The following is a 72,089-nucleotide window of genomic DNA, read 5'->3' as shown; positions in this document are numbered from 1 at the left end:
GCACAGAGAGTGCAATGTCATTTCAATAAAACAACCCTCTCCAGAGACACACTTTGTTTGCTTTTTTGGAGTCATAAATATTTATATGCAATTAACAATGCTCTACCTAATGAATTGTTTGAAGACTGGAATCAATTATGAATAAAAACAAAATTGGTCATCAAAATAAGTCATGCAAGAATAAACCATCAGGGTATTAATGCTGCAATGCCTGTGCTAATTATAGAAAACCGCTTACCGGCATCATTCTCTATCACACACCAGTTCTGCTGTTCTCAGTTTGGGTGTCTGACGTCATCACAAGCAAACACACAGGTGGCGTGATGTGGATAAATGCTAGATCTTGTTTCTCTGCTGTCCTTTGTTAAGGATGATGTTGGGCTGTTTTGTTCTGCTGGGCCTATGGAGAGTTTGGTCCTCATGGGCCTCAGACAAGAATCAAGAATTCATCAATTGTCTGCATCCTCTATTCACCTTGTATGCAACAAACAATCAGGGCGCACTGTGTTTCGGCCAAGGACAGGGCACTTATGACGTCAATTCTTTTATATAGTTGATCAATTATTCTCTTAAAGGCTGGGTTCTAAACTGTGGATGAACAAAGTGGATGAACTTGGTTTGGTTGATTATTTTGTTAATTTTGTTTATACCAGAATATGTCTGGACTTCAGTTTGTAGATTTTTTTTTTAGAACGTGACTCAGAGTTTATAATGATGTGTTGAAAGTGACTAAATTAGAACTATTATAATAAAATGTACAGTGGGCAAAAAATGATGTCCGGAGGGGATATTTGTTATTAATGACTCTACAAGTTCGATTAAACTTATTTACGACAAATATATGATATTTTGTACATATTTTAAATATGAGGAAAGACTTAAGCTATTTATCTGACAAAATTATTTATAAAAAAAAAGCACAGAAAAACAAAAAATCTCACAGGAAAAAGCATATAGTACATTGACTGTTCTTTGGTTCTGTCTTGTTTTTGCATGTTCATCATTTTTTTGTAAGACAAAAATTATGTCCGCATAATTTGGTATGTTTCATTGTGTTATCGCAGATAAAATGAATTGACTTCAAACGGAACAATTATGCTTTCAAAATCTTTAACCAGTTTTAAAAAAAACAATATTTCAGTAAAGGGTGAAGATGTAAATTTTCCTAGGCCAGACATCACTTTTGGTCACTACTGTAAAACTGTCGTTCTTGTAATACATACTGATTTTTGTCACAATAGCAAGACTTTCGGCTTTCAGTCTTTATTCACTGTAATATCATGAAAAAGTGCAATTGAAAATTTGTAGATTTATAGTGGATTTAAAAGAACATGATGGTAAGATGATGACTAATGATAAAGAAGATGAATTTATTATTATTGTTATATTTGCATGCAACTACTGATTGTAAGACTCGGTTAAAGGGCCCTTATTATGGATTTTTGAAAATGACCTTTCATTGTAGTGTGTAACATAGCTCTAAGTGAATGAAAACATCCTGCAAAGTTTTAAATCTGAAAGTGCAAGGTATATAAAGTTATTGTCTTTTAAAAGTAAGAGTCGACTCTGAGTCAATGAAATGAATCGTTTTTCAAACAAGTCATAAGCTGTTTCGTTGTGACGTCAAGACGAAACGTTAGCATATTGCCCGCCCACTTATTGTGCGCGCAGACTTGAAGGGAAACAGGGAAACTTGAAACCCCCTCAAACACTGCAGCTGATTCCTGTGGACACTGGACAGCATCATGTCCAGAAGACGCTGTGCTCTAAAATCTGAGGTAAAGCCAGGTCTTTACCACGATACCACAGCAGTAAAATCCTAAACTTTTGTTGTTCCCTTTATTTTACTGACGACTGCTTCTCAAATCTCGGAGTTCAATGCAGGATTCGCAAACTTCTTGCTCTTAAAAGATGGTGTTCAAAATACTTAGTTTTGAGTTTTATATTGTGTTGGTCTCCTGCTAACTGGTTAACTCACATTATTACTGTCTTACTGAAATACTTCTGCTAATCCGTTGTGGGCCACTATTACCTAAAACTGAAAGATTAAGCATGAAATAAGATTTGTTTTACCAACGTTTATGTTACATCAGTCATTCACGCTACAGCTCGGCTAATGTATACATTGCATACATGCACTGTTATTGATACAGTTTCCACGTGTTCACCGCAATATACAACCCCAAATCAGAAAAAGTTGGGACATTTTGTAAAATGCATTAAAATCAAGAATCTGTGATTTGTTAATTCTATTTAAACTTTTTTTAACTGACAAAAGTACAAAGAAAAGTTTTCCAATGTTTTCACTGACCAACATAATTCTATTTTGTAAATATGAACAAATTTTGATTTTGATGGCTGCAACACACCCCAAAAAAGTTGGGACAGAGACAAAATTAAAGTGAAAAGATTATCCACATTAGATTATCCAACTCTTTTGAAACAGTCCACAGTGAGCAGGTGAATTGGTAATAGTTGAGGGTATCGTGTTTGGGTGTAAAAGTGCTTCTCAGTCTTTTTAAGCAAAGATGGGTCATGGCTCATCACTTTGTGCCAAATATCATGAGAGAATTGTCAAACAATTTAAAAAATCACATTTCTCAATGCAAGATTGCAAAGCATTTATGCCTTTCATCACCTTCCATACATAATATTCTCACAAGATTCAGGGAATCCAGAGAAATCGTACTCGGTTACTAACGTAACCTCGGTTCTCTCTAGAGAGGGAACGAGTACTGCGTAATATCTTACGCTATGGGGAAAACCTCTTTTCCACGAGATATTGAAGCCAAAAATTATCCTTTAATTTTGATTAATGTAAAACGCTGTGCGGCAGCGTGCAGACGTAGGCAAGACGGCTCGCGCGCCTATTGGCTGCCCTGCGGCAACAGCAGCAAGCCTATCGAGAGAGGCCCTGCGTGACGTGACATCCAATGGGGGTGCTTCGCGCCCATTTCGTCGCGTCCCGCCAGAATAGGCGTGGCCTTGGCCTATAAATACGCTCGACAGGCTGATACAAACTGGTTTTCAACGCTGAAGCGAACCAGCGCTGTTGTATGCACGGCAAGATACGCAGTACTCGTTCCCTCTCTAGAGAGAACCGAGGTTACGTTAGTAACCGAGTACGTTCTCTTACGAGAGTATCTCTCGTACTGCGTAATATCTTACGCTATGGGGAACACAATGTAAGACGCCGTGCGTACTGGGATCCGACACCAAAGTCCCAAGGGCAGTAGCCCGGGGCTCATATAGTGCATAATCACCGTAGACTCACAGAGAGTCGGAGAAGAGAGGCTACCAGCATCATTCCCCACGAAATAGCATCCCATAGGAGCTAGTTATGTCAACAGTATATCCCGCAGACAGGGTGAACGCGTTCAGCCTGAACTGGGGAAAAATACGGGCTATTCAACACCCCTGGAGCTGTTCCATCGATCAGTGAGCGATACTCAATCAAAACTCAGCATTCTGCGCCGGCGCAGCGGGACAGATAGTACTGAATTCTAGACCGACAGCAGCTTGGCCTGTAAGGCGGGAACTTCTAGGTTATAGAACCTTATAAATGTAGACGGCGAGGCCCAGCCCGCCGCCATACAGATATCATGCAAGGAAATCCCACTAGACCACGCCCACGAAGAGGCCACGCCTCTCGTGGAGTGCGCTCTGACACCCAAAGGACACTGCAGGCCCTTTAGAAGTGTAAGCCAGCACTATGGCATCGACTATCCATCTGGATAGGCTCTGTTTTGATGCGGCCAGTCCCTTGGAGCGTCCGCCAAACAAAACAAAGAGCTGCTCGGTCTGCCTGAAGACAGACGAGCGGGACACATAAGCCCTCAGCGGCCTGACGGGGCAAAGGAGATTAGCATCCGCTTCCTCATTGTTCACCGGGAGGGCGCACAGGGAAATAACCTGGGCCCTGAACGGTGTGTTGAGGGATTTTGGCACGTACCCGTGCCTTGGTTTGAGTATGACTTTTGAGTCATTAGGCCCAAACTCAATACAGGACGCGCTTACTGAAAGCGCTTGCAAGTCCCCCACGCGCTTCATTGAAGCAAGAGCCACAAGAAATACCGTTTTGAAAGACAGGTGCTTCATGTCTGACAAATGGATTGGCTCGAATGGGGCACCTTTCAGGGCTTCCAGAACCGTAGAAAGGTCCCACATAGGGACTGAGGGAGGTCTGGAAGGATTCAGCCTCCGAGCTCCCCTGAGGAATCGCACGACGAGGTCGTTCTTCCCCAGTGACTGGCCAGACGTCGGTTTTGCAAACGCCGCTATGGCCGCCACGTATACTTTGAGCGTGGACGGGGTTCTACCCTTATCCAGCAGCTCCTGAAGGAAGGAGAGCACTTCCGTAACCCCGCAGTCTACGGGTGAAAAGCCCTGAGCTTGACACCAGGTAGAGAACACTGACCATTTCGAGGAGTAGAGCCGTCTAGTAGACGGGGCCCTAGCCTGCGTGATCGTGTTTAACACTCCCTCCGGGAGGTTAGCGGGTACCCGTTGATGGCCCACACATGTAGGGACCATAACTCCGGGCGAGGATGCCAAATCGAGCCCTTTGCCTGAGAGAGGAGGTCTCTCCTCACCGGTATCGGCCACGGGGCAGTGCTGGCCAGCTGCATCAGGACTGGGAACCAGGTTTGGTTCGTCCATAGCGGAGCCACGAGCAGCACTGGGCATCCATTTTCCCTGATTCGTTCCAGCACTTGAGGCAGGAGCGAGACGGGGGGTAAAGCATAGAGGGGGCGTCGGGGCCATACGTGGGCCAGCGCGTCCCTGCTCTTGGAGAAAAAGTTCGGACAGTGAGCGTTTTCCTGGGACGCGAACAGGTCCACCTGCGCTCTGCCGAATGTCTCCCACAGCAGTTGGATCGTCTGCGGGTGCAGCGACCATTCCCCTGCTTGGACATTGTTTCTGGACAGTCTGTCTGGTCCAAGATTCAGGTGACCAGGCACATGCGCTGCTTTCAGTGAAAGCAGGTTGTGCTGAGCCCAGCCCAGGGAAGCGTTTCGTCAGCCTGTAAAGGCTTCGGGACCTGACGCCGCCCTGGTGATTTATGTACGCCACCACTGACATGTTGTCCGACCGGACTAAGACGTGGCGGCCTTTTATCTGGGGACAAAAACGCCTTAGCGCGTTGTCTACTGCCAGCATTTCTAGACAGTTTATGTGTAGGAGCTTCTCCCGTTCTGACCACTGGCCAAAGAACGGTCTGCCCTCGAGCAGCGCTCCCCACCCCGAGGTGGAGGCGTCCGTGGACACCACCATCACACTCGAGGGAGTCCCCAGACTCACGCCTGACTGGTACCAGTCGGCTTTTTTCAAGGTTTCAGAGCTGAGACGCATTTCCTGTCGACCCTGAGGCGAAACAGACCAGCGGCCCCAGCCCCGGGCGGAACTCGTGCTTTCAGCCATAACTGCAGTGGGCGCATGCGAAGCAGGCCCAGCTGAAGTACTGAAGATGCTGAGGCCATGAGGCCCAGCATTTTCTGAAACCGTTTGAGCTGGACTATAGGGCCGCGGCGGAAGGATTTCACGGCGCGCTGAATGTTCAGTCCTTGCTCCGGCGACAGACATGCTGTCATAGACAGCGAGTCCATCACTGTTCCCAGAAAGGAGATTTTCTGGCTGGGAGACAGCGAACTCTTCGCCCAATTGACTGTGAGACCCAAATTCTCGAGATGCTCGAGTAATGCGGTCTTGTGTTCTATGAGCTCTGATCGTGATCGAGCTAGAATCAACCAGTCGTCCAAGTAGTTCAAAATTCGCATGCCCTGAAGTCTCAGGGGTGCGAGAGCCGCGTCCATGCACTTCGTGAATATACGGGGTGCTGGAGACAGGCCGAACGGTAGGACTGTGTATTGATATGCCTGGCCCTCGAAGGCGAATCTCAAGAATCGCCTGTGACGTGACGCAATCTGTATTTGGAAATAGGCGTCTTTCAGATCTATTGACATGAACCAGTCTCCCTGGCGCACGTGCGCGAGGATTTTGCTGGTTGTCTGCATTTTGAACTTGCGTTTCAGAAGCGCTTTGTTCAATTGTCGCAGATCTAGAATGGGTCTGAGACCCCCGTCTTTTTTCGGTACCAGAAAATATCTGCTGTATACACCCCCTTCGCTCTGAGCCTGAGATAAAGGTTCTATGGCCCCTTTGCTCAGTAGTTTCGCTATTTCGGTTCGAAGTAGATGAGATACTTCATTGTCCACTGTGGTTTCGACACGCGCCGTGCAACGGCGGGGACGTCGAGCGAACTGTAGCGAATAGCCTCTCTTTATAGTGTTCAACACCGATTCTGATACCCCGGGAAGCATTGCCCATGCATTCGCGTGGATAGCTAGAGGCAGAATGATATCCGGGCTCTGGCCGCGGCACAGCGGCGGCTGCAGAGCTTCGGTGTGCTGAGACATGAACACTGTGTTTAAAGTGCGCGAGGCGGGGGGCGCGCCGATCACGGCGGGCAGCCTGTTCGCACTCGCTTTCTCTATGACAAATTGTGGAGAGAGAACGAGCGGGACAAACCCCGTAGGGTTCAGCGTGTCTGTGAGTGAATGTGGGCGCGGGACAGCGGGCACATTTACTGCACTGAAAACACAGTCGGCTTGCGCTGACTGAATATGTGTTGGTTTCGTTTTTACAGAAACCGTGGGACACGAACTGTGTAGTGTTTGTGGGCACTGTGTCGTGGGCACATTCACTACGTTTGCACAATCGACATGAGTCGATTTTATTTGTGCTAGCCCTGAACTGTGGCGGGCTGTGTCTGTGTGTGGGAATGGGCACTGTGACGTGGGCATTCTTACAACACTCATAACACCATCGGCTATGGCCGGGACACCAGAAAATACACTCTTTATTGGATTTATCTGGGTCGCCGTAAAAATGGCGTTAATGTGCAGGCAAGCGGGCTGTGGTACCGGCTTGTTTACTGCGAAATACACTGGAACAGTCACATTGTTTGGAACTGAACGAGCGAGAGGTTTCGGTGGAGTCTGGCCGCGGCGAGACTTAAACACCGTGGGTCTTAGCTGACTGTATGTGTGTTGGTTTAGTTTTACAGAAAACGTGGCACATGCAGCGTATAGTGTTTGTGGGCACTGGGTTGTGGGCACATTCACTACATTTAATGCACAATTGACATGAGTCGATTTCATATGTGCGAGCCCTGCACTGTGGCGGGCTGTGTTTGTGTGTAGAAATGAACACTGGGCTGTGGGCATTTTCATTACACTCAAAACACCATCGGCTGTGGCCGGAATACCAGACAATACATTGCTTATATGATTTTTCTGGGTCGCCGTGGAAACAGCATTTGTGTGCAGGCAAGCGGGCCATGGTACCGGCTTGTTTACTGCAAAATACACTGGAACAGTCACATTTTCTTGGAACTGAACGAGCGAAAAGTATCAGTGCAAGTCTGGCGAGACTAAATTTTATCTGCTGCGAGAGCTGGGATCGAACACGGGTCTCCCGTGCGATGGCTGTAGGTTACGCCACTGAACCACAGGGGGAAACGACAAAAGCCTAAAATAGCTCGACCACATAATAGAGCGTCATCACAGTTTTGTGTGTGTTGGCGTTTGTTTGCATGCGTGCGTGTTATACAACAGGCTCATAGCTGCAATATTGACATTTTCAGCCGCTCAAACTAAGAGGAACTGAGAAATGTTTGAGGAATGGAGATTGGTCCGGCCTCGGCGGGACTAAAAATACACTCTATCCTCATTTCGCCGATGACGCATGCCCACGGGGGCGGGGTAGCTTTCTTATAACGTAAAGAAAAGCTAGCCGCGGTTTAATGCTGGCCCGTTTCCCTGACGACTCGCGGGCAGAAGGGGGAGATCCACAGAGCTCGCCCAATCCTCACTGTCCGACGCGGGGATATAGCAGCTGGCCTCCTCTACAGATGCAGCTATCTCGTCGTCATTAATGGCGGAAGCGGCGGCGCGCGGCGGCCGTTGTCCGTCAGTGAGCGACTCGATTGAAGCTGGTGAAGCTGGCGGGCGAACCGGCGAGCTTTCACGGCTGGAGAAGGATCAGGGACCCGCTGAGTACGGCGCTTTGCGGCGCGGCACTACAGCGGGCGGGAGTCTCACTCACCATGGCAATAGCTGGCCTCCTCTACCGATGCAGCTATCTTGTCGTCACTAATGGCGGAAGCGGCGGCGCGCGGCGGCCGTTGTCCGTCAGTGAGCGACTCGATTGAAGCTGGTGAAGCTGGCGGGCGAACCGGCGAGCTTTCACGGGCTGGAGAAGGCTCGAGGACCCGCTGAATACGGCGCTTTGCGGCGCGGCACTACAGCGGGCGGGAGTGCAGACTCGGAGAGAAAATGCCAGGCAAGTCCTCAGAGTCACCATGGCAAATAGTTCCACAGGAACGAAGCGTCTTCAAAAAGACGCTTGCTCTTTTAGAACAGATACAAAACAGAGATAGAGTGTGAGTCGCAGCGGCGAACACACACTCAGCAGTGAAAAGGATATGAACGCCGGAAAGCGTAGCAGGTACGGCGGCTGAAGGCGGCGAGGTGTAGGCCAGCGACTTCAGGCTCGAAGGCTCGTCCCGCAGAAGGCTTACAATCAGACGGCGCGGCTTCTCACTCCGGATCCAGCGATGCAGTAGTGCTTCGCTGAAGAGTTGAAAATCAGTTTGTATCAGCCTGTCGAGCGTATTTATAGGCCAAGGCCACGCCTATTCTGGCGGGACGCGACGAAATGGGCGCGAAGCACCCCCATTGGATGTCACGTCACGCAGGGCCTCTCTCGATAGGCTTGCTGCTGTTGCCGCAGGGCAGCCAATAGGCGCGCGAGCCGTCTTGCCTACGTCTGCACGCTGCCGCACAGCGTTTTACATTAATCAAAATTAAAGGATAATTTTTGGCTTCAATATCTCGTGGAAAAGAGGTTTTCCCCATAGCGTAAGATATTACGCAGTACGAGAGATACTCTCGTAAGAGAACTCAGTCTGTGTAGACCTCTACATGTGCAAATGTATATTATGAGAAAATACCGTTTTTTGACCTTTGATGCATGTAAACCTGCTGTAGGAGACTCCAAAACAACATTAGGAAACTTTAAAATAGCATAATAGGGGCACTTTAAATACTGATTATCCAGTGTAACGGGGTTCAGGTGCTATGGGAAGAAGGAGGGGGGAATCGGCGAACGTTCAAACAATTTAATAATAAAATAACACAAATACAAAAACAAAAGTATAAGCCAGCAGCCCCTCACGGACAACTGCTGGCCACACAAAACATAAACAAAACACTTGTTTTTGCCTGTTCCTCTCTCGATCTTCAGCGTCGTCACTCCTCATTTTATGCTTCACTTCTCCGTGAGAGATGCGAGACCGGTGCGTCTCACAGGTGACGTTCATTATCACTCACGCCACCGGCCTCACGCCGTTCTCTCACGTCCTTTGGCCTTGTGCTGCTCGCCACATCCAGTATTGTTTATTGCTGCATAAGTTATTAAACTGGACAGGAAATGAATTGATTAAGAAGCAACTGTTGCTAACTTTAGACTAGATTTCATTACACGAGCTGTCACTGCAAGCGAGGTGTACAGAATCATTAATGGGATCAGCTGGAAACTAGGGCCAGTGAGGGGGTAGAGGCGTGTATTTTGGCTCACACTGTATTCACAGAAGTTTATCGGCTCCCTCATTTAATCTGACAGGTTTAATATAAAACAGGTGAAGTTTGTGGAGCTCAGAATCTTGGCTGGTTTTGGCAGAAACATGTGTGACCGCTACTGCCATTTCATTAACACAAAGCAACTATTTTACCTCACCATGGGTACTGACAACGGCTCATGTGTGAACATGGAAAAAAGAAGCAAAATTAAATCCATTTTACAAACAGAGAAAGGTCAGTGGTGACGTGGATGAGTGGCGCAACCCCTTGTGCTCACCACAGTTGGTAACCTTAACTGCGTCCTCTATGTTGCTGTAACGGATATGAACCATATAAACTGAGCAATGTGTATATATATATATATATATATATATATATATTATATATATATATACATTGCTCAGTTTACATGGTTTATATATATATATATATTTATAGACATGGTCAAGACGATCTGCTGAGGTTCAAACTAAGCATTAGAACGGTGAAGAAAGGTGTTTTAAGTTATTTTCAACATGGCATAGTTGTTGGTGCCAGACGGCTGGACTCAGTATTTTAGAAACTGCTGATCTACTGGGATTTTCACGCACAAACATCTATAGGGGTTTACAGAGACCGGTCCGAAAAATAGAAAATATCCAGTGAGCAGTTCTGTGGGCGGAAAGGCCTTATTGATTGCAGATGTCAGAGGAGAATGGGCAGGCTGGTTCAAGCAAATAGAAAGACAACAGTAACACAAATAACCACTCTTTACAACCGAGATCTGCAGAAGAGCATCTCTGAACTCACAACACGTTGAATCTTGAAGCAGAGATGAGCTACAGCAGCAGAAACACCGGGTGCTGCTTCTGTCAACTAAGATCAGGAAACTGAGCCTACAATTCACACAGGCTCAACAAAAATGGAGAATAGAAGATTTAAAAAACGTTGCCTGGTCTGATGAGTGTTGATTTCTGCTGCAACATTCAGATGGTATGGTTATAATTTGGAATAAACAGCATGAAAGCATGGATCCATCCTGCCTTATATCAACGGTTCAGGTTGGTGCTGGTAGTGTAATGGTGTAGGATATTTTCTTGGCACACTTTGAGCCCTTCAGTACCGAGTGAGCATCGTTTAAACACCACAGCCTACCTGAGTAATGTTGCTGATCATGTCTATCCCTTTATAACCACAGTGTACACATCTTCTGATGGCTACTTCCAGCAGGATAACATGCGATGTCACAAAGCTCAGATAATTTCAAACTGGTTTCTTGAACATGGCTATGAGTTCACTATACTCAAATGGACTCCACAGTCACCAAATCTCAATCCAATACAGCACCTTTGGGATGTGCTGGAATGGGAGATTTTCATCATGGATATTTATCATATATATATGTACATGTATTTGTATATAGTGTGTCTTGCCAGACAAGATCCCATATTTCCTTCATAAATTAATATTTTTGGATTCACTCATTCTCAGCTTAATACTTTCTAAATTTGATTAGAAAAAAATAACAGTATTCTTCATCATCCTATTTGACCTAGATTGCTTCTCACAGGAATGCTAAAATAGGCAGCGCTATAACGTCATAATAATAATCTGTATGAGAAAACTACACCATGCATATTCCAATACTTTCCAAATAAATCTTTCCTTGAATGTGATTATTAATGCACGAATACCAGCACCTTTTCAGTAACTGGTAATCTCTGGAGAATATCGTGCATATTGGATGTTCTTGATACCTGTGAGCTTGTTTTAAAAACCTTCTACATATGGTACACACCTGGGAAAAAAAAACTTTGTTATGGTTTTCCTGACATCTCATAAGAGAATGTTACATTGGTTTTACTATAACTCAAATGAGGAAATGTTTTTCTTGGGCTTTTGTTGATGGAGTTTTGGCATGTAGATAATACAATGAATGTAATGGTAATAGGGTTTTTTTTCTAGCTGCAAATTTCAAGCAAAAATTATTGTGTGTATGAAGATAACAATAGCAATCTTGTTATTTCAACCAGTGACAGTATATTTGAGTAAAATGTCGTCCAAAAACTAACCATGGCACAGAATGCAGGTTTAAAGGAAAAGTTTCACTCAGCACAAAATGACTGCATTAGTGTGGAAACAAGACAGCTTTATTTATTCAATACTGTACTGGAGCACATGTTCCAGATCCATCTGACACCCCATCTGCTGTAATGAATGTTCAGTGATGTTTAATGTTCAGATTGCTCTCTTTTGTGCAATTTGAAGTATTTTCTGTTTTTCTGACTAGTTACAAGTAGAACCATACATATCGAAATGTGACATTTTGTGCAAATTGCATAGGGAACAGACTTGTCGTTTTTTTTCTTGTCGACTGTGCTTAGAGTGAGACCTGTTAATGTGACAGAAGTAATAAATCATATCACTCATTAAGCGCATATCACATTCATATTTACCCAAAACATGCAGAAACAAGCATAAGCTTGTGTTTCTGTAGCCCAGAGAGTAATTAAATGATATTTAAAATAATGTTCTTATATTTATATAGGGGTTTTGTATAAAGAACTGAAATAGCTCATTTTAAGACTCACTTGGCAGGTCAAGAGAAGCCTAAAAAGCTCCTTCCACTCAAAATGTATTCAATTTGTGTGTCATATTTTTAAGGCTTTCCTTCATCTGTAAATTCAATTCTGATGCCAAGGAAAAGGTGGGCGTAGAAAGGCAGACATTACCTCTGGTCACCATAATATTTCAATTCATCATCAACAACCTTGTGGTTGCCAGACTGAATCGTTTTCAAAGGTTTTGGAAAATGCCACATGTAAATAGAAAAACGAATGAGTAAGATTGTTGAAGATGTTCCAAAAGACTGAAAGAGAAAAGGCTAACATTCCCTTGCCAGGCAGTGAATATATGCTGCTTTCAGTTCAATTCATCAAACTGCAGCTTAGAAAGTTATTAATGGTGACTGTTATTTCAAATGACTCTCAGAAAACATAAGTCTTAAAGTTTGTCTTTCATCATACGCACAAACATCTTCAGTCTTCAATCTGCCGCTGCCAACCGCTGCACGTGTCAATGGAAAGTTGCGGCAACTCCCAGCCTCATTTGTCCTGCATGAACCTCTGCTGCCTTGCTGTCCAAAGACAGTCCTTTATGCTCTATTTAGTCAAATGAACTGGACAACCTTCTGTTTGGGCTTATAGGAGAAGTTTGAGTTTGGTGTGAGACAAAAAATAATATCTACCAGCAAAAGAAGACCTTTTCTTTGGTGTAAATAAGTAAAGAACACCTTTTCCCTGTAAAATAAAAATAAAAATTGGGTTTAACTTAAAAAAAGTTACATGGTTGCCTTAAAACTTTTAGTTCATTGAAATAAAAAAATTGAGTTAATACAGTGGAGATTGGTTTAATAAATAGAAATTGAATCACATTAATTATTTAAGTTGATTTGACCAAAGATAAAAAAAAAAGATGAAACGCTGAATGACAAAATCAAATAAATAAAAACGGCAGATAAATAATAAACCATTAATTCAAAGATATTGACTGTGTACAGAATGATCATTTTACGTTTATTGCAAAATATGCATAAATATACAAAATGGTAGTTAAGTAGGAAGTGGACTCTATTGTGGGTGGTTCTTTTGGCGCAATTTGCTTGATTTCTTTGTGGAATCATGGGCAATGTTTCTTACCAGAAATTCTGCTGTTAAACCCAATTATTGAAAAATTATGTTGAAATAATGCAGACTGACGGCTTTAACAAAAGCATGTACCATTAATTAACAACCTCATAGCTCGCAGGTCTGTCTTTAATGGTTTATAAGTTATCATTAAAATATTTCTCTATTGAGAAAATGTATAGAATTTTTATTTCCAGAAAGTGTCTGTTGCCTTAATAGGCTTTAGTTACATCAGAGCTATGAACCTAATTGCTAGTTGATTGCAAATTGTATGTGGGGGCGAGGCATTCTTATTCTAGAGACATTTTGATTCATTTTCATTTTCCTTTAATAAAGTGTGTATGTTTTTTTTTTTTTTTTTTTTACATTTTGTCGATTATGATTTAAGAAAGCAGTGGTAACACTATTCCATGTCCTATGTTATTGCTTTTTTGAGTGATTTCCATCCAAAGGCACCTAACTCCAATAAACAGGCAAAGTTATTTATCAAAGGTGTTGAAATCATGTCATTATATGTTAGTGGTACTTTATATTATAAACATATGTTAGTGTGGCAGTCACCCTGCATTACTCTGTTTTGTTATGATGTCAGTGTGGTGGCTGGTAATTACACTTGAGTTGTGTTTCTGGACTGCAGGCATTCAGGTGGAACATGTCCTGGATGGAGAATGATGTTTTGGACATTAGCCATAAATACTGGCTTTCTACGGCTCAGCAGGCTGCGACTGTGGCACGTCTGAAAATAGTCAGGTAGCACTGACGAAGTGGATGTCTAATAAACAAGTTATTTAAAAGAAAACTTGAGGTGTCTGCAGGTGTTTAATATTCAATAGCAACACCCGGTTTAGTTATTTACCCAAATTTACCATCCTTTTTACTGAGAAGACATTTAATTCTTCTACCAAATTAGATCTACAGCATCCATCAACCTGAATGAATGAAAGTAATGTGGAAGTGTGTTCCTCAATAAAATGATTCTATAATTCATGAGGGATTTGTTTCAGCTGTTACTTTGAGGGTGAGAGAGCAGTAAACACTGAAAATTATTCCATCTGTTTTTCATTACAGACAGACGGCCTCAATCAGTTCTTTATTCAATGCATTGTGCTAGTCCAGGGTTTCCAAAAAACATAAACAAAAATCACATAGTGAGCTGAAAACACTTTGTTTTTTTTGTAAAAGAGACTGATTAAGTTTATTGTAAAATGTTTCTTAAACAATATGAGGTAGAAAACAAATTTGTACAACCATAAGCATACATACAGGGCCATTATAACAGACATTGACAATGTAAAGTGCCAGTAAAGTTTTGGAGATTTCTCTGTTTCCACATTCAAGCAGAAAAGAGCTGTACTTAAAAAAGCTGCAAGAGGATGTTACCAAGATGACCATTGAGTGATCTGACTTGACTTAAAATGGACTTCGCATTAAAGGTGCGGTCACATCTACTGTTACTCTGCAAATTTTCGCAGATGAAATCCAGTCATTTTAATAGGAATCCACACATGCAGGATTTTCGCATGAGGACGAAGATTGCCCCAAACAGATTTCACAACGGGTTCAAGTTGGCCAAATGGAAAGTGACTTCTGTGTGAGCGGTGCTTTGTAAATTGCTACACAAAAGACATTTTGGCCATTAAAGGGCAACTCAACCCCACTGACTCCTCCCACTGGCAATATTTGAAAAAGCGGAGGGGACAGGGTGGAGATGGTCCTCACTGCAGAACATGGAATCCAAGGGGAGGAGTTGGATCCAGATCCAACTCCTCCCACCTTACATATACCTAAACCTACCAATCTCCACCCCCTGATCCCTAAACCCACCCCTAATCCTACCCATCTCCACCCCCTGATCCCTAAACCCACCCCTAATCCTACCCATCTCCACCCCTTAGATCTGGATCCAACTCCACCCCCTAGATCTCGTGTACTGCAATGAGGTGCTACTGACGGGGTGGGGGGCGTATGGCATGCAGGCAAGGGTGTGGTGAGCTGGTGCCTGCTTACATCACGCAGTACCACAACATCCAATAGGAAAATTCAACTGCAGTAGCCACAGTTCAACCTGAAGAGGGCAGCACTCAGCTGTTTTTACATTGTATAATTAAAGGGTCACTCCACCTCTGGAAAGATGAATGTGTATTTAAAATGGGTAATATATGTAGAAGAAATGTGAAATTATTTTTGAATTTGGAGCTTTCTAGACTGAGAAAAGACAGAAAATGTATTTTTGGCTTATGTGGATGAAAGACAACAACTCCCAGAATGCACTTGCTTCGCTGCCCTAGGAGGCCACGCCTACCGGTAACAGAGCGCAGTAGTTAAACAACAAGTCTAGGCTACTAGTGAGTCTCCGTGAGTCTGCCCGAAAATGTGTTTCGAGATCGTCCAAAATGTCCGTGATTCGGCTTTTGCGTTCTACAGTCGCCATTCATCATGTTTACTGTGGCGAGCAGGACGAGTGAAGGCCGTGTGGAGAACGACGCGAGGCCGGTGGCGTGATTACTGATGAGCGACACCTGTGAGACGCACCGGTCTCCTATCTCTCACGGAGGATCGGGAATTTTCTTAGCAATGTTAAAACGCACATCAACCGATCACTTGTTTAGCGTTCATGTAAACACTACATTCAGATTCACCAATCAGAATTAATTCAGTTAGATTGAAACAAAAGCTGTGCATGTAAACAATGAATGGCGACCACAGAAAGCAAAAGCTGAATCCCGGACATTGACGGCCGGACATGTCTGGGAAAAAGAGGACGGTAACCCCTAAAGTTACTACTCAGCTTTCTCCACAGAACAAGAGCCTGCTAGCTTACCTTCCAAAAAAGATGGCTGACACTATGTGTAATCCCAATCCTCCATAATGCCTCCGTCTGCGTATTCAGTACCTTCATCCATATTTTCGTCCATATCAAACGCACTGGCACTGATCTGTGATTGGTCTGTTAGCGCATTAGGTCCAGCCCCCTATGGGCGGGTTTGAAAGGGTGAGATCTAGTGCTTGTAGTCTTTACAGAAATCCCCCTGTCTTACACTTCCTCCTACAATGACGTAAAATGATGATTTTTGCGTCATTGTAGGAGGAAGTGAAAAAGGTAAATAGAGGATTTCTCTCGTCTCAGGGGAAAATGAGAGAGTGTTGCACCACCATTCAATAGTATAACTGTGTTTCTAACAATGGAAAGCTTAATAAAAATGGGTGGAGTGACCCTTTAAAACATTTTATACCTATGTCAAAAAATTTACTCGAATCAATGAACAGCATCAATAAAGCCCCAGTCTTACCGATCATTCACTAAAAAAGTTGTTTTAGGGTTTAGTTACCCTTTAAATATTAAATTTGGCGAATGTATCCCCACCTTAAGGCAGTGGTTAACCGTTTTTTCTTCAGGACCATAACCAGTGACCCAACTGGTCACACAAAAAACTACTAAAAATGTTTATAAAAAATGTCTTTAATAATAAATTTCAGTATTTAATTTTTGTAAAACTTTTTGTAACAACAATTGCAACAATATGCAAAATTATGATAATAGACTGAACCTACATTTCAGGTTCATACAGGTTTGGAACAATTTGAGGGTGAGTAAATTATGACAGATTTTTCATTTTTGGGTGAACTATCCCTTTAAATTTGATTTTGAAAAATAAAAAAGCTTACATCTTAATAAATTCCGGTGCCAATGACTCAAGAAAGGTGGGGATTTTCTTGCTGGCAGTTGCGAGGACAGTAAAACCTTGTAGAAAGACAGGTTGGCTTAAGGTTCATTACCGATTTTTACCCAGGACAGTGGCACAGCACATAAACTGTAGTCTCACATGTGATAACTTTTAAAAATTATGATAACAACAGGCTGAACGTACATTTGTGCCAAACAATTTTTGAATTTGATTGGATGTACAGTTTTTGATGTTAACAACAATATACATGTTTTCCCTCAGTTTTAAAAGTTGATACTCTTATTTATTTTAGCACAACTACCCCAAATATGCATGTGATTTCGCCAAGATAGATATGTTCCTGGATCTTTTTTTTTTTCTGGAACAACTTTCCTGTCCGAAAACATAGTACTAAACCATCCCTACCCCCAAACCTAACCCTACTTATAAGTTGTCCCTAATATCAGAGGGAAATGATAGATGGATAACACTGATGTAGAAGCACCTAACCCTGGTTGTAAGCCTAAACTTGACATAAACTGTAAACTTGTCCCTCAAATCTGATTGGCTGTTTGTAATGTTGTTCCTGGATCAACAAAGATGTCGATCCAGGAACATGCTGTACTTGGTTAAATCACGTTCACCCAATTATATAGTTATATTTTGTCCTATTGGAACAGACCTGCGACTCATTTTTGGGTTGTGACCCACCAGTTGAGAACGACTGCATTAAAATCACCATGAAAATCCAATTTACTGGTGTGACGATGGCACAACCTGTCACTCACCTTACAGCAAATACAAATCACAAAGATCCAATTAATTCCCGTTGGACAAACTCAAGTCCTGCCCTACATTTTTTTCTTTTTCGAGAAGTAGTTTAACTCAGATATACAGTACATCACAAAATAGGGAAGAAAGGGACAAGGAAATGTAAAAACACAAACAAACAAAAAAAACCTCAAATTAATTTGGACATCATATAAAAGCTAGTTTTTAGTAACCTATAAAAAACATTAGATGATAATTAATTTGTTTTATGATACAGTACACAGCACTTATGAATACAGTACCTCATTACAATGAATACTATTAAGACAAGCTATTAAAAACAAGCTATTTACAGTGTTTAATAATGTGGACGTTTCATATAACGTTTTGTTGGATTTTTGTAGATGTAAATTCCTGCCCTGCAGGATTATATCCACATTCTTTATTATCATCAAAATAATCATAAAAAACCCTAAAACCTTATCAGCAGTCCTTTCTTGCCATTATATATATATATATATATATATATATATATATATATATATATATATATACACTCACCTAAAGGATTATTAGGAACACCATACTAATACTATATTTGACCCCCTTTCGCATTCAGAACTGCCTTAATTCTACGTGGCATTGATTCAACAAGGTGCTGAAAGCATTCTTTAGAAATGTTGGCCCATATTGATAGGATAGCATCTTGCAGTTGATGGGAGATTTGTGGGATGCACATCCAGGGCACGAAGCTCCCGTTCCACCACATCCCAAAGATGCTCTATTGGGTTGAGATCTGGTGACTGTGGGGGCCATTTTAGTACAGTGTACTCATTGTCATGTTCAAGAAACCACTTTGAAATGATTCGAGCTTTGTGACATGGTGCATTATCCTGCTGGAAGTACCCTGCTGGGTACATGGTGGCCATAAAGGGATGGACATGGTCAGAAACAATGCTCAGGTAGGCCGTGGCATTTAAACGATGCCCAATTGGCACTAAGGGGCCTAAAGTGTGCCAAGAAAACATCCCCCACACCATTACACCATCACAACCAGCCTGCACAGTGGTAAGAAGGCATGATGGATCCATGTTCTCATTCGGTTTACGCCAAATTCTGACTCTACCATCTGAATGTCTCAACAGAAATCGAGACTCATCAGACCAGGCAACATTTTTCCAGTCTTCAACTGTCCAATTTTGGTGAGCTCTTGCAAATTGTAGCCTCTTTTTCCTATTTGTAGTGGAGATGATTGGTACCCGGTGGGGTCTTCTGCTGTTGTAGCCCATCCGCCTCATGGTTGTGCGTGTTGTGGCTTCACAAATGCTTTGCTGCATACCTCGGTTGTAACGAGTGGTTATTTCAGTCAAAGTTGCTCTTCTATCAGCTTGAATCAGTCGGCCCATTCTCCTCTGACCTCTAGCATCAACAAGGCATTTCGCCCACAGGACTGCCGCATACTGGATGTTTTTCCCTTTTCACACCATTCTTTGTAAACCCTAGAAATAGTTGTGCGAAAACCCAGTAACTGAGCAGATTGTGAAATACTCAGACCGGCCCGTCTGGCACCAACAACCATGCCATGCTCAAAATTGCTTAAATCACCTTTCTTTCCCATTCTGACATTCAGTTTGGAGTTCAGGAGATTGTCTTGACCAGGACCACACCCCTAAATGCATTGAAGCAACTGCCATGTGATTGGTTGATTAGATAATTGCATTAATGAGAAATTGAACAAGTGTTCCTAATAATCCTTTAGGTGAGTGTATATATATATATATATATATATATATATATATATATATATATATATATATATATATATGTGTGGAAATATTAACTTAAATGTACACATGAGTGACAACTTAACATGTTTCTAAAATATATTGTAGATATGCTATAATAGTCTCTGAAATGTTCTTTATGAAAATAATGGAAGATTAAAACTCAACTTAAGTGCTTTTTCTCTGCAATACAGACACCATATTCCCTGAACGATCCTCTAATTACATGCTTTTTAGGCAATACAATGGCTAATCAGCTTGATGCATTGGAGAGGGTCTCAGTCTAATTCTTAGTTCAGTCAACATTTTTGTGAAAGGAAATAGTAGTATGGGCTGGTTAGAGCAGAAAAGGCCTCACAATGGTCACTATTACAGCCTAATCAACAGAACGAGTTGATGAGTGGCCGCGATTTCAGCACATGCTCAAACAACTGCGAATACTCTGAATGCTTTGCCTCCCGTGGGGTTTTGCAGGCTGTGAGAGAACACAGAAGTTAAATAAGCAATGCTTCCCAAGCCTTAAACATAATTGTGTTCATAATGACCACTTTTGGTGAAAAGCTTATTTAGTGTAAGAAGTTTATGATAAAAATCCTTTGTGTTGATTTAATGGGATGGATACAGTATGTTCATTTTGTCATTACAAGCCATTGTGAAGTAGAATAATTGTAACACATGCCCATTCATCCATGATTTTGTCTACCAATAACAAGCATACATTCAAAGTGACTTACAAAGTTTACTCTACCACGCTTGGAGTGGAACCACTGGTACAGCTCTACCCTAATCAGCTTTCTCAAAAAAGGCCTGTGATTTTAAAAGCTTAAGGAGAGACAGGCTGCCCCATACTCTGCCTTACACCAAGTAAAAATGTGCCAGTTTGGGGATAAAACCTACCTTTCTGAGACAATGCCATTTTGGTATGAGGAAATGTACAGCTTCCTGTTGTCTGTGGGCATCACGTCAATGTAACCACCTAACCCATTGCTTAATATGCCGGCATGAATTGCAGACCTGCATATACTAGATTTCTGAAAAACAAATGCATAGTCTTTAGTGGGACAGAAATATTTGTGCTTTAAAGGGATAATTCACCCAAAAATGAAAATTCGGTCATCATTTACACACACAAAAGAAGATATTTTGAAGAATGTCAGTAACCAAGCAGTTGATGGGCCTGATTTTTGATTTCCCCCCCCCATACTATGGAAGTCAATGGGGCCCTGGGCCTGTTTGGTTACCCATATTCTTCAAAATATCTTCTTTTGTGTTCAGCAGAAGAAATAAATTCATACAGGTTTGGAACAACTTGAGGGTGAGTAAACGATGACATAATTTTCATTTTTGGGTGAACTATCCCTTTAAATTTGATTTTGAAAAATAAATAAAAACTTACATCTAAATAAATTCCGGTGCCAATGACTCGAGAAAGGTGGGGATTTTCTTGCAGGCAGTTGCGAGGACAGTAAATCCTTGTGGGTAAACAACACAGGTTGGAACGTTTTATTTTTTGACAGTGTAATAATGGAAGTTTCAAATGCTATTGGCAAGTTTCATTTCAAAACTTTTAAAATAAAACAACATTTCTGTTGGAGGTTTGGTTCATTACAGATTTTTACCTAGGACAGTGTCTTGCAGGCTTGTGGTAAGGGCACAGCACAGAAACTGTAGTCTCACATGTGATAACTTTTACTGCAACAAAGGAAATATTGTGAAATTATTAGTAAAGGTACTTTATGTAACCCTTCCAGGGTGACACAAGACCACTGTTTCGCATTGTGGTCCTGACCACTTATGTCAGGGTTTATTTTGCGATAATAACTGACTGGCTGGTCATTGTTGTGCTTCTTACTCAGCTACTTAGCAAATATTTACACTACTGTTTAAAAGTTTGGGCTTTTTTTTTTAAAAGAAGTTAATACTTTTATTTTATTTATAAATATTTAACTTCTGAATGCTGCAGTTGACCAATCAAAATTAAGTATTGCAGAGTATAATATATATATATATATATATATATATATATATATATATATATATATATATATATATATATACTTTTTTTTTTTTTTAACTGAAAAACTAATTTCATCTTACTTGTCACTTTGGATACTGTGAAGGCATTGGCACTCTGGTACTTCCTGTAACATTTTCATTATGTTAGATGGAGTTGTTTCTAATGCGCATGAAATTCAATCTTGAAAAGATTGCTTACCCAAAGGACTGAAGTCCATTTTTGTATGATTTGATGAAGAAGTCTTTTCTGCCCTGTCTTGTGACATCCATCCAGCCTCCATCATTGTCAATGACACCGTAATGAATGCCTGCCCGGCAAATACTGGATTGCTGAGGGCAAAGATGTTGTCAGCATTAACTTCACATGACATGATAAACTGAAAAAAAAAAAAAAATTCTTTATGCCAAACTTACCATGTCATAATACACTGTTCCAATCACTTTTGCCATGCTGTCTAAACAACCAGCAGGACACTCGTACCTTTGCAGAAATGAAAGATAAAAATGCATATAGACCATCAAATGGAAAAACAATTTATAGAATTATGGCACATAGATTGTGTAGTCAGGAACAATTATTATTAGTGTCAAGAAAATGGCCTATATTACGTTTTAAGGTATATATATATATTTAAAGGAATTTTAATCTCACCTATTACATGTGGTGCCTTTACACTGGTCTCTTAGCTTTGTGTCACATGTCACAATCTGTGCTGCACAAAGGAGAAAAGAAACACAGGTGGTTCATTTGTGTTTAAACATGCTGTATAGTTTAGCAGCACTTCAGAAATGCACAGCTCTGTTCCTGCAGTTCTGTAAAAGCAAGCTGTGGAATTCCAGCAGGAGTTCACAGTGGCCAACAGCAGGAGATCTCAGCTTTCAGTCCAAACCCCCTTTCAGCAAAGGAAGCAATTTAAACCCACAAGTATTCATCGTCCCCAAAGCAAACATACTCAGCAGGGAGATCACCATTATGAGAACAAAAAACCTCCCTGCTGCTCTTGCAACATTAAATATACGTTTGAAAAAAAAAAATCATTGACAGATCCATGCCTGGAGAACATCAAAACAATCTGAGTTAAACAGAAATACGTTTAAGAGCCAGCAATATTTGGGTGCAGAGACTTTCAGAAAATTAATTTTTTAGATGAAACAGAAATTGTTTTTCAAGCACAACTTTTATTTCTGAAAGTGGTTCCCCCATGACTCTAAAAAGTATAATCAGTGAACCACAGCTTACACATCTGCTCTTTGCTCCCAACTGTATTTGGGCGTCTTGTAGAACTTGTGGCCCGTAAATGGGGTCCAGGGCTATGAGGGGCCTCGGGTTCTATAGAATTTCTTTCGTCTGTTTCCTCACGCTGGCTTTGTCTATTTGTTCCATCAGCTGAAAATGAAACAATGAAATGAAAGCAATCAATAAATGATTGATTAAACAAAATTTATATACACTACCATTCAAAATGTAGGGTCAGTGATGAATTGAATTTTCCAAAGTACAGCCTTTATTTGAAAAATTACTTTTTTGTAACAATTTAAATGTTAACACATTTTACTGATCCTAAACTTTTGAACAGTAGTGTATGTATGGGCACAATTAGAAGCTGTTGTAATATAAGCTCCAAACCTTTATAACAGAGGTTTTCTCTGCAAACCCCTCCATAGCTAGGTGGGCAGGCAGAGCAAGGGGTGCCATGTTTATATGGGGCATATCCCCACCAGTTACCTCTGCACAGAACAAAACACAGAGAAGGAGAGACAACATTGACAAGCTATCGTAATACAAATGACAGAGAATGAGTACAGTATTTAATAATATATGAAGAATAACGAATAAGTAACTCACTTTGGTGAGTAGTTGCAAACAAGATAAACTGCTTTTGCCCAAATCTGGCCCCAAACATTCATGTTGTAGCACACATTGATCGCACAGCCAATTCGACTACTAGTTGACCAAACAAGCTGGAATAAGAAAGGAAGCAAAACAGTCAATCAATTATATTTGACTGTAAGTAATCTGTTTGTATCATTTAAGGACCTTAGGGATTATCTTCAGCACAATGAATTTGTTCTATATTCAAATCTATTTGCATGCGTTACTTTTATATCCATGTGATTTGCTATTATTTCCGCTATAAGTCTTTTGAAACCATAAGATAGCTTTGTGTGAGAAAAATATTGAATTTAGGTTGTCTACTGTATTACTGTCCATTCTTCTATTTGGAGTTTAACAGACTAGGATCATGGTTGCTATTAATTGTTAGTGTATGGAAAAGAGTTGAGTGAAGATTATTGAAAAAGTGTTAATTACAGATTTTTAATTAATTATTATTAATTTATTTTAATAACAGATGAATTTTTACTTTACACTTTAATCGTTTGGTAGTTTTGGTAGGCTTTAACTTTTTTTGTTGCCATTTGGCCGCGGCTGACACACGATGAAGATGATAAGGATGAAGGAGAGTTCAAAAAGGTTTTAATGAACAAAAGGGTCTTTAAATGAAAACGAGGAGGGGACTTAGGAGGTAGCCGAGGCGATGACACAGTGAAGGAGACAGGTGATGATGAGGGGATGGTGTTATTTGGACGACGAGACCCCGGCGTCGATAATAAAGGGCGTCCGATGGCACAGACCCAGAGCCCAGCGACGACAGCCCATGGTGGAGATGAGGGAGGAAGGAGCCAACGTGGCGTGGAGGCTGACATCAACTCGGGGATGACCGAAGGAGACTGAGCTGATGGATCCCAGGGTGCAAAATCGCTGGCACAGAAGGTCTAGGTGATGCCGTGGCAACGATCGTCTGATGAGGAGCCGGACTGCCCGAAGACTGAGGCGATGCCCGTGTGATGGAGGACCGAGGCGTACCCAAGGGGAAAGAGGGCCTTAAGAAGAGCAGCCGTAGGGGTGGAGGAACAGAGAATAGCAGAACGTCCGCAAGTCTGTGGCAGAGGAGGAGTGACGACTGACCAAGGAGGAGTTGGTGGGACGAAGGAACACGGTGGAGCCGAAAGGTCGAGGGTGTCTGGTGGAGCTGAATGTGGGAGGGGGCAAGGTTGAGCTGACAGGTCGACAGAGCGAGATCTGAGGCAGGAGGCGGAGCTACTGGATCTATCCGTTCAGTCGCTGAAGGTGGTTGCAGGACCTGAGGCTCGATGTGATTGCTTGGCATTGCAAGAGATGGTGGAGAGCTGACAACCTCCAGCAGAGGCGGGGCTGGAGGACTGGCTGAGCAGGGTGGAGACGGAGGCAGATGATGGCTAGACAGGGTTGAAGGTAACAATACATTTTCCATGCAGGTGTCTTTGCTGTCTAGAAATAGCAATGAAGGTTCAGATGAAACAGGAAGAAAGTCCATAGTCCAAACAGTCCATAGTGCTGTCTAGGAACAGTGATGTAAAATCCGAAATGGGGTGGGATAGGATGGGAGATGATACCTCCGCACTGAAGCCAATGATAGCGTCCCTCAGTGTTGGGCAGTAACGCGTTACTTTTGACAGTAACTCATACTGTAACGCATTACTTTTTAAATAAATTAACTCTGTTACACTGTGCAAACCAAAGTAATACTACCAACCGGATGAAGAAGGATTGGCTCTCAGTCTCCACAGAACAAAATATTTATTTTATTTTATTTTATTTTTAGTGTTCGCATTTATGAGGAAGAAACAATGTTACGGACGTGACAGTTTTCCATACGTGAGCGCTCTGAAAGCGGCACCAAAATATGCTTTAAAACTTTCACAGAGACATCAAACAGAAAGCAAAAAAACCTTTCTTTAAAGTGAATTTCGTTTTGTATTAATTGTATCTTAATTTTAATCAATGTTTCATCAACCAATTGCCTGGATTTAATACATAAGAAGTAAATATAGCAGACGATAGATAATCAAGAAACGGAGGCGCCAGCGCGTGAACTGGAGCTCGTCTCATAAATGAACCGAAACTCGGCGTATAAGGTAACCTACTTGCCTCACAGACATGTCTACTTTTAAACAGAACAATTCAAAATGAAAGAAAACAGACTACAGACTGCTTTCTGCTTATGTAATCCGTATGAAATGTGCATTTCTCTCTGGCGCGTCTACTGCGAAGTTCGAGAGTCAGCATAGCGAGTCACCTCAGAAATCCTTGTGATATATTCAGTTTGTGCTGGTCTGACTTAAATAAAATTGTGATTAAAAATTACTTTCTGTTTAAGTCAGTTTTGTGTTTGTGTAGACTATAATGCATAAAATAACATTAATGGGAACATTAAAGAATGTTTTTTTTTTAAAGTAACTAAAAAGTTACTTAACAGTAATGCATTACTTTTTGGTGTAAGTAATCAACAAAGTAATTGAGTTACTTTTTTAATGAAGTAACTAGTAACTGTAACTAGTTACTATTTCTTAGTAACTAGCACAACACTGGCGTCCCTCCAGTTCAGCCCAGAGGTGTATCCAGAACAGTGACTTCAGAGTCTCGTCATCAAAGGATGCCGAGAAGGCATGGCAAGAATGATGGCAAGAAGGCAGAACTGTCCAGTGAAGGTCAAAAAAACCTCTCACGAGCCAGATCGTGCAGCATATTCCATTTGGGTTGATTGTTCTGTCACATGATGAAGATGATGTGGATGAAGGAGAGTTCAAAAAGGTTTCAATGAACAAAAAGGTCTTTTAATGAAAACAAACTCAACATAACAATGTGTGTAACAAGTACACACAAACAATAACCAACAAGACAACTGGAGATGACGAACAGGTGTGATGATCTGATGAGTGTCCATGAGAACTGATGAGAAAACTAAAACAAAGGAACACATGTGACTGATGAAAACAAACTGAAAGTCCATGAAAGTAAAACTAAAGATGAATGAGTCCAGATAACTCACAGTGGCTCAGCTAAACTTGTGATGTTCTTCAACATTCTATCTTAAAACCTATTTAGATCAATCACTTAAAAATTAACAGTTACTACAACTGCCTTATAACATCTGAGAATCACTGTCAAAGACGCACACAGATATTGGCACTCATGTTCACTGGTTGCAGACAGAAACGCTTTAATGCAATCCTGTCTGGTGTTCTCCAAAAGCTCTGGTTAAACGCCAAACTTGTCACGGTTCATGGATTCACTGACTCGCCCTCGATATGTGTGTGCGTGTATTTGTTTGTGTGGGCGTCACTCATCAGCGCGGCTCGTTAGCGCGGCTGATGAGTTGATTTTTGCCAGCTATTTTGAATGAGTAGTCCTATATATTGTTTGTGATCTCGTCCTGTCTTTGTCAGATCGTTGTCAAGGCTCTACAGTGTTGCTTCCCACTGTTCCGTGCTGTTCTCTGGATCTAATCTCCAGCTTTCCTGTGGACCATTTCCCGCGCTCCCTGAGGATCCTGTGCTGTGTTCTGGATCGTTTCTAAAGCAGCCCTGTGGATTATTGTCGATGCTCCCTGGGGGATCGCTTGCCGTTCTTCGCCTGCCATCTGCCCATTGCGTCCCTGCGTTACAGAGTTGGACTTGTGTACCGCCCACCTCTACTCTGACCAGCATCAACTTCTGTTTATTTATCACCTTTAATAAATACTGTTTAACTCGCACTTGAACCCTCTCTGTCTTCCTTGCCCCAGTCATGACAGAAAAATCGGACCAATCGGTGGGTTCAGCGAGTTCACCTGGACTAGCAGAGATTCTCACAGAGAATTGTGCCCGGATGGATCGGATGAAGACATCGTCGCCACTGGTCGGGCAGTACAGGCTCTGGTACAACAGGTGTCCGAGCTCACCACTCTACTTAAACAACTGAGATTTCCCACTGCGCCACACACGCCGTCTGTTGCCCGGGATTCACCCACCATCAACCAGCAGGAGCCGCGCATCCCCACAATGAGAAGCATTCAGGCGAACCTAACCTCTGCAGAACCTTTGTAACAAAGTGTTCCATTTTCTTCTCCCTCCAGCCTATGACCTTCGCCTCTGAGCAGTCGAAGGTGGCGCTTGTGATGACGTTACTTTCTGGACGCGCAGCCCTGTGGGGAACGGCGGTGTGGGAGAATCAACAACAATGCTGTTCCTCGTTCCACGCACTCAGAGAGGAGATGAGACGGGGCTTCGACATCGTGGTAGCGGGTCGTGAGGCGGCTTGCAAGCTCGTCGACCTCCGTCAGGATAGCAGATCCGTCTCTGACTATTCCATCGATTTCCGAACTATAGCGGCCTAGTGCAAGTGGAACGAGGAGGCGCAGTGGGACAGATTCCTGCATGGGTTGGCTGACCGTGTTCAACGCAAGCTCTACACGCTGGAACTACCCAGGAGTCTGGATGAACTGATTGATCTAGCCTTGCGTGTGGACATGCGGCTACAGGAACAAGCTAACCGGTCTCTGGTGCCCGATTTCCCGGATCCTGCCACTTACAGAGGCGAGAGCAAGGTCAGTCCACCCATCGAACCCGAACCCATACAGGTAGGTCGAGCTCGGCTTTCCCGGGAGGAGAGGGAACGTCGGAGAGTCAGGGGACTTTGCCTTTTTTGTGGCAGGGCTTGCCACTTTCTTACAGCCTGTCTGTTTAAGGGATCCAGCCCGACAGTAGGACGAGGGTTGCTGTCGGGTGGGTTATCTATGTCTTCGTCCACTACTCTCCTCCCGGTAATACTGCAATGGCCGGACCAATTCAACAACTGTCAGGTTTTGGTGGATTCCGGAGCCGAGGGAAATCGACGGCTCGTTGGCTCAACGGCTTCAAATCCCCATCACTTTACTAGATCAAGTCATTTCTGTCAATGCACTTAATGGACAAGCACTCTCAGGAATCACTCACTCCACCGGTCCCATCCCCCTGACTACCTCTGGCTACCACACCGAAATGACCTCCTTCCTACTCACTGAGTCACCTCTGGTTCCTGTGGTTTTGGGTCACCCGTGGCTGGTGGAGCACGAGACGAAAATTGAGTGGGGCCTGGAGTGTTCAGTGTTATGCCTCATGTTTTGTGTCTGCCTGTTCGTCTGTTTCTCATTCTGTGTTGCAGGAGGAACCAGTGATTCTGTCAAACGTGCCTCAGGAGTATCTCCACCTGAAGGAAGTGTTCAGTAAGTCCTGGGCTGCTTCTCTTTCTCCGCACCGTCCCTATGACTTTGCCATAGATTTACTGCCAGGTACGTCTCCGCCTAAGGGCAAGTTATATTCGCTTTCTGGTCCAGAAAGGGAGGTCATGGAGAAATATATTTCTGAGTCTCTGGCAGCCGGGATCATCCGCCCTTCTTCTTCTGCCGCAGGCGAGGGTTTCTTTTTTGTGGAGAAGAAGGATGGCTCTCTGCGACCTTCCATTGACTACCGAGGGCTGAACAACATCACAGTAAAGAATACCTATCCTTTGCCGTTAATGTCTTCAGCCTTCGAGCAGTTGCAGGGAGTGTCTTTCTTTACTAAACTGGACTTGCACAACGCTTATCATTTGGTTTGCATAAGAAGAGGGGATAAATAGAAAACTGCGTTTAAAACCCCCAGTATACTCTTTGAATATTTGTTTATGCCTTTCGGGCTTTCCAACTCCCCCGCTGTTTTCCAAGCACTCGTCAATGACGTGTTGAGAGACATGATAGACCAGTTCATATATGTCTACCTGGATGACATATTGATATTTTCTTCATCTCTCCAGGAACACGTTCAACACGTCAGGCGAGTGCTCCAGAGGCTGGTCGAGAATGGGCTTTTTGTCAAAGTGGAGAAGTGCGCATTTCATGCACAGTCAGTCCCGTTTTTGGGGTACATCGTCTCGTCCGAGGGAGTGCGCATGGATCCTGACAAGGTTAAGTCTGTGGAAGATTGGCCAATTCCAGATTACCGTAAGGCCCTGAAGAGGTTCCTGGGATTCGCCAATTTTTACCAATGTTTTATTCGTCATTACAGCCAACTAGCTGCTCCTCTGAACGCCTTGACCTCCACCGGAACGGCGTTCAGGTGGTCTAATGCTGCAGAAGCGGCATTTACCAACCTCAAGAGCCGCTTCCTTTGAGCTCCCATTCTTGTAGCCCCTGATCCTTCACGTCAGTTCGTGGTGGAGGTCGCCGCATCAGAGGTGGGGGTAGGAGCAGTTCTTTCTCAGCGGTCTCCCGCGTACGATAAGATGCACCCTTGCAAATTTTTTTTCTCATCGCTTATCGTCTGCCGAACGCAACTATGATATTGGTAACAGAGAATTGTTGGCTGTCAAGTTAGCATTGTAAGAATGGCGCCACTGGTTAGAGGGAGCGGGGGAACCTTTTATCGTCTGGACGGATCATAAGAACCTCAAATACATCAGGTCAGCTAAACGACTGAACTCCAGGCAGGCTCGGTGGGCACTTTTTTCGGTCGTTTTGAATTTTCTTACTACCCGGGTTCCAAAAATATCACCCTGACGCGTTGTCCCGCATTTTTGATCGTTCCGAACGCCCGTCAACTCCCGAGTGCATTCTACCTGAGAGTCTTATTGTCTCTACACTCACATGGGAGGTCGAGTCGAAGGTCCGCATGACCTTGGAAGGGGTAACGCCTCCGCCCGCTTGCCCACCAGGTCGGTTATTTGTGCCGGAGGGAGTCCGGTCCGACGTTGTCAGGAGGTTTCATGGTTCCAATGTGGCTTGTCATCCAGGAGTTAGTCGTACCAGGTTTTTGGTTAAACAACGATTCTGTTGGCCAGCTATGGCTCGTGATATTCGGGATTTTGTTTTGGCTTGCTCAGTCTGCGCCTGTGATAAGACTTCCAATCGACCCCCGGAGGGGTTACTTCAACCGCTGTTGGTCCCTTCGAGACCCAGGTCCCACATCACACTAGATTTCGTCACAGGCCTCCAACCCTCCCAGGGCAATACAGTTTTTTTGACTGTAGTGGACTGGTTCTCGAAGGCGGCACATTTTATACCCTTACCCAAACTACCCTCAGCTAAGGAGACAGTGGTTACGGTCATAGATCACGTCTTTCGCATTCATGGCCTCCCGACAGACGTGGTTTCCGACAGGGGACCCCAATTTATATCCAAATTTTGGAGAGAGTTTTGTCAGTTACTGGGAGCGAGTGTCAGTCTCTCGTCTGGATTCCATCCACAGACTAACGGGCAAGCTGAACGAGCCAACCAAGATTTAGAAAGAGTTTTACGATGTTTGGTATCTCAGAATCCTTTCTCCTGGAGCCAGCAAATCTCTTGGGTTGAGTACGCTCACAACTCGTTACCAGTCTCGTCTACGGGCCTCTCTCCGTTTCAGTGTAGTCTAGGTTACCAGCCACTAATTTTTCCTAGTCTGGAAACCGAAGTCGCAGTCCCCTAGAGCCCATGCAGTAGAAGAGCCCATGAGACTCTCCTCCAGGTAGGTAGGCGCACCAAGGCTCAGGCCGATCGCTGCCGGCTGAAGCCTCCTGTATACTTCGTTGGTCAAAACGTGTGGCTTTCCTCCAAGAACGTTCCTCTCCGCTCCGTTAGTAATAAACTGGCTCCCAAATTTATCGGCCCGTTCACTGTCACTAAGATTCTTAGCCCAGTGGCAGTCCCCCTCAAACTCCCTCATGTGTACAGGAGTATTCATCCCGTTTTCCATGTCTTCAAAGTAAAACCAGTATTTCATTCTCACATTAATCCGCCTGCCCCGGTCCCCCCCCCCGCCGTGTCTCGTAGATGGGGAACCAGCCTATTTGGTTCGTCATATTCTGGACGCGAGACGGAGGGGACGCGGTTTTCAGTACTTGGTTGACTGGGAAGGTTACGGTCCGGAGGAGAGAAGTTGGGTCCCTGCTAGGGACATCCTGGATCACTCCCTGATTGATGATTACAATAAACAGGTAAGTTCTCCTGGGAACGCCAAGAGGTATGCGTGTGTGTGGGCGTCACTCATCAGCGCGGCTCGTTAGCGCGGCCAGCTGTTTTGAATGAGTAGTCCTATATATTGTTTGTGAGCTCGTCCTGTCTTTGTCAGATCGTTATTGAGGCTCTACAGTGTTGCTTGCCACTGTTCGTTCGGTGCTGTTCTCTGGATCTAATCTCCAGCTTTCCTGTGGACTATTTCCAGTGCTCCCTGAGGACCCCGTGCTGTGTTCTGGATCGTTTCTCCAGCAGCCCTGTGGATTATTACAGATGCTTCCTGGGGGATCGCTTGCCGTTCTTTGCCTGCCGTATGCCCATTGCGTCCCTGCATAACCGAGTTGGACTCGTGTACTGCCTACCTCTACTGTGACCAGCATTTACTTCTGTTTATTTATCACCTTTAATAATTACTGTTTAACTCGCACTTGAACCCTCTCTGTCTTCCTTGCCTCAGTCATGACAAAACTGTTTAAAAAGGCTGCAGCTGAAGTGTTGACAACCAGAACGAGAGCACATATTACATTGGTATTAAAATTCCTTTACTGCCTTCTCAAAAATGTCTGATTTTTTTTCAGATTCGTCAAATTAATTTTGCACCAAATTACCCACATGATTTGCTTATGAGGTATGTTCCAGTAATTATATCTAACCTGAGTGTAGTGGGTACAGACTGGACCACTGCATCTAAAAGGACAGTGAGGGTTACATTCCTGGGGGTATGGGAACGAGTAGTCTTTGACCTCATCATACCAGGCTTGTACATGAGAAGTAGGTGGACGATACCTGGGGTGAACATTAAAAAATCATAATTAATAATAACTAAATTCATGTTTTATAAATTATCATAATAAATTCATGCTTTGTCTAATGCAGAATAAAACCACCAAAACATAGTCATGCATAGCCAGGTCTTAGACAAAACATCATATGGGTTGGTTGTCCAAAATGCACTCTAGTAAAGAACTGTCCATGTAGATTTAGACTAAGATGTAGACATTCCGTTTTTTTTTTTTTAGTTTTTAAAGTGCTTTTAATAGAGAAGTTTAGATATCACAATGTGTTGACTATTAAGCTCACATGGCTATTAAGCAACAAAGCACAATCAGACCTTCCCCAGTGCACTCCCAGGTTCTGACCAATCTGAGGCAGCAGACCAGCTGGGCCATGTTCCCACAGGCAGGTCTCGGCCCATTCCTCAGCGCTCCGCTCCAGTTCAGTGTCCCACACCTAAAAGAAATACAGATACAGGGCTGAGATTCAGACAAACTTGGTGGCAAGCAGAGCCTTACGGAAACAAATCCCTAATATTTTGTATGCGTAGTTGTAATTATGACCTGGTTCTAAGATCATTAACATAAAAAAATGGTATGATACTCCTAAAGTCAATGGCTGTTTTAGTCAGTATGACATTCAGTATGATAGTTTTTATAGATTCAGTTGATTTTAGCTGGCCTTTAATACAATGAGTGCTTGCAGGCTGTACAAAGAACCAGGTTTCTCTCTGGTCCACCTCTTGATTTGTTTTTCTTGTGCACTGATTTATAAGGCACAATATTTTTTTTGGATACAGAAGTGGCTCTCAAAGTGTGGGGCACGCCTGAATGGGGGTTAAGGCACACAGGTACTGCAGAGGAGGCATGACCAAAAAAAGTTTAAGAACCACTGGAATACAGTAATGTTCACCATATGTCGTTGTCTTCTGTATTTCCAGTTCTGTTCCTGCACGCAACACCATTCAAGGGCACTCACAAATCTAAGCATTTCTATGTCTATCTGACCCACATGGAAAAGCAAAACAGCACTTTCACCTTGAATGGAAAGCATAGAAAACTCAAGGTTGGAGCAAGAATTGAGTCGGGGGTGACCGGGGAGTTATCTGCCCTGTTCCTGCCCATACATGTTACACTTTTTCACTAGGAACTCCCAAAGCACAGTCCAGTGGTAAATCTGGCCCAAAAAGGTCCCCAAAATAGCTGAAACAATTGCCTGAGACATTAATCCTTGAAGTGAGCACCTGCCAACAGGATGTCGGCTTGGTTTGCTAAGCCACCCATCAAAGTGGGCCTTTATACTGTAGAGTTAAAGGTATATTCAGCATTTAATACAAGAAGCTCTAAAGTGGTTCTGTTCATTTAAGTTTTAGGCATTACATTGTCATGATAACAACGTTTAAAAAAAAAATCTAGCACCTTTTATACAAAAAATGCAGTACTTGTAAAGTTACTTATAGTCAGTAGAATGTCTAAAGTGAAAAATGTTAATAAAGTGTTAGCAGATATTAAGCAGACAGTCTACTAATATTCTAATGACTGTTAGTTGACATGTAGTTGCAAATTTACTTATAGTTAGAAGAATGTCTAAAGTGAAGTATCAAAATAAAGTGTTACTTTAAACACATTAAGTAATAAGATACATTTTGGGCATTTAAGCAATGTTTTCACATTAAAATAATTTAACACACATTTTGTATATGCCTTCTGTCTGTACTATTGAAACAGTGCGTAATTTAACATTTGGGGTTTGGCTTCATTCACTTCCATTGTAAGTACCAGTTACACTTTATGTCACAGTGTCTGGTGTGTGTTTCCCTGGGTGTCCACTAGAGGTCTCTTCCCCATATCGTTACCCACTCATCATGAACTGCAATTCCCATAATCCTTTGTCTGCACTCATCATTTGATCATTGCACACAACTGTTTCCCATCACCCTGTTAGTTCTGTGTGTATTTATACCCTGTCAGTTTCTGTGTTAGTTGTCAAGTCCTTGTTTAAATGTTACTGCACTTCGGAGATCTGTTCTTGTTTTGTTTCCTGTTTCTGGACTGCCTTTGTATGATTTAGAACCTTTGCCTGGCGACTACGATTTTGGATTACCCCAATAAATACCACTGCACTTGGATCCAAACCTTTTGTGTGTGCGCGTTCGTGACAGAAGGACTCGACCAAGATGAATGGATCCAGCAGTACTGGGCCTCCGAAAACTTTATTTTATTATTTCGCCATGGCTGGTTCCCGGAGGCCGTGCCCGAACAGCCCGCTGTCATCCCGGAGGCCGTCCACGAACAGCCCGCTGTCATCCCGGAGGCCGTCCCCGAACAGCCCGCTGTCATCCTGGAGGCCGTCCCCGAACAGCCCCTTGTCATCCCGGAGGACCCGACTTTGGTGGTCTCTGATCCGGTTGATCCAGAGCTGACCACCATCAGTCCTGTCACGGCCAAGCGGGCTGTCTTCACATTTTATGTAGTGGCGGTCCTGCGTTCCTGGGGGTCACACACCTCAAGGGTGTCTGTTCCTGTGCCTGAGCCGGTGTCTGTTCCTGTGCCTGAGCCCGTGTCTGTTCCTGTGCCTGAGCTGGTGATTGTTCCTGTGCCTGAGCCGGTGACTGTTCCTGTGCCTGAGTGGGTGACTGTTCCTGTCGCCTGAGCCGGTGACTGTTCCTGTGCCTGAGCGGATTTCTTTCTCAGACATCCTGAGTGGGTGTCTGTTCCTGAGCGGATTTCTGTTCCTGTGCCTGAGCCGCTGACTGTTCCTGTGCCTGAGCTGCTGACTGTTCCTGTGCCTGAGCCGCTGACTGTTCCTGTGCCTGAGCCGCTGCCTGTTCCTGTGCCTGAGCGGGTGTCTGTTACTGTGCCTGAGCCGCTGACTGTTCCTGTGCCTGAGCCGCTGACTGTTCCTGTGCCTGAGCCGGTGACTGTGCCTGTTCCTGAGCCAGGGTCTGTTCCTGTTCCATCGCCATGTTTTGTTTCCTGTTTCTGGACTGCCTTTGTATGATTTTGAACCTTTGCCTGGCGACTCCGATTTTGGATTACCCCAATAAATACCACTGCACTTGGATCCAAACCTTTTGTGTGTGCGCATTCGTGACACTTTAATTTTAAGGTGTTCACATTTTTTACGTTACATGTAGTTCCTATAGTTATTTAGTAAATTCACAGTACTCCAACAGTAAATTATACATTATTACAAGTAACTAACCCTAAACCAAACCCTTAACCCTATAGTAAGTACATGTAGTCAATTAATATTACTCAGTATATATTTGTGTAATTACACTGTAACATTGTCACTTTAGGGGGAGGACCCGACTTTGGTGGTCTCTGATCCGGTTGATCCAGAGCTGACCACCATCAGTCCTGTCACGGCCAAGCGGGCTGTCTTCACATTTTATGTAGTGGCGGTCCTGCGTTCATGGGGGTCACACACCTCAAGGGTGTCTGTTCCTGTGCCTGAGCCGGTGTCTGTTCCTGTGCCTGAGCCGGTGTCTGTTCCTGTGCCTGAGCCGGTGACTGTTCCTGTGCCTGAGCCGGTGACTGTTCCTGTGCCTGAGCGGGTGACTGTTCCTGTGCCTGAGCCGGTGACTGTTCCTGTGCCTGAGCTGGTGACTGTTCCTGTGCCTGAGCCGGTGACTGTTCCTGTGCCTGAGCGGTTGACTGTTCCTGTGCCTGAGCCGGTGACTGTTCCTGTGCCTGAGCGGATTTCTTTCTCAGACATCCTGAGTGGGTGTCTGTTCCTGAGCGGATTTCTGTTCCTGTGCCTGAGCCGCTGACTGTTCCTGTGCCTGAGCTGCTGACTGTTCCTGTGCCTGAGCCGCTGACTGTTCCTGTGCCTGAGCCGCTGCCTGTTCCTGTGCCTGAGTGGGTGTCTGTTCCTGTGCCTGAGCGGGTGTCTGTTCCTGTGCCTGAGCCGCTGACTGTTCCTGTGCCTGAGCCGCTGACTGTTCCTGTGCCTGAGCCGCTGACTGTGCCTGTTCCTGAGCCAGGGTCTGTTCCTGTTCCATCGCCATGTTTTGTTTCCTGTTTCTGGACTACCTTTGTATGATTTTGAACCTTTGCCTGGCGACTCCGATTTTGGATTACCCCAATAAATACCACTGCACTTGGATCCAAACCTTTTGTGTGTGCGCATTCGTGACACTTTAATTTTAAGGTGTTCACATTTTTTACGTTACATGTAGTTCCTATAGTTATTTAGTAAATTCACAGTACTCCAACAGTAAATTATACATTATTACAAGTAACTAACCCTAAACCAAACCCTTAACCCTATAGTAAGTACATGTAGTCAATTAATATTACTCAGTATATATTTGTGTAATTACACTGTAACATTGTCACTTTAAAATAAAGCGTAACCTAAGCACCTCACCGGATCCCAGAATTAGGGAAAGGAAGGAATGACCAGTCAAAATATTTTTATGTGGTAATCAAGATCATGCCACAAGTACTGTCAACTGATCTTAACTTGTTTTGAACAGAAAATTCCTTTAAGCAGAGCAGAAGGATAGGTGTCTAACTGTCTATCTGTATTAACCAACTGATATCAATGGAGATATTTTTTCAGTATTTTATTTAGCATCTGTATATTAATGATCCAAGGTGTTATGGTGTACCAACAAAATCAAGCACTTCAAAATCACAAATAGATTGTTCAGAAGCCCAAAACTGAATGCCAGCTAGTACTGTATTTCTTTCAGTGAATGGTCCATCTTGAAAAATCTGTAAACTGAAAAAAAGAGGGTAAACTGATTCTGTTTACACAGCGTTCTCAGTATGGGAGGCCCTAAAGAATCCGACCACACTTAGACAGGACCAGTAAAGGAAAACACGTCCCGTCAGTGCAGACACTCACACTCTTTCACACACCATTGTTTACATCTTTTGACACCTCATCAGCTGCAAGTTTTTTTGTCATCTGGTCACATTCCAAGAAAATGAAAAATTTCCAATGTCCCTCAGGAGCTATTTTTTTTCTGTTGAGCGGCAAAAGAGCCTGAGTGAAAGTATTAAATGAGAAAATAGAGTACACGTAGCCGCTATACAGCGTATGTGTGTGGGTTCCTGTTGAAATGAGGGCCTGTTGATTGCTGGATTTCCCTTCTGCAGTGTGGAATTCTGCTGTTTTGCCTAGAATTTAGAATCGGTTATTGTAAGAGGCTGTGGAGGGCTGGAGCAGCGCATCATCACATTCCATGTCTCCACATCCATCACACCTTTCGCATTACTCTCATTCTGCTGAGCTGCCCAAACTCCACTCCCGACACCCAGTTAACAATCTCTCAAATCGCTGCCCGTCTTTCTGAAAAGCTGTAATATAAATGGGCTCTTACTGCTCAAGACTGCTCATGCTGCATTCACCTATTTATTTATTTAATAAATAGTAAAGGTCTTACTGAAGTAAAGGTCTAAGCTGGGTTAGACTCATGGTCCAGTTTTGTTTAGCACGCAAGGAAATCTAGCTTCAAATTCTATCCTAATTTTGGTTTGGTTCTTCTACACTACACTACCGGTCAAAAGTTAAAAAATCATCCATTTTTAAAATCTTTTTGAAAGTAGTCTCTTGATCTCACCAAGGCTGCATTTATTTAAAAAAATAAAAAATAAAAATAAAATAAAATTGTAAAACAGCAATATTGTCAAATATTATTACAATTTAAAATAACTGTTTTATAACTGAAAAGAATTTAAAATGTACGTTATTCCTGTAATAGCAAAGCTGCATTTTCAGCATCATTACTCATAGTGTCATATGATCCTTCAGGAATCATTCTAAGATCATTTCTTATTATTATCAAAATTGAATAAACAGTTTTTGCTTCTTAACATTTTATTTTATTTTGTTTTATTTTTGTGGAAATAATGAAACACTGCCATTCAAAAGATTGGGGTTAGTAAGATTAAAAAAAAATACTTTTATCTAGCAAAAGCACATTAATTTTTTTTTTTTTTTAAATACAATAAATACATTTATGAAATTAATAAATGTTGCAAAATAACTATTTAAAATAGCTCCTGTTCTTTTGAACGTTTTATTCATGAAAGAATCCTGGAGAGGAAAAATATTAAGCAGCACAAGTGTTTTCAAAATTGATAATAATAATAAATGTTTCTTGGGCACCAACTCATCATATTAGAATGATTTCTGAAGGATCAGGTGACACTGAAGACTAATGATGCTGAAAATTCAGCTTTGCCATCACAGGAATAAATTACATTTTAAAATATATTACAATGGAAACCAGAGTTAATTTAAATTGTAATATTTCACATTATTACTGTATTTTTTTAATCAAATGAATACAGCCTTGGTGAGTACGAGAGATGACTTTCATAAATATATTTTAAAAACATGCTAATGTTCATGTTTTATAGAAAAAAATCAGAGCAAATTTAGACACACCTAAAATGGATGGTTTCTACAAATAAAAAATTCTGTCATGTTGTTCTAAAGTTTTTTTCTTTCTTCAGGGGAACACAGAAGGAGATATTTTGAAGAACATGCCAACAACATGAGGGTGTAAATGATGACAAAATGTTCGTTTTTGAATAAACTATGACTCTTTCTTTAATACCTCAAGGGAGTTGTAAGATTTTGTGCTAAGCCAGCCTAAAGAAGCATGAGGAAACACTGCTTCTGAAACAATATTTAACTGCATTTGTTTTACAACACTTAAGATACTGACATTCTGCTGGTTTATATCCATGAGTCAACATTCTGATGAAGGGTTATTTGTCAGTTTCACAGACAGACTGGAAGAACAATGGGAAGAATAATTTATCTTCGATCTCGAGAACGATCATTCTGACAGAACAAAATATATGTGCTTTACTTACAGACTAAAGTAAGGTTGTTGGTGAGTGTCTGCAAGTATGTGGTCCTCTAGTCTAAAACAGCTCATTGAAAACCGGCAGTGCTTGAGCAAAGACATCAAAAACGTATTAGTTACTAGTTTGGACAAAGCAATAAGCTCAGTGAAGCTGTACTAATGTTTCAATGTTCTTATTTTGTTACCTTATTTCTATTCTGCAATGACACCACAATTGTCTGTAATAATCTCATACCTTTTTTATACCTTTTGTTCAACAGAGCAAAGAAACTCATACAGGTTTAGAACAACTTAAAGGTGAGTATGAATAATGACAGAATTTTTATTTTTGGGTGAACTATTCCTTTAACCTGCTGTCAGGGTTGGCTGCAGTGTAAGAATCGCACGTATGAAGGGGAGTCAGTATGACAATATTTAATAACAAAAAGCTCAAGAGATCAGAAACAACCGACATACACAAATAAGAATGGACCAAGAACTAAGGAGAACACAGAGCTTAAATAATCAGGAGAACTAACAGAACAGGTGAATGTAATGACTAATCAGACACACTGGGCAACTGGTTAAAATGACTGGATTAGGGAAGACAGAACCTAAAAAGTTAACCAGTTATGATTTAACAGGTACATCTCTCATTCATCATTGTATTGATTCGCATTATGTTTTGCACCCCACAATTAAAAGTTTAGTGCTTTGTTCATAAAAAATTGCATTTGAATATCATATTACTAAAACATATTATTGGAAGATATAGAGTGACAACTGATATATTTATGCATTTTATGTACTGTAGTTTTAAGTAGTTTGCTTTTTCCAAAAGCTCATTGATTTATATTACAAGCTATCAGAATGTCATCTTACTTCTTGGCAGTGGTGTTAAGTATTTGAGTAAATGTAATTAGTTACTGTACTTAAGTATCGTTTTGGCTACTTTGTAGTTTTACTGAGTATCAAAGGTATTAGCAACTTTTACTCTCTACTTGACTACATTTTTGAATAAGTATATGTACTCTTTACTCCAATACATTTGTGATGAGTATTGTTTAATGAAATTACTTGTTACATTTTCCATGGCACCTAACTTTCTCTGCAGCAGTTTATTTCTGCTATGAAGAAGAGATATTTCGCCATATATAGGGCATTGAAGGTACTATATCTTGCATGTTTTGCCTTTACTCATCCAAACTTGCTACTTTACATGAATTTGAATGCATTAGCAGGTAGTTGTGAATCGCAGGTGTTTGATTTATGAGATGAGGTCATGACCGCAGTCGGTGATGAGGCCGAAACCAGCTGGTCCAGTGCAAGTACACTTTGGCTAATTTTACTTAATATTATATATTATTTATCTGTTATACTGAAGAGACCTTTTTGAAGGATATTGGTTTACTTATGGCCTTGTTGAGCACTTGAGATTAATTCAGTGTTAAGCGTTGTAGATATTAAGAGGCTGTTATGTTGACCTTGATTTATTGCAGTTTTGAGGTGTTCAGTTTTATGGTTTCTCTAGTTACAAATAATCTGTATCTTATTTTCACTGGCATGTCTCTTATGTGTTGAGGACTAGTGCATATTAGAGCCTACATTCAGTACAAGTAAAATACTCAAGTACTGTTAAAATCAGACACTCTAAGGCCTGGTTTCACATACAGAGCTTAGATTAAGCCAGTATTAGACCTTGGTTCACTTCATTTAGGATATTTAAGTAGCTTTTATAAATGTACCTTAGAAAAAAACATTACTGGTGTGAATCTTTAGACAAAACAATGGCACTGATATATTTAAAAATGGAAGTTGCTTTAATTTAAAACAGCTCAAACGTGCATTTTAGACAGGGACTAGGCTTAAGCGATGTCTGTGAAACCAGGGGTAAGACAAGTGGTATTGGAATTGGTGACTTGTAACATATAATGGAGTCATTTTCGCTGTAAGGTATCTGTACTTTTACTCAAGTATGGTTTACAGGTACTCTTTACACCTCTGCTTTTTGGCCAGATATAATAAATAAATAACATGTTTTTACTCATTTTGGGCCTCTGAATATTTTTTTCCCTCCTTGAGTGTGAGCTCACTATATCATATACACTGTATATTTTACAGTATAGGAGATAGCATGATATATCAATTACGATACAAAATATTAAACATATGCAATCTTTTTAAGAGCTTTTCTTTTATATTTTGTCTAAAGGTTCACAAAACTGTTTCATTAAAAAAGCAGATTTTCAGACTATTATTTCATATGTCAGGCTTAACAGGGTCAAGCAGCTTTTTCAAGGCTTTTCTAAAAAAAAAACAGGCATATGGATATTTTTCCAATCACACTATTATACAGGCTACACTGCGCATCTTAATCTTAAATGCAAGTCATTATGACTGCTTATTTAAATCTACTGCTTGCTCTATATTACAAGATAATACATTCTCAAACACTTTTGTGATATGTTGAATAGGCTACAGAAAATATTTTTTTCAAATTGACTAGGTCATGAAGAACCTGTGAATTTGAAATTATAGTTTTCTGTGAAATACCAAAACCACAAAGGTAACAACTGACTGCAAAACAAATTAATGCAAAATAGATTGCAAAGTTCTATGTGTACACTTACCACTAAACTAAAGAAAAATTTGAGTGGATAATTCTTCCTAATACATGTTATTCACCATATTTGATCATTTGTAGCAGAGAAGAGACGTTTTACCATGTATTCCATATTTGAAGCTGGTGGGTAGACCTGCCCCCGAAGTTTGTTGTGAAGGTTCAGGATAGCCTGCATGTCACTTGCAGTGATGGCCCTCTTGGCTCGCTGTCTCTCCATCATCCAGTCTCCATCATCGTCTTCCAGGTACTTATCCAAGAGAATGCCAAGATCGGTGGCATTAAACAACACCATAGCAAACACACTCTGGGTCACCAGCAGGAGAGAAATCCCCTTCAGTAATGCAGAGGTTAAGTGACTCATGGTGGATGAGTTCGGATGATGACGTGATGATGACGTCTGAGGGTCTTCAGGTAACTGTTGAGAAGAGGAAGAGCTTTCAGGCAATAAAGCTGAGAAATAAAACAGGTAACGCTACAAGAAAGAGAAAGAGATGGTCAAGGGCTTGTGAAGAAAATTCAACCGAGCTCTTGTTTACATATTCAACATCATTCTGACGAATGATGTTTTACGGAGTGCACAAAGAGAACACTTTCTTAAGTTTAAAAACTATTAAAGGAAAGTCTAATAAACAAACTTATTTTCAATGAACTGAATCAATTCAGAACTTATTTTACATAACTGTGTAAATACCTACGCTGTCACTTTGTCCCTGACATTTTGCAATTCCATATTGAGAGAGTTTATGTTTCTTTCAGTTATGTTTTATTTGAAGGCTGTTGTATTTGTATGTATCCACGTTCAGTTTGTTGCAGCCACGATTCAGCTTATAAAAGTTGAACTCAAACCTAAATATTTTACTTGCTTGTTAAACAATACAAACATGTATTGTCTGCAAACGTTTTTGGATGTTTCATATGTTCAGTAAAAGTTATAAACATATTTCCACCACGTTTTATTTATAACATTTCTGATATTCGGCTTAAAAGCAACTAACTTTTCGGCGAGTTGTTGATTCGATTAACGATCGTGAACGAATGATTCAGATCGGTTTTTTGAACCGGTTCATGAGTCATTAAAAAGATTCGACTAAAAAAAACTGTTCACGAATAGTAGGCTATACCTCTAAGAAAAAGTGTAAAACGGAACGCAACGGAATTTAAAAACATATTTAAAACTATTTTTTATCATAAAACGCAACGCCATAGATTTCTGTCAAACAAATCTACGCCTACACTAACAATTAAAAGAGCACATTGCAAAAACGCGAGTTAGAGTAACGTTACTACATGACAAACACAAAATAGGATTTGAAAATATAAAATAATAAAATCTTTTGCTGCTGCATAAAATAAATTTAGTATTATAGTATTTGATCAGATTTGACACAGTCAATAATAAACAATAATAAAGCAATCATTGGGCTATAATTAGACTTTGAACCAAGAGTTTTCGAGAATAAATATGTTAATGCTGATTACCTGAGCTACTGTATCCAGCGAAATAACGATCACTCAGCTTTTCTGCAGACTTGCTGTAAATTTCAGCAGCCTATTGAGAACTGCTTGTCTTGTGACAGTAGTGTTTTGCGCATGCTCATCCATAGATCCCAAAGCATCTGTAAGCATGCTCATAAATGCAATTTAACGATCATAAATGTGGCGAGGAGACTCGGTTCCCCTATGTGGGACAGACTGCAACATCTCTTTAAATCCAAACTCAACGTCTTTGACAGTAGTATCGAATTTCTTTGCAAACCACGCCTCCCGCGTTTCAATCGACCCACCCGTTAAACATGGATTCAAATGAATATATTTTCAAACTATGTTAACACATTATTTGGGCATTTGTGTGGGAGAGGCAAAATGTATCATCAATAAGCATCTTATTGCTATCCACTTAAGCATGCATCAACTTTCAGTGGCATGACGTTAACAAGAGCTATAAACATTCCTGACCATGTTGACATGATGGCATCATTTGTATCAGATCTGTTAAGAAACATCCCGAAATTGCTTGTTGGATTAGATGCCATTTGGGTTCAAACTCATTGTTTGTTGAAGATCATACCAGGGAACATCTGTAGTATAGTTTTCAGCAGGTGCCCACCAGCCTGGAATGGTACCTGGGTTTAGGAACCTGGAAAGAAATGGTTTTCTGCTGCAGTCTAATGTACTTTACTTCAGTGTTCATTGTGTGTTCAGAGATGTTCTTCAGTACAGCACTGCTGTAACATGTGGCTATTTCACACACTGCTGCCTTTCTGTCGGATTGCACCAGCCTGGTCATTCTACTCTCACCTCTCTCATTAATACACATCCCCCCACAAAAATACCACTAACTAGTTGTTATTTTGTGTCTGCATCCTCTATCTATAGAGTCTGATGTGCATGAAAATCCCAGAAGATCTGCCGTTTTTACTCAAACCCTGTGTGGCACTATAAATCATTCAGTATCAGTCACAGATCACGTTTCTTTCCCATTTTGATTTGAACAACAGAGCATCTTGACATTATCAGCATGCTTTAAAAGTGTACAGATGTAAATATTTAGTGGTCTTTTCGTGGTCTTAACCATTTAAATCACAAATCACTCAGGGAATTAGCAAGAATTGCACAAATACTGTAGATAAAATAACTTAGCATGGAATATCCATCCCTTTTGTTTTCTTTAAAAGTTTGCCATGTTGATAAACTTACAGACAGCTTTTTACAGGAAGAAGAGTATGTGTTGTTTCACTCAATGTTGATGGCTTCAGACAGTTCATGAGTAGTTAAAAAATGTTTCCCAGTTAGTTTAAGTTTAATGTGAGACCAAATATTCACTATAGGGTTCAAATCTGAACTCTGACTAGGCCAAAACATGAGCCTAATGGACTTCTTCTATAGCCACTTCTTGGTTGTCTTTGCAATTTGGGCATCTGATCATTTTTCTTTAGATAAAAACCGTTTCATTTGTGTGAAGCAAGCCATTCTGCATTCTGCCATTCTGCACACCAAAGCATTAAATGACATTTCACAGTAAAGTAGCTCACCAATACGAGCAGCTAAAAAGGCTCCAGACACAATGACTCCTCTTCCTCAATGCTCCACTGTGGTAGAGATGCATTTGTTATATTTCTCGCCAGATTTTCAAAGACAGCACTCTGGAGCATCACCATGCAACTCGTGTTTCATTATGATTCATCATTTCACACACTTGCCATATCCTGCCAAAAACTTAATTCTGTCAAAACTATGTTTTTCTGAGACAGCAATGACTTTTTATGTTTTGGTAATTTTCTTGCTTCCATTTGGATTATGAAATGTTACTGACTAGCACGATCATAAGGTCTTGAACAAACTTCATGTCAATTCTAATTTAGCATTTCCCTTTTTTTAAATTTAGACTTTGGACCCCACTGCATCTTAAAAATAAACAAGAAATATAATTAACTGCTACATACAAAGTTTCCATACAAAATCATAACATGACCATCATTATTTGACCTAACCAACACTGCCATTTATATATAGATATTTGGTAAATGAACTTCCCAGAATATGAATTTCCCCTATTTGCTATATTTTGCAGCTCACCTTGTATTTATCTTAATGCAAATCACTGTTCTATGGCATCCCTCGTGTGTATACATTTTGATCTCAGTCCAGTTTATTGCCGACTCTCAAAATTTATATTTAGCATCACTCTCCTGTCCAAACCAGAAGCTGTGATTTTTGGAGTTCAGCTTTACTTTGCGCTTACATGTTATAATGAGCCTCTACAGCATGACCTACCACATCTGAAACAGCAAAGCACCAGCGTTTGCAGCTGGTTGTGTAGGTCAGTGGCCCACGCTGTAACCGCAGCCATCAGAATAGATAGCTGTGTGATGAGACCAGGACTGTCCACAACTGAAATGCCAACGTGCTTTGAGTGCCAGCAGGAGCCCGCCACAAAACACTACATTAATTCATAAGCCATAGTATAGAGTGACAGCTGCTTAACTATAATACATGGGCTGCTAAGACAGGAAAATTCAATCAGATATAAAATTCAAAATATGTTTATTGGACATGGTACATGAAACGACTCATGTAGACATACAGTTTAAAGTGGAGGAAGATATTTAAATATGTTATATACACTCATAGCATTTTGCAATTTATTAATAACTGAAGTTTTCATTGCATATTCATCATAAGCTTCAAAATTATGTTTTTAACATAATATTCAGATATGTTATTAATTGAATATGAACATGGCAGAACAGTATGGTGATTATGGTGGTTCTTCCAAGTTGAAGTCTGTTTGCACATTTGTCGTATTTGATTCCCTGTTAAACAGCCAAATACCCCCTTACTTACTGAGTGTACGTGTACTTTAAGGCTGATGAGACACATAAGTATATAAGTTAGAGTCCTGTCTATTTTTACTTCCCAATAAACTGGATGAACCCATAAATACAAGACCAAAAAACAGCTCAATGTCTCCCTCTACCGTTTTCATGGTGGAATTATACCTACACAAGTTCAAATCTACAGACTATGGTTCAAATGTTGTTGTTATTTCTATCATGCACCAGTGAATCATCATTATAATGTTATTGTTTTCTGGCTTTTGATACATTTATAATAATTTACATACTCTTGACAAAATTTACTTACTATTTCAAAATTATATGATACATACTTTATCATTGTTACAGCAAGTACCCTAATGTACAGTAAAGACTCTACAAGGATTCAACTCTGTGGTGAACTGGTGTAAAGTTGTAATTTTAACTAAAAAAATGAGTATGTTTAATTATTTAAATATGACATATTTAATCATTTAGGATTATGCACACGGTCACTTATTAAATAAGCATATTTGCGAATGATTATGTGAATTCCTTTGTACAAAAAGTCAAAATTTCTTGCTTTCATTAGGAACCTTTTTCAAATTATGCTGCAAAACACGATCATCAGGTCTTGAGCAAACTTCTTAATTCTGTCAGGCTCAAGTGTATCACAATAATGTATTTATTGATTTGATAGTAGTACCATTATTACATATTTCAATAATTGCATAAAGCTTCATTGGACAAAAAATTATATTTTTTCAAAAACACAAATTTCACAGGTTGTGGCCCTGATCCAGAATTACCTGCTAACATCATTTCACTAATCATATCAACACAAAGAAAAGTGTGAACAAGTACTAGTCAGGAGAAATCACTCCATTATTCTGATTGGATTATAAGAGCAGACGATTGCTATTTAAAAGGAAAGAGGTGCTTCCAATCATTGTGCTCCTGTGTTAGTAATGGTTACCTCAGAAAGACTCAGATTTTTCAAAATTGAATATGCATATTTAATTACCATTGTTACACTAAGTACCATAATCTACACTACAGTCATAAGTATATCAAAGAAGTGCTGCACAGAGTTTCAACTACTAACTTAACCTGTTCTTGCATGGTTGGAGAGTGTAAATCTTTTTCAAATTAGCTTTTTATTGGCTGTGTGATGAATAACCAGAAGATGGCAATCTTATCAAACTTTTGTCCGAACGCAGCTCCACTCCGCTAATAATCATGCAAAGCTTTTTTACGTAAAAACCTTGTGCAAACACATTTTAATGCAGCGAATTTTAATATGCACTAGGGATACAACGAGCAAATAATAAAATATATGAATGCATTTATCAATGCATTTAACGATTAATTAGTCAGGTCTGCACTATGCAGCAGCAAAAAAAAATAATAATAAAAAATCGCTATGCAAAAAAGTTTAAAAAAAGGGGAGGTACCTAATTTGGTGACTCTGATATCTTATGCTGAATCTGCATAAGGGAAAAGAGTGGAATGGCCCTTATGTTCACATCCCTGATGAGTGGTGCCAGGAAATTTCTGCCAATGGCTCTGCAATAATGTTCAAAAAGTAAATAAGACAATGCAATGTACAATTCCCACACAGAGATCTGTTATCATGCATGTTCCTACATAGATTCTAATGGGATGTATGATTAATGTAAGTACAAAGAGTAAAAATCTTTATATGTGTTCATTCCAATTTCCAACCAGCACAGGTAATGATTTCACAGCAGGAAAGCACTGGAAATCTTTCTGAATAGTTGGGAGGGCACGTGGAACAAGGAGCGCCTTATTTATAGAGCATGTCCTACACTGTTCCCCCAATAAACAGCCACAGCATTAGTCAAACGTGCTGCTTTGATTATCGCTTGTGGTGATTTAAGTTTCTTGATAATACTCTTAAAGTGTAACTTTGTCAATTTTCAACCCGCTTAGTATTGTTACAGTGTCGGTAGTATATGCAAATGAACAACGTTAACTCATTTTCCGTGTATACCTGGACTGAGTAATTCATGTTTATTTGTCAGCAAAAGTCCGCCAGTTGATACAAATGTGTCATCTGGCAGACTATTGACAACTCCAGGGACTTACTTATCCCCATCCACAGGTAGTCGGATCGCAGAGGGTTATTAACAGAACAGTGATTGTAACGGTTTATTTAACACTGAAAATTGTATTGTACAATGTCTACTATTTAAACAGCATCATGGTAAAAATGGAACACTATGCAACAGCTTTCTTAGCTGTACCAAAGTCTATAGATATACAAAGACACTGCACTCCTATTACTTATGAATGGGAGAAAGTGTAACACACAATATGGCGGAATACCTTATAATAGCCTTCTGAATAATAGAGCCAATTGTTTATTGGTAAAGTCATTTTGTCACTGCAGCTGCTTTTAGAAGCTCTGGTTCTCATGTAAACCTGAAACTCACGCTTAGGACTGCACATGTGCATTGGCTGGTCTAGCCTGAAAAATACGCTTTTTAACGCTATTTGAGCATAAGAAACAACATTTATGGGTCAGTTAGTGTCAGGTTTTGTTAACATATTTCTGATTTAATGCATGTTTTTTAATTCTGAGTTCAGCAAGCAGTTTTTGAGATTTCAGAATTCCCCCATTTAAATAGATAGGACTTGGTCTTGGATGTCCGGAATAACTATATAGAATAAATAACACATACCCAATTTTCAATGTCAACTGACATGCCATGCCAGTAAAATCTGGCACAGATGGCAGCACGTGTTTTACCAATCCCTGTGTGTCCACCAATGGGCGAGGAATGGAATTCTTCAAAGAGCATCCTGGCTTCCTCTTTGGTTTTTATCACTCTTTTGCTTCCATAAAAAAGCTCTCCATCTACATTAAAGAGAAAACATGACTATGACAGAAGCAAAAGGACATTTGGCATTGTTGGAAAAGAAAATCAAGATGGGAACAAATGAATAATAAAATAAACATAATTGAAATGTAAAGTTAAAATAAATACCCTTTAGGTTGAATTTAAGTGCATATCTTCTAATGTTCTGCCTTTTGGACTTATCATACCCTGATGGGTACGATCCCACTGACAGAAGATTATACAGTGCTTCCCACTTATCTTCCATAGCTGTCAAAAAATGCAAGAAAAAAAAACTAGATTAATCAAACATTATATATACATTTATTATATTTTATAATGTAATAATTTCACAGTTGATCTCCAAATTGATGCAAAAACAATATAGAGTATATATTTTAAATATTTGTTTAATGGCGTATTTTTATGAATGAAAACAGCTGTCACTTTAAGACCTGCCGCTGCTGAGAGAGATGCGATCTCACACGCCTCACACTCTTCAGTGGGCAACCAGTCTTGGGCTACAGGGTGATATGGCTGCTGTGATGCAGCCATTATGAGTACCAAATGCATGGCACAGCTGGTTATACGACAAACATTAAGGTACAAACCTTGATAAACCGACTGCGACTTCTGACCCAAAGACCCATGCAGACTGGGGGACACATGTCCCTCAATAAAAGTAGATATTGCTCAGCTGTCTTTGCTACAGAGGTGGGCACAAATAAATCAAAAACTATTTTGTTACAAAATACAAATAATGGCTCATAAAATGTAACAAAATAAAATACAAAATACTGATGTGAAAAATGTATTTAAATAAAATACAAGTAATTAGTATTTTGAAAATACAAAAATACTCCCACAATAATCTTAAGTCTTTTTTTTTATTACTGAAAGGTCAATAACACAAATAGTAGCAATAACACAAATATGAGACATGTGTAAATTAAAAATGGCGAAGAAGCAAAATAAAAAAGTATGGGCATTTCACTAAACCTCTACAGGGCCTGAAATAGCTCCCTCTGACGTAAATGGCATGTATAGCTAAGTTCACATCAATGGTGTGGTAGGCTGCCCTTAATAGCAAAACGTGTTTGATGTAAGCTACGTAGCCATATTATCAACGTTACTCTACTCGTGCCTTGAAGGACAAGTTCGGTATTTTACACTTAAAGCCCTGTTTTAAGATCGTTTCTGATGAAATAGAATGGTTAAGATTGAAATTTGGACAAATGCTGCTGTCCCGAGAATTTTCGGTTTCTGTTTTAGCAAAAGATGCTTTCCAACAGGTGTTTTACCATTCGTTGTAAAACTGTGGACCTATTTTTCCAAACGCCTCAAAACCGGACATTCTTCCGTTGTTATATAATTAGAGCTTGAATAATAGACACTCCAGCCCAGTTGGTGGCGATAATGCACCTTTGCCAATGGTTGGATAATGTAGCCTACTATACCGCGACTGCATAACTACAGAAATAATACATACAACCCCATTCCCGTTTCCGTCAGCGGAGTAATACCGTACCTCACAGAACATCCAATACAAGTCAATGGAGTTGGACAAAAACTATGATAAAACCTGTTGGAAGGCATCTTTTGCAGCGATTTTTGTGTAAAAATAACAGACCGAGAATTTTCGTCACAAAATCAAAATTCCATTTCAATCATAATATATATGATTAATCATATTAATCATAATATGTGTGGGTTTGTTTAACAAACGCAACTCTAACTGCCCTGACCCCGTGTGCCTTTTCCATAGTAGAATCGCGCTGCGTGCGCAATTACTGAAAAACAATAGGATTGATGATTATTTTGATTTATTTGATGATTAGACATATCAATATTTCTCATCTAATATGTTTAAAAACGTGTAAAAACTTCAGATGGTGAATGTTATATTGTGAACGCTTTACTTGCTTAGCATGGAGATTTCAGTGGAGTTACGACAGACAGACACGCTCTTTCATAATAGGTAGGGCCTATGATGTCCTTTTATGAATGACGACCCTGGAACAAGTTATGTTATATACTTATACTTGTATATACTGTAAGTATATATAAGTAAACTAACCCTGGAACAGGTTATGTTATATACTTATATATAATACTTGTATACTATATATAAAGCAATATTAAGAAAAGGTAAATGATTATATGGTAAATAATTATCATATAGCTATACTCATCTCACACATCCTTGATCTGCATTCAGACAGTTTTTTTTGCAATAAGACTATTTCTATGCTATAATGTATTTTTATGATAAAAAACATTATATGTCTTACATTTCAAGCAATGTGGAAGCAAACTGATAAAACATAAAAAAATACTTTTACAGCCATGTTGTTTGCAAGCACAGATTGATATTTAGTTTAATCAGTCTTTTTGCATAAAACAAACAATATAGTTCTTATTCACAGATTAACGATTATTAAACGAAAACATTGAAAAAATGATTGCGCAACCACAAATAGGTAGCGATATTCAAAAAGTATGGGGGGCGGGGGTGCCTTAACTTTTCCTGACCTAGGTACATACAATAATAAAACTTACCGTTTAATGTTGTCGTTGGTCTTTTCATCCAGGCCATTAGTTTGAGGATGATAAGCTGCTGTCACACTTCTTTTGATGCACAACATTTCACAAAGCCTGTGGTTAAGCTTAAAAAATAAAGGGGAAAAAAATCACCGTGAATAAATGGGTGAAAAGCTCCTTAAAACATACAGTAGTTGAATATATGTACTGTATGTGCAAAAATATAACAACTCTTGAAAATCTAAAAACAAAGACAATGGGTTTCATTCATGAAACATTCGTAAATATACGAGTAAATATGAGAGTGATTTGCACGTAAAGAGACCTTCCCGAAAACTCATCTCCTGATTCACAAATACTTCGGAAACGTCAGATGTGATAGTGAAATGTGTGTGTGTTAATGAATTCCAATCAGTCGTAAATGGGACGCGCGTGCACGTTCATTCTCAATTACCATAAATCCCGCCAATTAAATCCGACTGACAACTATATATGGGCATCATATGACACCAAACGAAGGATTTCAACATGTCTTCTCAAAAGCGAATGAAAAAGAAAAATTTCTCAGATGCAGAAATCGAAGTTTTATTATCAGAAGTTCATTCAAAACTTCAAAAATTCAAAAATTTTATTTTCAAGCGTAGGCTACATAGTGGCGTATCGGGTCCTAAAGAAAAGCAAGCTTGGCAGCATATTACAGATGCAGTTAATGGAGTTTCATCTGTTAATCAAACAGTCTCAGATGTAAAAAGAAAAACCGTATAGTAATTACTATATATAATATTTTTTCAAAATGCTGTGTAAATATGTACCCGATTAAGGGGAATTAAAATGCAGCCTTAGTTATTAATGAGCAAAATGTTCGGATGTTAAACGCACTATTTACGCGTGGCTGGGAGCAGGTGTAGATTTCTTTCTTACCAACTAACATTTGGAAAATACGAACATTTTAATGAATCCGAAAATTTACGCCAGAACCACTTTACACACGATTTACACAAAAATTCGTTCTGCTCGTGTTTCATGAATGAGACCCATTGAGGCTAAACCTAAATCACTTTAATACTGATCATTTTAAATACACTTACATCATTTACAAATTCCCTTCCCTGATCTGAGAGAATTCTCTGGGGACAACCATGCCTATAAATGATGGAACAGAGATGTCTTCCAACTTCAGCTGCTGTCTTGGTTTTTAAAGGAAAAGCCTCAACCCACTTAGAGAAGTAGTCTGTGGCTGTGAGGATGTATTTAAAGCCATCTGCAGTTTCAGGTAATGGTCCAGTTAAATCAATGCCAACAAGCTCCCAAACAGCAGAAACCTATCAAGTCCACCAAATGTAAAGTAAGTTTAGTGTGTATAAAGTAGGTTTAGTATATGTATACTGTATGTTACTGCACTTATTTACCTTGATGCACTGTAAGGTCTGCACAGCAGTCAGAGGCTTTCCAACTTTTTGACATTGATCACATTCCAATACCTTTCAGAAATTGTTGTATATATATATATATATATATACATATTTGTGAGTTGATATATATATATATATATAAATATAAACTAAAATAACTATATAGAATAAATAACACATACCCAATTTTCAATGTCAACTGACATGCCATGCCAGTAAAATCTGGCACAGATGGCAGCACGTGTTTTACCAATCCCTGTGTGTCCACCAATGGGCGAGGAATGGAATTCTTCAAAGAGCATCCTGGCTTCCTCTTTGGTTTTTATCACTCTTTTGCTTCCATAAAAAAGCTCTCCATCTACATTAAAGAGAAAACATGACTATGACAGAAGCAAAAGGACATTTGGCATTGTTGGAAAAGAAAATCAAGATGGGAACAAATGAATAATAAAATAAACATAATTGAAATGTAAAGTTAAAATAAATACCCTTTAGGTTGAATTTAAGTGCATATCTTCTAATGTTCTGCCTTTTGGACTTATCATACCCTGATGGGTACGATCCCACTGACAGAAGATTATACAGTGCTTCCCACTTATCTTCCATAGCTGTCAAAAAATGCAAGAAAAAAAAACTAGATTAATCAAACATTATATATACATTTATTATATTTTATAATGTAATAATTTCACAGTTGATCTCCAAATTGATGCAAAAACAATATAGAGTATATATTTTAAATATTTGTTTAATGGCGTATTTTTATGAATGAAAACAGCTGTCACTTTAAGACCTGCCGCTGCTGAGAGAGATGCGATCTCACACGCCTCACACTCTTTACGATCATTTGATACTTTATTTAATTAATTTAAGACTGATCTTATGAGGACACTCGACAAAACGGACATTTTGACATAATTGTGTGTGTTTATATTTTACACCAAACAATCAAATCATATGCCCCGCCCATATCTAGCCTTATGTTTTCATGAAAAATGCTAATATGATCAATGGTGCTAGCTGGCTTTGTATGAATGTGCCCGTAAACAGTTCTCATTACTGCTATATATCTTTGTATAATAAAAATTAACATAAATAGAGAAAAACTTACCTCAGATGAAGAAGTTCTCACGCAAGTAGTAAAATATTATGGGCGTGTTGTTCAGCGTGACAAAAATGACGCAAAATTGATGTGCGCATGCGCAGTAAGCCTTGGTAGGACAATCTGACGGGTAGGATCATGATGTCTATGGGTAGGATGGAATGTCAGGACACCTGCATTGTGCTAGCTCTTTTTGTTTCCATGGTGACTCGTCCCTCTGTTGAGAACAGACATAGATGTGTGTTAACGTTAACCGACACCATGATCTGGGTTGGCTTGGCTGAACTTAACTTACTAACTTAATCAAGCGTACCTAGAGCAAGCAAGATTTAATTTACTCAACCAATAGTTTTGTGTATGTTTGATGGTAAGATAGCCTTGCTTTCTGGAATTCTCCCCTGTTGTCACAAGGCTCACGTGGTAAGTAAGTTATTAAACTAAGTTTTCTTTCACATATTATTGGCCTTAAACTGACAATACACACAAGGTTAAACCACACAAAGTTCACATAAACAGTCGATTATCTGTGAATGTAAACAACTGGCAACGAATTCACGACGTTATAACGTAACGTTATCTGTGTATTAAAGCGACAGCGGCTTAATGTACAGTACCTGCTGCTGTCTATTCTGTTAATGAGAATAAAAACAGAAAATCACTCACTGCTCTTGCCTGAATAACTTTAGTAGCTTTGAAAATAACCAATTTCTTACCCAAATATACACAACATTGAGATAAACATGGCGGACTTTGTACATCGCGCTCAGGGGAGGAGCTAATGGTTCTGTCGTCAAGCGCGGAATGTTTCAGTGTGACGTCACAGTAGAAAACATAAGAATGTCTTGCTGTTCACTGTCGAGATGGTCTCATGATACTGCGTAAATGGATCACATTCACAAGTGTTAAAAACTTGCGTTTTATGCTCAGATTTTTGCACAGATTTTTATTTATTGGCCACACAGATTGGCACAATGGGGACTTCAGGCAATAGGAAAATGCGGAATAATATCTACACAATAACAAGACAAGTAGGCATGATACTACAACAGATGCCAGAACATAGGAGTCACCAACAAAACTAGCAGGCATGAGACAGATGCCAGAAGAGTCACCAACAGAAGCAAGACAAGCAGGCATGAGTCCACAACAGATGCCAAGAAGTCACCAACAAGTAAGATGTGACAAATAACTAGTTATTATTGTTTTTATATTATTAAGTTATAGGCTAGTTAAAGTTTTGTTAAAGGTAGGCTACACTGTGTAACGTTTTTGTTCAGAATTTGCTAAATTTATATAATGGGTGAGTAACGTTACATCATGAATCCATCTTTCAAAACATGTTTTTGTCTTATCCTGAATCACTGCGATACACCTATAATAAACAAGGCCGTGCACAGACATTTTGTTGGACACAGGTACATGCTCAGGTGGAGGAAAAAATGCCACCCCTCTTATAATTACTTAATTACCGGTAATGTAGGCCTACTGTAAAAAATACATGAAAATTACGTTTTTACATACTGTAGTTACATACTATAGAACACATTTAAATTACTTTCATATTTATTTAATTAAACCGCCTATATAAAGGAATAAGTATGTCATTTGGCATTACAGTGAAATTGGTAAATGAGCAAAATCAATGTTGCGCATTACTGACAGAATTACTATTTATTACTATTATTATACTTCTCTTATTTAGATTACAGTTGCAGCATGAATAATGTTATGAAATTAGTGTTTTAAATGTAAAATTTGAAATTATACTTTTTTATATTGGGTAAAACGTGGCTAAATGTGCTTTTTATCACTCCCATAGTGTATAATTGTAGAACAAAAATTTGTTTTTTATTGAACATTTATAGAGCAACAGATTTCGTGTGAAAATAAATCTGAAAAGTGTTTTGTTAAAAAATCTTACAAATGTATGAGGTGGCAATTGCTGGTTTAACCAGGGGTGATGAGGACCCCAACGCGAAGCGGAGGCTTATTCTCTTATAATAGGCTTATTTTCTCAAAATAAGACTATTTTGAGAGAACCACCGACTGGATGTACATTACAGATACGGTATACAGTCATACATACCACTTATTACACAGAAATAATTATGGGGATAAGATATATTGATTTCAGATACCTGTTTGTATCTCATAATGGCAGCATGCTGCGTTTGTATGAAACAAAAGAGAGTGAGTCCACGATGCTGGATGGCATAATTAAATAACTGTACACAAAATATTGATTCGACTGAGTTTTAATACTTTATTAGCTCACCAAATACAAAACTTCCACGAAGACAAAACATTACTAGCAGGTGTATCGCTGCTGACTTCAGTAACCCGGATGAGTCTGCGTTATCTGTTTTGAACGGTTGTTATCTTGGAATGCCTTATCACTTGTTGGCGCAATTGACCAATCAGAATCAAGTATTCCACAGAGCCGTGTAATAATAAGTGTTTAATATCGGAGTAGCTCAGTACCAGTGTGCTCATATACATAAACAGAGAAGTACTCTACTATGTTCTTCCACAAGACAACATGCAGTTTTGTTTATTAACCACTAGAGCAGCAACATTTACAATAGTGTACCTTTACATTTGAAAACCACATTTATATATAAATATAATGTAAACACAAATAAATTGAATACATTAGCTGCATTTACATGGACCCTAATAATCAGTTTGTAGCTGGACTAAAATGACCACATCAATCGGAATGTATTAGCCAAATCCAATTAAAATTTCATCTGAATTGTAAGGGAAAACTATTCTAATCCATTCGATAGGACATGTAAACACTTGATCGAATTGAAAACTGAAACCGGAAAGTTCTGCACATGTGCAATGATGTAGAAATGGCGTTATGACGCATGATATGTTGCACGGAACATGTTGTTGTTGTTGAATAGTGTCATAAATTGAGTGTCAGCGTCAGTTCTGGCAGGCCAAGTAGTCAAGATGCTGCTAGTCAAGATGCTGCACGGTCTCATCAGCGATCTGCTCAGCTGAGCTGCATCAGCAATTCATCTCCCCTCGTTGCTAATGATTACACTCAAATCAGGGCGCCTTATTTAAACAGATTCAGTTCGCTCCTAACTGCTCACTGCTCCCTCTCTGCAACCCACCACCTCCCCAGCTCCTCCTTGTCGTGTAAAACGTGGCATTTGCTATTCTGTCATCGTTGCTGCTCTGTTCATATGGGGGAATAGTTCTGCTCTCCCAGTGCTAAACTGTGAGCATTCCCTAATGCTGCTGCTGTCCTCTGACTCCCTGCTATTTCATGGTGCTCATGAAAGGTCAGAGGTGTAAGGCCGTCTAACTCGATCCAATGGCGGTATTCGAATTAGCGGTGAAGGTCTTTGCGTATTTGTGGTTAAATGCAATACATTTTCTCATATGTATTAACTCGTTATTTCCTCTGACTCCATAAATGAAAAAAGGCTTTAATGATATCTGTGCATCATTAAATGTGAGCGAATGTTTTACTATTCTTTTAAACTCTTGAATGAAAATAATGTCAAAGTCAATTAGTATAATCAAATATCACAATTTAATGTCAGTTAAATGTATCATTACAATTCCATAATCAATTCCAAGGTAATCAATGCAAAACATCAAATGCTCTAGAACAAAGAGGAAAATACCCGACAAGAAATACGTGAGGCAGAGAGACTCGGCTCTTGACCTCACGGGCTGATCTGGATACAGAAAAGAGCCCTGAGCTCTCGCTGCGTTTCATTATATACCCAGACCTCATTTCAATACTAAACATCATCCACAGTGGAATTTTACCTGTAAGTCACCATTTGCTAGGAGTGGAAAATTAGCATTCAGTCAAATGGTCAGAAGGTGTTAACTCAAAGACACACCCTCCAGTGTGGAAGATATTTCTAAACTTCCTAAGAACTTTATTACCTTTTGGTTTACTTCTTTGGGAATGAGACATTTGTACCAGTCGCACCGAGACATTTCAAATAATACCAAACATGTATAAACCTTGATGATAATCATTCACATTAAACCATTTAGATTCTTGTGTGAGTTTGGGAGATCTCTGCCAGGATGAAGAATGGGGGAGAGAAATGTAGATTAGGATGAGGGAGGTGAGACCTTCGTCTCAATAGTCCATGAGGGGGAGTTCAAATGTTAATTTCCTTTGTTTTCTCAGAGAGTGGCCCTCTCTTAAAGTCCTTCCAGTTTTTCCAGTCTTACAGAGGATTCCCTGAACAGAGCCATACCGCCAAATTTCAATTATCAACTGAAGTACACTTTATTCAATACAAATTTCCTAATCATTTCTATTGTCTTGTGTGTTCTTGACTTAAATGGACCTGACAGAAATGACTGATACCCAGATATAGTTATTTTAATATAAAAAAATATATGGTTAATTGGCCTTTTTGTCATAATGGTTGGTGCAGTACTCTGGGTGGGACTGACCAGTTATGTCCCCAATGAACAGTCTGCTGTAGTCTGCATCCAGGAAACCTGTATCCGTCTTCACAATTAGGGAAAAGCTGCCATTTCAAGTCAGGGAAGTAGGGAAGTTGTGGTGTTGAGCTACAGTATGTGCGGGACGATTAGCAACGGACAAAAGAGCGCACACTGCGCATTGCATGCCTTGGCAAGTTGGAAACATCGGCAGAGCTGGCAGTTCACCCCAAGTAAACACTTGGTGTTAGGACTAGGGTGTGTCCTGTAAGGTGGTAGGTGGGACACAGGCCGCACCCTAGGTTGACAAAAATTACAAACAAAAATTGTAATTAAAAAAGGTGAATAAAATCCGAATTACAGTTAGGTTTGTAATGAATCGCAGTTAAACAAGAGCGCACTCAACGCTCTGGTGCAGTACTCTGGGTGGGACTGACCAGTTCTGTGCGAATAGCACAGTCCTTTGTAGTCTGCATCCAGGAAAACTGTATCTGTCGTCACAATTAGGGAAAAGGTAACATGGGAAGTAGAGACGTTGTGGTGCTGAACTATATGCGTGACAATTAACAATGGACAAAGAGCACACACTGCGCATTGCATGCCTTGGCAAGTTGGAAACATTGGCAGAGCTGATAGTTCACCCCAAGTAAACACTTGCAGTTAGGAGGACTAGGGTGTTTCCTGTAAGGTTGTGGTGGGTGGGATACAGGCCACACCCTAGATTGCTAAAAAATGACAAACAACAATTGTAATTAAAAAAAGGTGATCGCAATTCGAAATATAGTTAAGTTTGTAATGAAACGCAGTCAAACAAGAGCGCACTCAACGTTTTGCCATTCTGGCCAGTTGGATATATAGGCGAAGCTGGCAGTTCACCCCAAGTAAACACTAGGAGTTAGGACTAAGGGTGTGTCCTGAAAGGTAGTGGGTGGGACACAGGCCACACCCTAGACTGCCAATAAACGCCGAACAATTATTAAAAAAAAGGTCATTAAAATCCGAAATATAGTTACGTTTTATAATGAAACAAAGTCAAATACTTTTTCAAATGACAAAGCGCAACTAATACCCAGACATAGGCCTAATTATTTTAAAACGCAAAATCTATGGTTAATTGGCCTTTTTGTCATAATGGTTCCTAGCTCTGGTGCAGTACTCTGGGTGGGACTGACCAGTTATGTGCCCATGGCACAGTCTGCTGTAGTCTGCATCCAGGAAACCTGTATCCGTCTTCACAATTAGGGAAAAGCTGCCATTTCAAGTCAGGGAAGTAGGGAAGTTGTGGTGTTGAGCTACAGTATGTGCGGGACGATTAGCAATGGACAAAGAGCGCACACTGCGCATTGCATGCCTTGGCAAGTTGGAAACATCGGCAGAGCTGGCAGTTCACCCCAAGTAAACACTTGGAGTTAGGACTAGGGTTTGTCCTGTAAGGTTGTGGGTGGGACACAGGCCACACCCTAGGTTGCCAAAAATGACAAACAGAAATTGTAATTAAAAAAGGTCAATAAAATCTGAAATATAGTTACGTTTGTAATGAAATGCAGTTAAACAAGAGCGCACTCAACACTTCGGCATTCTGAGCAGTTGGATATATAGGCGAAGCTGGCAGTTCACCCCAAGTAAACACTTGGAGTTAGGACTAGTGTGTGTCCTGTAAGGTGGTGGGTGGGGCACAGGCCACACCCTAGGTTGCCAAAAATGACAAACAAAAATTGCAATTAAAAAAGGTGAATAAAATCTGAAATATAGTTACGTTTGTAATGAAATGCAGTTAAACAAGAGCGCACTCAATGCTTCGCCGTTCTGGCCAGTTGGATATATAGGCGAAGCTGGCAGTTCACCCCAAGTAAACACTTGCAGTTAGGACTAGGGTGTTTCCTGTAAGGTTGTGGTGGGTGGGATACAGGCCACAACCTAGATTGCTAAAAAATGACAAACAACAATTGTAATTAAAAAAAGGTGAATACAATCCGAAATATAGTTACGTTTGTAATGAAACACAGTCAAACAAGAGCGCCCTCAACTCTTGCCATTCTGGCCAGTTGGATATATAGGCGAAGCTGGCAGTTCACCGATATATAGTTACGTTTTATAATGAAACAAAGTCAAATACTTTTTCAAATGACAAAGCGCAACTAATACCCAGACGAAGGCCTTATTATTTTAAAATACAAAATCTATGGTTAATTGGCCTTTTTGTCATAATGGTTCCTAGCTCTGGTGCAGTACTCTGGGTCGGACTGACCAGGTATGTGCCCATAGCACAGTCTGCTGTAGTCTGCATCCAGAAAACCTGTATCAGTCTTCACAATAAGGGAAGAGCTGCTATTTCAAGTCAGGGAAGTAGGGACGTTGTGGTGTTGAGCTACAGTATGTGCGGGACGATTAGCAACGGACAAAGAGCGCACACTGCGCATTGCATGGTTTGGCCAGTTGGAAACATCGGCAGAGCTGGCAGTTCACCCCAAGTAAACACTTGCAGTTAGGATTAGGGTGTTTCCTGTAAGGTTGTGGTGGGTGGGATACAGGCCACAACCTAGATTGCTAAAAAATTACAAACAAAAATTGTAATTAAAAAAAGGTGAATACAATCCGAAATATAGTTACGTTTGTACTGAAACGCAGTCAAACAAAAGCGCACTCAACGCTTTGCCATTCTGGCCAGTTGGATATATAGGCGAAGCTGGCAGTTCACCCCAAGTAAACACTTGGAGTTAGGAATAGGGTGTGTCCTGTAAGGTGGTGGTGTGTGGGATACAGGCCACACCCTAGATTGCTAAAAAATGACAAACAACAATTGTAATTAAAAAAAGGTGAATACAATCCAAAATATAGTTACGTCTGTAATGAAACGCAGTCAAACAAGAGTGCCCTCAACGCTTTGCCATTCTGGACAGTTGTATAGGCGAAGCTGGCAGTTCACCGCAAGTAAACACTTGGAGTTGGGACTAGGGTGTGTCTTGTAAGGTGGTGGATGGGACACAGGCCACACCCTAGACTGCCAATAAACCCCGAACACTTGTAAAAAAAAAAAAAGATCATTAAAATCCGAAATGTACTTACGTTTTTTAATGAAACAAAGTCAAATACTTTTTCAAATGACAAAGCGCAACTAATACCCAGACGAAGGCCTTATTATTTTAAAATACAAAATCTATGGTTAATTGGCCTTTTTGTCATAATGGTTCCTAGCTCTGGTGCAGTACTCTGGGTCGGACTGACCAGTTATGTGCCCATGGCACAGTCTGCTGTAGTCTGCATCCAGAAAACCTGTATCCGTCTTCACAATAAGGGAAAAGCTGTGAAAAGGAAACTCAACGCTTCGGCATTCTGGGCAGTTGGATATATAGGCGAAGCTGGCAGTTCACCCCAAGTTAACACTTGCCGTTAGGACTAGGGTGTTTCCTGTAAGGTTGTGGTGGGTGGGATACAGGCCACAACCTAGATTGCAAAAAAATGACAAACAACAATTGTAATTAAAAAAAGGTGAATACAATCTGAAATATAGTTACGTTTGTAATGAAACGCAGTCAAACAAGAGCGCACTCAACACTTTGCCATTCTGGCCAGTTGGATGTATAGGCGAAGCTGGCAGTTCACCGATATATAGTAACGTTTTATAATGAAACAAAGTCAAATACTTTTTCAAATGACAAAGCCCAACTAATACCCAGACATAAGCCTAATTATTTTAAAATACAAAATCTATGGTTAATTGGCCTTTTTGTCATAATTGTTCCTTGCTCTGGTGAAGTACTCTGGGTGGGTCTGACCAGTTATTTGCCCATAGCACAGTCTGCTGTAGTCTGCATCCAGAAAACCTCTATCCGTCTTCACAATAAGGGAAAAGCTGCCATTTCAAGTCAGGGAAGTAGGGAAGTTGTGGTGTTGAGCTACAGTATGTGCGGGACGATTAGCAATGGACAAAGAGCGCACACTGCACATTGCATGCCTTGGCAAGTTGGAAACATCGGCAGAGCTGGCAGTTCACCCCAAGTAAACACTTGGAGTTAGGACTAGGGTGTTCTGTAAGGTGGTGGGTGGGACACAGGCCACACCCACTGGTGCTGGTTGAGGAGAGAACCCCTGATATGATTGTAAAGCGCTTTGGGTGTACATTAGTACATATGAAAGCGCTATATAAATGCCTCATTCATTCATTCACCCTAGACTCTCAATAAACGCAAAACAATTATTTAAAAAAAGTTCAATAAAATCCGAAGTATAGTTACCTTTTATAATGAAACAAAGACAAATACTTTTTCAAATGACAAAGCGCAACTAATACCCAGATATAATTGTTTTAAAATACAAAATTTATGGTTAATTTGCCTTTTTTGTCATAATGGTTCCTAGCTCTGATGCAGCACTCTGGGTGGGACTGAACAGTTCTGTGCCCATAGCACAGTCCTTTGTATGTATGCATCCAGGAAAACTGTATCCGTCTTCACAAATAGGGAAAAGGTAACATTTCAGGTCAGGGAAGTAGGGACGTTGTGGTGCTGAACTATGTGGGTGACAATTAACAATAGACAAAGAGCGCACACTGCGCATTGCATGCCTTGGCAAGTTGGAAACATCGGCAGAGTTGGCAGCTCACCCAAGTAAACACTTGCATTTAGGACTAGGGGGTTTCCTGTAAGGTTGTGGTGGGTGGGACACAGGCCACACCCTAGATTGCTAAAAAATGACAAAGAACAATTGTAATTAAAAAAAGGTGAATAAAATCCGAAATATAGTTATGTTTGTAATGAAACACAGTCAAACAAGAGCGCACTCAACGCTTTGCCATTCTGGCCAGTTGGATATATAGGCGAAGCTGGCAGTTCACCCCAAGTAAACACTTGGAGTTAGGACTAGGGTGTGTCTTGTAAGGTGGTGGGTGGGACACAGGCCACACCCTAGACTGCCAATAAACGCCGAACAATTATTAAAAAAAACGGTTATTAAAATCCGAAATATAGTTACGTTTTATAATGAACCAAAGTCAAATACTTTTTCAAATGACAAAGTGCAACTAATACGCAGACATAGGCCTAATTATTTTAAAATACAAAATCTATGGTTAATTGGCCTTTTTGTCATAATGGTTCCTAGCTCTGGTGCAGTACTCTGGGTGGGACTGACTAGTTATCTGCCCATGGCACAGTCTGCTGTAGTCTGTCAAGTTGGAAACATCGGCAGAGCTGGCAGTTCACCCCAAGTAAACACTTGGAGTTAGGACTAGGGTGTGTCCTGTAAGGTGGTGGGTGGGACACAGGCCACACCCTAGGTTGCCAAAAATGACAAAAAAAATTGTAATTAAAAAAAGGGGAATAAAATCCGAAATATAGTTACGTTTGTAATGAAACGCAGTTAAAGGTGCAGTGTGTGACTTTTAGCTACATCTAGCGGTTCGGTTGCGAGTTTACACTAAGGGCTCAGCCCACCGCTCACCCCTCCCTTTCGAAGAAGCTACCGTGTCTCAAACGGGACAAACATCGTCGTCTGAGACGGCAGAGAATAGCCAGAGTAAACCAAGTTTCTGTACCACAGTCTATTATAAACCACATCATGGATAAAGTTTACAAAGCCATAGTCAGGTGAGGATCAAGGGTCTTAATATATAATATAATAATAGTAATTAGTTGATTGTCTCACGAACGTAACCAGCACATTTCTCCCCACATAGCAAACCCATAATACAGCGAGGGAGAAGAACCACATGAAACTATGCAACTATATATTTTTTCTAACAGGGTAGTAAAAGTTTAGATAGCTAATATGAGCTGTAACTGTGGCTGAGCTGGTTAAAGCGTAAAGCCTTGTTTAAACTTGACGCGTCCGCATGAGCCCAAAGGTGCGTGCAGCAAAAATTACGTGATTGTAGCAGCGCGCGTGCCTCGCATCCCCTAGACCCTATTTACTACACACAATAGGCTTTTTTTCTCTGATTTTGGAAACTCGATCGACTTAAAATGCTTCCAAGATCGACGGGTTGGTGATTCCTGTAACTGTTTTACGGTCAATGACAAGAGTACTAATCAGCTGTCTCACGAACGTAACCAGCTCATTTATCCCCACATAGCAAAGCCATAACACAGGCGAGGGAGAAGAATTAAGTTACATGAAACAATCCAACTACATATTTTACACCACTGACAAGGGAAAAGTCACTACTCACGGTGTTTATGGCTAGCTTCTAGCTCTCTGCGGCTTCTCTTTCAAGGTAGTGACGAAACGCGCTCTGTAACGCTGTTTGTTCGCTGTCGGCTACGGTAGAAACATGACGTCACAATATGTCGACCTTCATAGAAGGGGATTCCCGCGCCTATGTAGATATAAATGCCCCATTCTAAGGTAATAAAAACATTACGGTTTATTAAGTTAGTTCTTTATACACCACTGAACACATAGTTATGGATGTCATATTGCATTTCTGTTAATAGATACTCAAAATTTTTACACATTGCACCTTTAAACAAGAGCGCACTCAACGCTTCGGCATTCTGGCCACTTGGATATAGGCGAAGCTGGCAGTTCACCCCAAGTAAACACTTGCAGTTAGGACTAGGGTGTTTCCTGTAAGGTTGTGGTGGGTGGGATACAGGCCACAACCTAGATTGCTAATAAACGCCGAACAATTATTTAAAAAAAACGGTCATTAAAATCCGATATATAGTTACATTTTATAATGAAACAAAGTCAAATACTTTTTCAAATGACAAAGCGCAACTAATACCCAGACACAGGCCTAATTATTTTAAAATACAAAATCTATGGTTAATTGGCCTTTTTGTCATAATGGTTCCTAGCTCTGGTGCAGTACTCTGGGTGGGACTGACTAGTTATGTGCCCATGGCACAGTCTGCTGTAGTCCGCATCCAGAAAACCTGTATCCGTCTTCACAATAAGGGAAAAGCTGCCATTTCAAGTCAGGAAAGTAGGGAAGTTGTGGTGTTGAGCTATAGTATGTGCGGGACGATTAGCAATGGACAAAGAGCGAACACTGCGCATTGCATGCCTTGGCAAGTTGGAAACATCGGCAGAGCTGGCAGTTCACCCCAAGTAAACACTTGGAGTTAGGACTAGGGTGTGTCCTGTAAGGTGGTGGGTGGGACACAGGCCACACCCTAGACTGCCAGTCAAAAAGACTGAAACGAATCATTTCAAATCATAAGGTTGCCCTACAAATAAAGCTGATCCGTCAGTTTGACTTAATGAGCTATCAGTTTTCTTTCATGTTTTATCTAAGAATAAAATCAGAATAACGTAACACTTGGGATTTTAACGTGACAGGTTATAACAAGAATATCTATAATAAGAGCTCTGCATTCTTTTCCTCATGATTATTTTCTTTTTTACTTTTGAATTTCGCTGTAATAGTATGATAAAGGTCAACATATACTGCACATTTGTGGTCTGTTCTCCCGATTTAATTTACGATGTAGCCTATACCAATTCACTGGAATACTCCCCAAATCCTGCACGTCTCTTTCCAGGTTTGGTTTCCCAGGTAAATTTACAATTTAATATCTGTCAAAATGACTGAAATCACTTTAAAATAGTATCACGCAATGCTGAAGTAAAACATTTTTTATTTATTATTAAGGCAACGTATGTTACATAATACAGATTACCGCCGATTTTTCTGTGGAAAGATACTTTTCATAGATTATTCATGGTCTGTTGAAAGTACCTTGTTTACGCTTTTACACTTTTAAATGTCCTTTTAATGTTCAATGGTTGAAGGGAAAGTAGAATAATGTAATGTCATCGTACACGGTTTAAAAATATATTATTGCGTCCAGAGCTAGTCTTTCAATGATTGTTTACAGCTTAACGGAAGTTACACCCATAATTCGCGCAAAGCGTCATGGGGCGCAGGAATACTGTGGATAGTTATGTTTGTAATGAAACGCAGTTAAACAAGAGCGCACTCAACGCTTCGGCATTCTGGCCAGTTGGATATATAGGCGAAGCTGGCAGTTCACCCCAAGTAAACACTTGCAGTTAGGACTAGGGTGTTTCCTGTAAGGTTGTGGTGGGTGGGATACAGGCCACAACCTAGATTGCTAAAAAATGACAAACAACAATTGTAATCAAAAAAAGGTGAATACAATCCGAAATATAGTTACGTTTGCAATGAAACGCAGTCAAACAAGAGCGCACTCAACGCTTTGCCATTCTGGCCAGTTGGATTTATAGGCGAAGCTGGCAGTTCACCGATATACAGTTACGTTTTATAATGAAACAAAGTCAAATACTTTTTCAAATGACAAAGCGCTACTAATACCCAGACATAGGCATAATTATTTTAAAATACAAAATCTATGGTTAATTGGCCTTTTTGTCATAATGGTTCCTAGCTCTGGTGCAGTACTCTGGGTGGGACTGACCAGTTATGTGCCCATGGCACAGTCTGCTGTAGTCTGCATCCAGAAAACCTGTATCCGTCTTCACAATAAGGGAAAAGCTGCCATTTCAAGTCAGGGAAGTAGGGAAGTTGTGGTGTTGAGCTACAGTATGTGCGGGACGATTAGCAATGGACAAAGAGCGAACACTGCACATTGCATGCCTTGTCAAGTTGGAAACATCGGCATAGCTGGCAGTTCACCCCAAGTAAACACTTGGAGTTAGGACTAGGGTGTGTCCTGTAAGGTGGTGGGTGGGACACAGGCCACGACCTAGGTTGCCAAAAATGACAAACAAAAATTTTAATTAAAAAAAGGTGAATAAGATCCGAAATATAGTTACGTTTTTAATGAAACGCAGTTAAATAAGAGCGCACTCAACGCTTCGGCATTCTGGGCAGTTAGATATGTAGGCGAAGCTGGTAGTTCACCCCAAGTAAACACTTGCCGTTAGGACTAGGGTGTTTCCTTTAAGGTTGTGGTGGGTGGGATACAGGCCACCACCTAGATTGCTAAAAAATGACAAACAACAATTGTAATTAAAAAAAGGTGAATACAATCCGAAATATAGTTACGTTTTTAATGAAACGTAGTCAAACAAGAGCGCACTCAACGCTTTGCCATTCTGGCCAGCTGGATATATAGGCGAAGCTGGCAGTTCACCGATATATAGTTACGTTTTATAATGAAACAAAGTCAAATACTTTTTCAAATGACAAAGCGCACCTAATACCCAGACATAGGCCTAATTATTTTAAAATACAAAATCTATGGTTAATTGGCCTTTTTGTCATAATGGTTCCTAGCTCACAGTCTGCTGTAGTCTGCATCCAGAAAACCTCTATCCGTCTTCACAATAAGGGAAAAGCTGCCATTTCAAGTCAGGGAAGTAGGGAACCTGTGGTGTTGAGCTACAGTATGTGCGGGACGATTAGCAAATGGACAAAGAGCGCACACAGCACATTGCATGCCTTGGCAAGTTGGAAACATCGGCAGAGCTGGCAGTTCACCCGAAGTAAACACTTGGAGTTAGGACTAGGGTGTGTCCTGTAAGGTGGTGGGTGGGACACAGGCCACACCCTAGACTGCCAATAAACGCAAAACAATTATTTAAAAAAAGGTCAATAAAATCAGAAATATAGTTACCTTTTATAATGAAACAAAGACAAATACTTTTTCAAATGATAAAACGCAACTAATACCCAGATATATTTATTTTAAAATACAAAATTTATTGTTAATTTGCCTTTTTGTCATAATGGTTCCTAGCTCTGATGCAGCACTCTTGGTGGGACTGAACAGTTCTGTGCCCATAGCACAGTCCTTTGTATGTATGCATCCAGGAAAACTGTATCTGTCTTCACAATTAGGGAAAAGGTAATATTTCAGGTCAGGGAAGTAGGGACGTTGTGGTGCTGAACTATGTGCGTGACAATTAACAATGGACAAAGAGCGCACACTGCGCATTGCATGCCTTGGTAAGTTGGAAACATCGGCAGAGCTGGCAGTTCACCCCAAGTAAACACTTGCAGTTAGGACTAGGGTGTTTCCTGTACGTTTGTGGTCAGTGGGATACAGGCCACAACCTAGATTGCTAAAAAATGACAAACAACAATTGTAATTAAAAAAAGGTGATTACAATCCGAAATATAGTTACGTTTGTAATGAAACGCAGTCAAACAAGAGCGCACTCAACGCTTTGCCATTCTGGCCAGTTGGATATATAGGCGAAGCTGGCAGTTCACCCCAAGTAAACACTTGGAGTTAGGACTAGGGTGTGTTTTGTAAGGTGGTGGGTGGGACACAGGCCACACCCTAGACTGCCAATAAATGCCGAACAATTATTTAAAAAAAGGTCAATAAAATCCGAAGTATAGTTACCTTTTATAATGAAACAAAGTCAAATACTTTTTCAAATGACAAAGCGCAACTAATACCCAGACATAGGCCTAATTATTTTAAAATACAAAATCTATGGTTAATTGTCCTTTTTGTCACAATGGTTCCTAGCTCTGGTGCAGTACTCTGGGTGGGACTGACCAGTTATGTGCCCATGGCACAGTCTGCTGTGGTCTGCATCCAGAAAACCTGTATCCGTCTTCACAATAAGGGATAGCTGCCATTTCAAGTCAGGGAAGTAGGGAAGTTGTGGTGTTGAGCTACAGTATGTGCGGGACGATTAGCAATGGACAAAGAGTGCACACTGCACATTGCATGTCTTCGCAAGTTGGAAACATAGGCAGAGCTGGCAGTTCACCCCAAGTAAACACTTGGAGTTAGGACTAAGGTGTTTCCTGTAAGGTTGTGGTGGGTGGGATACAGGCCACAACCTAGATTCCTAAAAAATGAAAGACAACAATTCTAATTACAAAAAGGTGAATACAATCCGAAATGTAGTTACGTTTGTAATGAAACAGGGTTAAACAAGAGCGCACTCAATGCTTTGTCATTCTGGCCAGTTGGATATATAGGCGAAGCTGGGAGTTCACCCCAATTTAACACTTGGAGTTAAGACTAGGGTGTGTCTTGTAAGGTGGTGGGTGGGACACAGGCCACACCCTAGACTGCCAATAAACGCCGAACAATTATTTAAAAAAACGATCATTCAAAGCCGGTATATAGTTACGTTTTATAATGAAACAAAGTAAAATACTTTTTCAAATGACAAAGCGCAACTAATACCCAGACATAGGCCTAATTATTTTAAAATACAAAATTTATGGTTAATTTGCCTTTTTGTCATAATGGTTCCTAGCTCTGGTGCAGTACTCTGGGTGGGACTGACCAGTTATGTGCCCATGGCACAGTCTGCTGTAGTCTGCATCCAGAAAACCTGTATCCGTCTTCACAATAAGGGAAAAGCTGCCATTTCAAGTCAGGGAAGTAGGGAAGTTGTGGTGTTGAGCTACAGTATGTGCGGGACGATTAGCAATGGACAAAGAGCGAACACTGCGCATTGCATGCCTTGGCAAGTTGGAAACATCGGCAGAGCTGGCAGTTCACCCCAAGTAAACACTTGGAGTTAGGACTAGGGTGTGTCCTGTAAGGTGGTGGGTGGGATACAGGCCACACCCTAGGTTGCCAAAAATGACAAACAAAAATTGTTATTAAAAAAAGGTGAATATAATCTGAAATATAGTAACGTTTGTAATGAAACGCAGTTAAACAAGAGCGCACTCAATGCTTCGCCATTCTGGCCAGTTGGATATATAGGCGAAGCTGGCAGTTCACACCAAGTACTACTGCAGTTAGGACTAGGGTGTTTCCTGTAAGGTTGTGGTGGGTGGGATACAGGTCACAACCTAGATTGCTAAAAAATGACAAACAACAATTGTAATTAAAAAAAGGTGAATACAATCCGAAATATAGTTAAGTTTGTAATGAAACGCAGTCAAACAAGAGCACACTCAACGCTTTACCATTCTGGCCAGTTGGATATATAGGCGAAGCTGGCAGTTCACCGATATATAGTTACGTTTTATATTGAAACAAAGTCAAATACTTTTTCAAATGACAAAGCGCAACTAATACCCAGACATAGGCCTAATTATTTTAAAATACAAAATCTATGGTTAATTGGCCTTTTTGTCATAATGGTTCCTAGCTCTGGTGCAGTACTCTGGGTGGGACTGACCAGTCATGTGCCCATGGCACGGTCTGCTGTAGTCTGCATCCAGAAAACCTGTATCCATCTTCACAATAAGGGAAAAGCTGCCATTTCAAGTCAGGGAAGTAGCGAAGTTGTGGTGTTGAGCAACAGTATGTGCGGGACGATTAGCAATGGACAAAGAGCGCACACTGCACATTGCATGCCTTGGCAAGTTGGAAACATCGGCACAGCTGGCAGTTCACCCCAGGTAAACACTTGGAGTTAGGACTAGGGTGTGTCCTGTAAGGTGGTGGGTGGGACACAGGCCACACCCTAGGTTGCCAAAAATGACAAACAAAAATTTTAATTAAAAAAAGGTGAATACAATCCGAAATATAGTTACGTTTTTAATGAAACGTAGTCAAACAAGAGCGCACTCAACGCTTTGCCATTCTGGCCAGCTGGATATATAGGCGAAGCTGGCAGTTCACCGATATATAGTTACGTTTTATAATGAAACAAAGTCAAATACTTTTTCAAATGACAAAGCGCACCTAATACCCAGACATAGGCCTAATTATTTTAAAATACAAAATTTATGGTTAATTGGCCTTTTTGTCATAATGGTTCCTAGCTCTGGTGCAGTACTCTGGGTGGGACTGACCAGTTATGTGCCCATGGCACAGTCTGCTGTAGTCTGCATCCAGAAAACCTGTATCCGTCTTCACAATAAGGGAAAAGCTGCCATTTCAAGTCAGGGAAGTAGGGAAGTTGTGGTGTTGAGCTACAGTATGTGCGGGACGATTAGCAATGGACAAAGAGCGAACACTGCGCATTGCATGCCTTGGCAAGTTGGAAACATCGGCAGAGCTGGCAGTTCACCCCAAGTAAACACTTGGAGTTAGGACTAGGGTGTGTCCTGTAAGGTGGTGGGTGGGATACAGGCCACACCCTAGGTTGCCAAAAATGACAAACAAAAATTGTTATTAAAAAAAGGTGAATATAATCTGAAATATAGTAACGTTTGTAATGAAACGCAGTTAAACAAGAGCGCACTCAATGCTTCGCCATTCTGGCCAGTTGGATATATAGGCGAAGCTGGCAGTTCACACCAAGTACTACTGCAGTTAGGACTAGGGTGTTTCCTGTAAGGTTGTGGTGGGTGGGATACAGGTCACAACCTAGATTGCTAAAAAATGACAAACAAACAATTGTAATTAAAAAAAGGTGAATACAATCCGAAATATAGTTAAGTTTGTAATGAAACGCAGTCAAACAAGAGCACACTCAACGCTTTACCATTCTGGCCAGTTGGATATATAGGCGAAGCTGGCAGTTCACCGATATATAGTTACGTTTTATATTGAAACAAAGTCAAATACTTTTTCAAATGACAAAGCGCAACTAATACCCAGACATAGGCCTAATTATTTTAAAATACAAAATCTATGGTTAATTGGCCTTTTTGTCATAATGGTTCCTAGCTCTGGTGCAGTACTCTGGGTGGGACTGACCAGTCATGTGCCCATGGCACGGTCTGCTGTAGTCTGCATCCAGAAAACCTGTATCCATCTTCACAATAAGGGAAAAGCTGCCATTTCAAGTCAGGGAAGTAGCGAAGTTGTGGTGTTGAGCAACAGTATGTGCGGGACGATTAGCAATGGACAAAGAGCGCACACTGCACCTTGCATGCCTTGGCAAGTTGGAAACATCGGCACAGCTGGCAGTTCACCCCAGGTAAACACTTGGAGTTAGGACTAGGGTGTGTCCTGTAAGGTGGTGGGTGGGACACAGGCCACACCCTAGGTTGCCAAAAATGACAAACAAAAATTGTAATTAAAAAAAGGTGAATACAATCCGAAATATAGTTACGTTTGTA

General features: G+C 40.7%; 1 protein-coding gene and 1 long non-coding RNA gene across 3 annotated transcripts; both read right to left on the bottom strand.

Annotated features, from left to right (window-relative positions):
* Positions 1–19,530: 19,530 nt before the first annotated feature.
* On the bottom strand, positions 19,531–43,189 carry crispld1a (cysteine-rich secretory protein LCCL domain containing 1a). Of its 2 annotated transcripts, none has more exons than XM_077244486.1 (15): positions 43,039–43,189; positions 41,660–42,009; positions 32,463–32,581; positions 32,005–32,137; positions 23,389–23,504; positions 23,170–23,270; positions 22,783–22,929; positions 22,195–22,255; positions 21,957–22,023; positions 21,742–21,872; positions 21,624–21,667; positions 21,146–21,218; positions 20,923–20,998; positions 20,424–20,557; positions 19,531–20,001 (listed from the first exon to the last, which is right to left on the bottom strand). In XM_077244486.1, exons 2-15 carry the CDS (start codon positions 41,918–41,920, stop codon positions 19,950–19,952), a joined length of 1,515 nt encoding a protein of 504 aa, XP_077100601.1. In that variant the 5' UTR covers positions 41,921–42,009; positions 43,039–43,189; the 3' UTR covers positions 19,531–19,949. The 2 variants fall into 2 exon arrangements, with proteins under 2 accessions (XP_077100601.1, XP_077100600.1); XM_077244485.1 differs by having other exon boundaries at positions 41,660–41,974.
* Positions 43,190–51,295: 8,106 nt separating this feature from the next.
* On the bottom strand, positions 51,296–53,317 carry LOC143751489 (uncharacterized). The gene is made up of 5 exons (XR_013207249.1): positions 53,178–53,317; positions 52,872–53,047; positions 52,687–52,758; positions 52,366–52,599; positions 51,296–51,402 (listed from the first exon to the last, which is right to left on the bottom strand). It is a non-coding gene; the product is annotated as an uncharacterized LOC143751489 (long non-coding RNA).
* Between the last annotated feature and the right edge of the window lie 18,772 nt (positions 53,318–72,089).

Source organism: Siphateles boraxobius, unplaced genomic scaffold (assembly GCF_051911475.1).
Source record: "Siphateles boraxobius isolate OS27281-9 unplaced genomic scaffold, OSU_SipBor_1 26, whole genome shotgun sequence".
Taxonomy (NCBI): domain Eukaryota; kingdom Metazoa; phylum Chordata; class Actinopteri; order Cypriniformes; family Leuciscidae; genus Siphateles; species Siphateles boraxobius.
This window is presented reverse-complemented; position numbering and strand designations above follow the sequence as displayed.

Excerpts from the sequence above, each read along its gene's own strand:
- crispld1a (XM_077244486.1), bottom strand. The coding sequence starts at position 41,920 with ATGAGTCACTTAACCTCTGCATTACTGAAGGGGATTTCTCTCCTGCTG. Across the intron at positions 22,024-22,194 it reads AAAGGCACCACATGTAATAG|GTACGAGTGTCCTGCTGGTT; the intron begins GTGAGATTAAAA and ends ATTTCTGCAAAG. Across the intron at positions 20,002-20,423 it reads AATGGCATTGTCTCAGAAAG|CCTGCAAAACCCCACGGGAG; the intron begins GTAGGTTTTATC and ends GTTCTCTCACAG.